At 43.2% G+C, this 72,089-nt stretch overlaps 2 protein-coding genes across 2 annotated transcripts; both read right to left on the reverse strand.

Annotated features, from left to right (window-relative positions):
• Positions 1–7,248: 7,248 nt before the first annotated feature.
• On the reverse strand, positions 7,249–9,179 carry ASB12 (ankyrin repeat and SOCS box containing 12; the record flags this gene model as incomplete). Its single annotated transcript, XM_079541938.1, has 2 exons — positions 8,351–9,179; positions 7,249–7,382 (listed from the first exon to the last, which is right to left on the reverse strand). The coding sequence occupies exons 1-2, from the start codon at positions 9,162–9,164 to the stop codon at positions 7,249–7,251; spliced, it is 948 nt and encodes a 315-aa protein (XP_079398064.1). The 5' UTR covers positions 9,165–9,179.
• Positions 9,180–20,954: 11,775 nt separating this feature from the next.
• MTMR8 (myotubularin related protein 8) lies at positions 20,955–39,376 on the reverse strand (the record flags this gene model as incomplete). Its single annotated transcript, XM_079541987.1, has 14 exons — positions 20,955–21,236; positions 23,183–23,309; positions 24,212–24,340; positions 24,757–24,957; positions 26,363–26,412; positions 27,678–27,803; positions 28,880–28,989; positions 30,316–30,448; positions 32,277–32,411; positions 33,356–33,484; positions 34,990–35,147; positions 37,425–37,587; positions 38,231–38,353; positions 39,353–39,376. 14 exons carry the CDS (start codon positions 39,374–39,376, stop codon positions 20,955–20,957), a joined length of 1,890 nt encoding a protein of 629 aa, XP_079398113.1.
• Positions 39,377–72,089: the final 32,713 nt, after the last annotated feature.

Genomic DNA, 72,089 nt, shown 5'->3' on the forward strand with positions numbered 1-72,089 from the left:
CAGCACTGGCATCAGTAGATGCTCACTGCTGTGACCACACAGCTATTTATGGATGCCAGAACAATAAAGTCACCAAGGGCAAACACACAATTGATGGAATGCAAAAACGGGGTCAGAAAGAAACATATACAAATCACAACAGTAAAAGACAGCACTTCACCTGTGCCCAGCTCCCTGAGGCAGCCAGCGGGATGAGGTAGATCTGGCTGTACTTGGGGTGACACAGCTTCCTGCTCTAGCCATAGGTAGAAGCAGGGCATGTCTGAAACTGCCAGGGGAGCAGGCAGCCGGTGCCAAGAGGCTGACCTGGGCCAGAGCTTGGGGCTCTTAGTGTACAACTGTGACAAAGCACCTCTGCTAACAAGCTTCTCCAGCAGTGAGTGCTGTGCACCGCATCCCCTCCTCCAGCACATCCATGGCACTGAGGATGTGTTCTAGAAGTGTTAAGGCAATTCTCTCAGAAGTAGAGTCTGAATTTTGAGTGGTTCTGTGTGGAGCCAGGAGTTGAACTCAATAGTATCCATTGGTCTCTTCCGACTTGGGACATTCTGTGTTCCTATGATTCCATACTAGGGACAACTTCCATCCACCCCAGCACCAGCTAAAGCAAAGGCCTGCTTTGTCCTCAGCTGGGATCTCGAGACTTTTAAGAGCATCCATGAAAAGGCACAACCACCTCAGCATTCAACAAAAACAGAAATGAGGTAGAGGATGAGAGTCTCACAGCCTGCACCTAAAAGACTTAGGAAAACGGCCCTGTTTTATTCCTTAAACCCACCACAGGCCTTAGGCAGCTCATCAAGCCTTTCTCCTTCATGCAGACTGACACTGCCTACGGTAAGCAGAATGTTAAATCCCTTCTTTGTGCTGCACCAGAGATTAGCTGGTGTGAGTGACCGACTGCCATCAATGGACTCACCCAACTCCACCCTGGCTGCATGACTTTCAGCAGGGCCAGAGCCCCCCAGAATCCCCTGCTGACCCCTAGTGCAGAGCACAGCACATTGCTACCCTCATCCGTGGTGGGGACAGCCCCACAGAACACACCCGTTCCCTGCTCTGCAGAAGAGCTGCACAGCTGGGCTCTGCACAATTCTCTCAGATCCTGACAACTGCCATGAAAACGTCTGCCTGCAATGAAACACCACGACACCAGGTAGCATTCATCCACCCGCTGCTTTCTATTCCTCCACGTCACAACAGAGAACTTCCAGAACAGCAAGAACCACTGAGCCCGAGCGCAACAAAACAGTGCCCTCTCCCGCAGCTCTCATGTGGTCAGCTGGGAGCACACAGGCAGTACAGCCGTCAGAATGGGAGGCAGACACTTGAGCACGATCAATTAATTCTCCCAGGCATCAGCAAAGACAAGCTACGATCAATTAATTCTCAGCAAGAAACCAGGCACGTTATCCTGATGCTACAAATGGGAGACGGGGCATTAAATTAAGGGACTTACCCAACTCACAGGGGAGCTTCTGTCTTGTCGCCAGGATTAGGATGCAGAAGCACTCACGGCAAGAGCACGGATTTCTGTAATCCAGGATAACTGCCTAAATGCTGGTTGTAGGGCTGGCGTCAGACGAGGCATCCCCTCACCCTAACTCACAGGTTGCTCTCATCCTTAAACCACTTTCCCCAGCAGCAGTCTGGGAAGCGCTGGCAGCGTGCGATCCTGACAGCAGCCTCCTCCAGCAGGCCACGTGTTGTACACCATGACATCAGGCTTCTTTCTCCCTCCTCTATGGAGAACATGGCACGTCTTCCCCATGCTGGAAATGCAGAGACGTGCAGAGCAAAGCCGGGCACGGTGCTACAAGGGCTGCATCCCCAGGACTCCCTGCAGGAGCTGCACGCCTCACTAACAGCAGGCCACACAAGCTGGGTCCCAGCTCTGAATGGGAATGAGCCCCATCTGTCTCACTGCCCATACAATGGTGCAGAGTGATGGAGACAAAGGCACAGTGAGGCACACGAAGCCCCGTGCAGCAGGAGGCGTCTGGCACCAGTCAGGGCAGTGGCTGGGAGAACACAGCACAGCAGCGTGGCAGGGTGCACGCCTGCTCCAGACATCTTCAGGTAGCACGATGTGTTCAAGCAGCAGTTCAGCACATTCTGAACGCACATACAAACAAAAGACATCCTTCTACCATCCTGGGAAGGGTCTCAGCTGAGACGCAGGGAACTCGCTGTGACGCTGCAGCGGGATGGGTACGTCCCCAGGGACCGAGTCTCCCTCCTGCTGCAGCTGTGCAATCCCTCCCCACTGACCCCACGCTCCTCCACAAACCAGTTGGGAGCGTCTCTCCAGAGCACTCTGAGCCTGCCCCAGAAGTCAACGGCCCTGAGAATCGCAAACCATCTTCCATTTTCCAATGTAGTTTTATCCGTGGCCATTTTATACATCCTTTATCTTACACGTTACATGCTGTTTTTTCCTTCAGCAGCATTCAACCCACAGCATCCTCACCCCTACATGCAGTTCTCATTCCCTAGGCCAAGCAAACCCTCCAAACTCCCCCCACACTACACGCTCTGAACTCCCTGAGCCATCCCACGGTCTTTCCCTACGCAGCAACAGAAATCAAAGCCTTTGCAAACAGAGGCAGCAAGAAATGCACATGGTGCCCCGAAGCCCCAGGCACACACAGCACAGCCCTGCACCACCAGAACAGCACAGCCCGGCTCCTTCTGTGAGCCCCACATGGAAACTTCGCTCCATCTCATTTCCCCAAGCACTGCTTACAAACAAACAGCAGTCCTTTCCAGGACACTCCTGCATATTCGTGCCATTAATTCCTCAGTTTACAGAGGGATGTTATTGCAGCTGTCAATACCGACAGGCACGGAACTGCTAAAACGTGCTGCCACTATCCTCAAATAAACTGTTGTGCTAATGATTTTTGTTACAGTAAAACTAGCATGCCACAGAAACCGTTTTGTCGGAAAGCCGCGTATTAATGTCATTCTGTCTCAGAAACAAAGACAACTAGAGCACTTCAAAGTTTCAATCCCGAGGCCTGATTTAGCAAAAGCTTTATAGTTGTAAAATTCCTTTACTCAGAGCTGTGATTTTCTCCAGTTGTTTGTCACTGCAATAATTACACCGACGTGCAGCACCATGTGGGCAGGTATCTGTGTGCCTGGAGCTGGTGCTGCTTATCCCCGGCCTTTCCTCCTGGTGTGACCACATCCACAGCAGGACATGCCGACTCTTACCCCAGCAGGGTGCAATTAGTGTGCTGCATTTACATACTTAATAAGGCAGGCTGGGTCCTATGGTGAGCAAAATGCTACAGCGTAGGTGGACACAATGCACTTGCATGTGTGGCAGGGCCTTGTTTTTAAGGGGAGAGATGGGCAGCGTGCCATTCACCAACCTCAGCTTTCCCCCACTCAGAGTTTCCATCTCACCTTTTGTAAAAGAAAATCATTTTGCGTTTCGTTATGTTCTGCCACCAGGCCAATGGGTTTGGAGCACACTGACAGGCACAGAGAGAGATGTGGGCAAACATTGCTGTGCACATCTGTGCTCCAGCCCCCAGCTGCCACAGACTACACTCAGCAGTGGAGCAAGAAGACAACAGCTGAGCAGCACCCAAACACCTGAAAACACACCAGAGATGCTCCCAAATCAGCAGTCCCCTCAGTTCACTATGACCCCACCTTACTGTAGGACTTCAGCTCAACCGAAGCTGACCCACACTACCACAGCAGCAGAGGCACAGAGCTCGGGATGAGCCAGGAGCACTGCGCCTTCAGCCTCCACAGAGATCACAGCCGCCACAACTGCAAGTAGTAACCACATGAAAAACAAACATGCAAGTGAACGCTTTTACAAGATGAGTGTAAGTTTAACAGCTCCGCCCGAGGAGCTCACAATGCCTCCATTAAGGCTGCTATTGAATTAGAAGGCAGAGCCCTCCCACGGAGGCATTCCTGCGCCTCTCCTGCTCCAGCCTGGCTGTCTGGGTGCCTCGCTCTGCACACACTCTGTCCCTGCTGCTCTCCGTCACCTCATGGTGTCCAGTGTTCAGCTTTTGGATGTGAAAGACAGAAACCTAGAAGGAAAAGAGATGCTCCCAACAAAAAGTCAAAGCCACCCTATTTCTGGGGGAAGGCCGCTGGCTTCGGGGCTTCGTCGTTGACTGAACACCAGCGCTGCCCAGCAGCTCCAGCAGAAGCCTAAGATGCAGTTATTTCCACCTTACACAAAGCCACATGACAAGTCGCTTTCCTATCTGTGGCTCGCAGATACCTGTTTTTTTCAAGACAGGGCACCGGCACAGCATCCATTGGGTCACACCAGATGGGGAGAAAGGCAGCCAAGAATGCAGGTCCACATCTGACAACACAACGCGCCCCGCTGCAAAGCCCTCATCCAAACTCTTTCCGAGGACCTCGTAAAACCCACGGGATCGTCCACCGCTCTCAGCAGGGCACCCCACAGCCATTCCGCCTCTGGGAGCCCTTCAGCAGGCTGGGCTCTGCAGGAGGACGAAGAGATGGAAGGACACAGAGCAGCCGGGCCTGTCGCGTTCCCACGAGCTGCCCGCGGAACTCGCCAGAGGAAAGGCGAGGACGGGAGCACGGCAGCTCCCGGCGGGGCTCGCCGAGCCCAGCGGCAGCACGGCCCGGTCCAGCCCCGCTCTCAGAAGCGGAGCCCGGCGCAGCCCCACCTCAGCCCCCCTCCCACGGACACGCCGTCCCACGCACCCGGGCCGAGCAGCTCCGTGCCCCGCCGCCACGCCGGGCTGCAGCCAGGCCCCGGGCGCCGCGCTGCGGGAAGCGCCGCGGATCGGAGCGGCGGGGCAGAGCGCCGAGCACGGGGAGGAGCGAAGCGGCTCCGCTCGCCGTCAGCCCCGGGGCCGCGCCGCCACAATGGCCGCCTCGCCGCACTTACCGGCGCGCTGGGCCGCGATCGGAGCTCGGCGGAGGCGCGGCGCGGCGCCGTACGGCCCTGCCCGCCGCCGGGACGGACGGGGCGGCGCCAGCCAGAGCCGCGGGGCCGGGCCGGGCGTGGCGGCGGGGCCGGGCCGTGACGGGGCGGGCGCTGTGACACGGCGGGGCGGGGAGAAAGGCCGCTCCGCGCGGAGGGCCGAGCCTCGCTGCCCGCTCGTCGCCCTCAGCTGAACCGCCGTGAGCCAGAAACGAGAGGAGGTGCGTCAGAAAGCGAGGAAGGCGGAGCGGCTGGTGCCGTGCGTGCTGCTCGCGGCACCGCTCCTGATCACGAAACGTCCGGTAATTAATAAAGATGGGCAGCTGGCACGAGGCCACCGGCTGGTACTGGCTCGGTGTGATTACTGAGAACATGACGTTTTTCGGCCGTGCAAATAGTCAATTTCATTCCCGTTATGACACTCGCTATCTGCCTGCGCATGGCCCGGGGGTCGCGGTGTGGGGCCGGGGTCCTCCGTCTTCCCGGCCCCGCAGACACAGCTCAGCCGCTATGGAAGCCCCGTAGCAGAGGCTCAGCTGCGCTCCCCTTCCTACAGCCCCAAACCCGAACTTTCTTAGCCCACCGCACGTGAACAAGTGGTTTGGTGGAGGAGAAAGGTGCGCCTGGGTGACTCCAGCCCTTTTCAGAACAGTTTGGAAATCCAACATCAGGACCTAAGCCCTCATTTCCATCCAGGATTTTAAATTAAGGACTAGAACAAGAGTAGCACAAGAGTTATTTACATGTGCTCAGCTGCAGCACCAGTGCATGCTGCTGCATAGATAGAGCTTGAAGATCACACAGCCTTATCAGCCTTTGCAAAGGAAACAAACTTCACTCTTCCACCTTTAACACTGAAGATGAATTGGTGGTGGACAAGCCGCTGGAGGATTCCCACACAACGCAAGCTAACCTCAGAGGATGGCCTGGTACTGCTCAGGGCAGCCTACAACACAGAATAATCACCCTGTGAAATCCCCATGATGTTACACTTCCTGGGATGTTAGGGCATTTCAGACTGAAATAATGAAGATCACAGCACCAGCTGAGTGCCCAGCCCAGCACATGCAGCAAAATAGAGAGCTACAGCAGTACAGCCTTGGAAGTGGAGGGCATCTGCCATGGGGATTTGTTGCTGCTGGCGCTGCCACGTGTGAGCGGGCTGATAGAGGAATGACTTCTTGTGGTGTTAAATCCTCTCCTGGAAAGAGGCTGCCTTATGCTAACTGGAGGAGAGCAAGACCCACCAGATGAAAGACCTCCTACAGCCTAGTGAATAGACTCCACAACCTTTGAAATGCAGGACGTACCTGTGTTTTGCAGACAGCAACCTGTGCAGAGCTGTTGTCACACTGACATTTTGCAGGAGCTTGATAGTGACCAGAAGTCTGAACCAAAGCCAACAGCCCACTCTGCCAAGGGTGTTTGGAAGCACACACTCTTCCCTTTGCCTTCATTTCAACAGCAATGCTGGAGTGAAGGAACTAGCAGTTAGCAGGATGTATCCCTGATGAAGGCCGTCCAGGCATAACGGTCACTTCCAGATAACATGGGCTGGGCTTCTAGTCTCTTTCATGATCAGTTTAACAATATTTTACCAAACAGATCACAACAGTTTAATAAAAATATTAGCATACATTTTTAATTTTAAAATCCTGCACTATCATAGGCACTCAGGCAAGAGAGATGCTTCAGCCCTCAGCGGTAAAGTGAATCACTTTCAGTAAGAGTAAAATGGCATTTAATGATACTCCTTGAGCAGAGAAGTGGGATTTCAGCCTTCAGGGATTTTTGTCTGGGAACATGAAGTGCAACTTCTGCCCGAGTCATCTGCAAGCATGGCTGCTGGGAACAGCCTTTGCGTTTACCCGGTGTCAGGGCTTGGCACAGGGGTGCAGGGGAAGTGACAGCCACATCTAGGTAGTGTTAGGGCACTTGAATGTGGCTGAAACAGGCTCCTGCTGCTCTCACCAGGCTGCACAACCAAGGAAGTACCTTTAAAAGTACCTCTCTGGGAAACAGATCTTACACAGCTGAGGAACAACCTGCAGCTTCACTTCCATCTCTGCCATCACTCTGATATGCCTGGTGCACAGCAGGAGCTGAAGACTCCTGGTTTTCTCTCCTCCTTCTCTCACTATCTTTCCATACAGGTTTCAGAGACACTTTGCAAGCAAAAGAAAAAAAAAAAATACAAAACTTTTTAACCACAAATTCACATCTGTTTTGTGCTGTGCAACAGCAGCGTCAGAGGAGCTTAATTCAGGCACTGGGCATGTTTCTGGGGCAGGTGTCTTCCATGGTCTCTGCTAAGGCTGATGTTGGAGGTAGCTCACCAGCACTGGTGGAATGTCCAGCTCTCTGAGGGCATGTGCACGGCCAGCCTGCTTCAGGATGTGTCTCACCACCAGCCTAGACTGAGACATCAGGGATTTGGGATGAGCTGTGGAAAGAAAAGGAAGGTAGAACAAGATCATCACTGCAGACCTTCAGGATACCCAACCCTGCTGGAGAGCTTGTGTGGTGTCAGCAGTGGGAGAACTGATGCACCTAAACCAAGTGTTTTTGCTGGGGTTGGTCACGCTCACAGTTGGCCACAGGGTATTTTCATGGGAATTGGATATAAAGAAAGAAATTTTGATTTATGCTGAAATAAGTGCAGTTTCCCTGGACTTAGCCAGCACAGGAAAGATGATGGTAAGCAGCAGAAAAAGAGAGACATGGAGAAAAGCAGTATTTAACCCCACAGATTTATGTTAACCAGGCATACCAGCCTGTGGAAAGACCATGTGCTCCAGATCAGCACCAGTGGCAGTGAGAACACTCATTTAAAGTAGCTTTGTGAAATTGCTACAAGCAGCAGACATTGAGTGAGGTGAATCCAACTCGGAGGACAACCACATAACCAGCAGCTGCACCGTCACCCAAAGACCTCCAGTAGGGTAACCTGTCTCCAGCAACAGCCAGCAGTAGAAGCTGGCAGATACTACAAACAAGTCCTTCCGTGATACTCCCACCTAAATTCCAACCATTTCTTTTGGGAGTTCTGTGAGGCAATGTGTATCTAAGCTATCATGTTTCATTACCAGTGCTGGACCTATTCTCTGCAAATTTGTTACACCCTCATCCTTTGCATGCACCATACTGGAGCTTTTTAGTGCTCTTACTGTGAAAACCACTATCACTGGGGGGAGGTAGGTATAAGCGTTCAGAGTAAAAGAATGATAATATTCAATAGTTTAAGACCAGAGAGACTCATTCACTCAAGTGAAGCTGCAAAGAGGGTCAAAGCTTGCAAGAAAACTTGCTTAAGCCAATCTCTCCCCTCTCTAATGGGAAGTAGAAATAAAGTGAAGGTGACCTGAAGCAACTTGCCCCCATATAAGCCCCGGGGGCACGCACACAGATTACCTCTTGCCTGCAACAGCAGCTCCAGGCCCTCACTACCAGGTGCTATCTTCTTGATGTTTGGCAAATACACATTGGCTCCAAAGTCAAGAAGCAGCTTGATGAACTCACGCCGGCAGCTGTGCCTCAGGCAGATCTCCAACAGAGTCTTGGGCTCCTTGATGCGCGCGATCATCCTCTCATCAGTGCAGTTGTAGTTGGGATCAGCACCATAGAGCAGCAGCAACCTAAAGCATTCCAGGTGCCCATAGACAGCCGCGAGGTAAAGTGGACCAGAACAAGCAGTGGAGTTGGCAGCCCACTCAGGCACCCTGGCGTGGACATTGGTCTCTGCACCATGCTCCAGGAGCTGCTGCAGAATCTCAACGTTCCCATCCCTAGCTGCGGTCAGCAGCGGTGAGCAATTGTTGTAGATGCTGCCAGAGGGACCAGCTCCTGCCTCCAGCAGCGCTTTCACACACTCCAAGTGGCCATTGCTGACTGCTGTGAAAAGTGGGGTTTGTGCCTTCACGTCCAGACTGTCCACCTCTGCCCCATGAGACAGGAGGACCTCCAGGCTCCTGAGGTGGCCCTTGGAGGCAGCCAGGCGCAGCGGGGTGCTGGGAACACCCCAGCCACTCCTGTTGTTGATCACTCTCTTGTACCGGTCTTGGTGCAAGAGCTTGTCAAGAGTTTGGTAATCGTCCTCAGATACCACTTGGTTCAGCTCCTCACTTTCACCATCATCTTCATCTTCTCTGGGCTGGAGCATGGAGAAAATCTTAGTGATGTCCATTAAGCTCATTTTTTTTGCCTGTCTTCTGAGCACCACTTTCATTGTAAGCAGTAAAACCTGATGTCTATGGGACAACAACAAGGGTGAGAACCAGGTCCCTCTGACACCACCCTCACCTTTTCATTATTATTTGTTACACATTTAAGGAAGATTCTGGAAAAAAAAAAAACCAACCCTATTATATTTCTGACATGCATACCCTGCTGCCTCCATAGGTGAAAAAATCCACGCTGGTCAAGTATTAATGTAAAGATTGAAGACATCTCTGTAGTACTCAAGTGGGCCACTTCCCCTTAAGATGTTGCAATCAACAATGTGCCAAAACAGATAATTTGGTGTTGAAGTTCAAAGGCTGCATGGGTGAACTCAGATCTTTTCATTTAAACCACTTAGTACTTTAGTTTACAGCTTTACTGCTGTCCCCAGAGGTGATAAAGGGTATGGGACCACTCATGGGATACTCAAACCCAGATCTCAAGAAGGCTTCTGTATGGCCACAGACTTTTGTGAGCATTCTGCACCCAGCTCGTAAATAAAGCCACCCATTTTCCCAGAACCCTCAGAAACCTCCCCATCCAGCTGTGCCCCATAAGTGCCTGACAAAAGACCACGAGGAAAAAAAGAATTTATTCTGCTTCATATTGAGCAGCACTGTGCAAATAGCTTCACCTGCAGCTGCATTTCTGAATATACTGAAACCTATGGAATGCTCAAATGATCCAAGAGATGACAGCATTACTGGATTTTGCTCAAGAGCACACAAAAACAAGCACTCAGCTTTTACACCCAGTTGAGTTCTAAAGGGATTAAATTTCAAAATAGGACTTCAGAATAGAAGATGAAGTTAAGGTGAGTATGGCCGTGTTAAAGACTTTCAGCACTGCACTTCCTTAAACTGTTAACATCCCAGTTCAGCACAGTGCACGCTCTCCTGCCTGCTTCAGCACAAGGAGCAGGGCTGCAGGAAGGACTGAGGATTTTCCATTGGCCATGCAAGGAGAAAAGAGAGGGGCACCTGACAGTGTTACACACAAGCCAGGCCCAAAGCCTGGGGATTTGCAGGGCCCAGCCCTGCAGCAGGGTGGCACTAGCACAAAAAGATGCAGTAGAAACACTGCCTGTCAAGGACAGAAGAATTTGTGGCATGGCAGCCCTGCAGTAACTCAGGTTTCCTACAGGAGAGGCTCCATCACCTCCACCTTGACACAGGAGAGAGCTGCACTGAGCAATTAGCCCTGTTCTGCAAGCGTGCATCTGCTGGTAGCAAGGAAAAGCCACAGGAGATGTGTCCCACATCAGCCTTTGATGGAGAGGAGAGGTGAGCCCAGGGAGCTCCCCAGTGCCAAGCCATCTCAGCAGCTCTATTTTTGGGTTAAGTAGAGCAAGTTTGATGGCAGCTGATTAAGGCAAAGCTCTGTTGCATTTCCACCTGTTAAATTAACCCAATCCATCTCTGTTGAAATAAGTGGAAGTATACATTATTGTTATTCATTAGACACACTAATACCAAGAACTGGGGCTTTGAAGTCACCCAACCAACACTGCTAATAGCGTGTGGGGAGGGGTAGTTTGAGGACCTGAGGCATTAGGGTTATTAATCCTGATCCAGGGAGAAAAAAAGAAAGAGCTGTCATCTCTTGGGCTAAAGGACATCATTCACCACCTGTGGACCCAGAAAAGAGGTTACAGCTAGGGCTGAAAGAGACAAAAAGAACATGTGTGAGTTCATACTCACGCTTTCAAAATCCTGGCTAACAAATTACCTCCAATTACCCCAAGCTGCCCACACGCTGTTACGCTATTGCCTTACCTCTGCGAGGCAAGTGATGCTCACAGCCAAGACAGGCAAAGCAGATGCTCTCCCATGGAGAATTCTTCCTTGGTTTTAATTAAAAAAGGGGAAGAGAAAGAGAGCCCTTGCTCTGTCAGGGATGGACATCCACTCTGCGCAACTGGAAGGGCGCAGGCTGTCAAGCTCACAGCTGAAATGCCACCACAGGGAGCAGGGCCAGGGAGCCTGGGCTAAATTTAGCCCCCACAAGCATTTATCTTCCCACTTCCATTCTTGGAAAGTTCCCACTGGGTAAATATAGAGAGGGGCAGCAAGGGGGGAGATTCAGACAGGTGCAGGAGGTTGCTTGACCAGGGGCATTTGCTCCAACCAGGAACCATCTTAATTTGCTTCACTGTTTCCTTGCTGAAATCGCAGGGAACTTCTCAGTTTTGAGTCCCTGTTGTGATCCAGCCCAGCAGGCAGTACCTTGCCAGGACAGCCCATAGTAGCACTGGCTTCCACAGTATGCTGCTTGCTGCCCGTTGTCCAAAAGCTCTCCTCTTCACAGCACACTCAAATGCTTTTTCCACTTTCACGGCAATAAAATGACCAAGCTCCCCTCTCATCTAAATCTGCAAAAATAAGTCACTTACTTGGTTCTATAAGATTATGCAGTTTAAGTGCATAGTAAAGCAGAAAACTTTGTGGGGGCAAACAAAACAAAGAGGAAGAAGTATGCAGGCTGTCTTATCAAAAGCTGTCAGCTGGTGAGTGTAATCTTATTTTACCCAGTTCCCCCTCAACCTTTTCCAAACTTCTCAGCAGCAGAGCAGGAGTGGTCTGATGGTTTGAAGCAGCACTATCAGTAGCACTAGATAAGAAAGAAACCAAGTTACCCAGCAGAGAAATCTCCACTACTGCACAAACTAAAATCAGGGGACTTGGGAAAATATTTTTCAAGTCCTCCCACCACACTCTGGTGAGTTTGTAGATGCACTGTGAAAAGTGTGAAGAGCAAGAAATGTTAAATAATAGTAGGCTTTAAACTTTTGGCTTACTTGCAGTTTCCCTCTCTTCAAATTCACTTAAAATATTCTGTTACTTCAATAAGATCCCTTTCCTGAGGTCAAGACTGTGAATGAAATTACTGAGAAGCAGCATGGATAAACATCGTGACAAAAGCTGAGAATTAAGTATTCATTAAACATCAAGAGGTTGCAATCACAACTAGGATTCTGCAGTCAGAAAAGCCAACCCTGACTCTAAAGCCATTCAACAAAACAAAGAAATAGAAGCAGCAATTAAAAAGGCAGAGATTATAAAGGAGAGAAAAAAGATACAGATAACAAAATCAATATACTTTGAAAAATATGAAACACGGGAAATTGTAAAGGAATTTAGACGTGAAAGGGAAACCATTGAATGGAAAAAATTAATGATAAATTGCATGTTCTTTTATTGCTGCTGCTGCTTTCAACCAAGAAATCTTAGAAAGACCACCAACTTTTTTTTTCCTTCCCCCTCAAGGAGCAGTGATAAATAAACCCAATACTAACAAAGCAAGGAGTTGAAAGTACTTGCTGAATAAATCCATCATTCAACCGGACAAGAGCAAATAGAAATATTCATTATGCTCCTTTAACAGCTGAAGAGCCACCTTAAACAGAATCTTGCATGAATATTTCAACCAGTAGCTTCAGATAAGCTCCAAACAGGAGCTTGAGGAGAGGTGGCTGATAAGTCAGACCTGTTCCTGTTAAGCTTCCTAACACTTCCAACTCTGGGGAAGGCTGAGAAGGCAGGTCATGAAGGACTCTCCTATCTGGGCTCCCCCCAGGCTGTGTCACCTGACACACGCTCCAGGAAAAGACATTCCTTTGTCAGCTGTCCATTAATTGGGGAAGAATTAAAGGACAGGTGTACATTTAATGTCAATCAAGGAGGTTGTCTGGAAGATCAATCCTGCTCCATGAAGTTGCTCTCAGAAAGATTAGTTATTAACACAGCTGAACAAAGTTAATGAGCTTTCTGACTTAACACTGCAAAGCAACCAGATTTGAAATTTCAGCACTCAATCTTACCAAATAAATAACTTTACAGGGATTAGGGATTAATAGCAGTCCTCGAGGTCTGAAACGAGCATTTATTGTGTGGGGATATTTCTGACTCCTCTCTTGCACTGTAAATCACTGCAAAACAGAACACAAGAGCCAATTCAAACTTGGGGTTTACTCCTGTGCCCATAAAATACCTGCTTGCAGCTTCCTGGCACTTGCTGCCGTCTGCCCTGCAGTCACTCCCTTAGAAGTGGCTCTGGTGACAATCCCCAGCAGCACTGAGATTCAGATTTTAGCCACGAGAGGGCACGAACACCTGCACACATCCCATGCTGCTCCTACCCGCACGGCGACAGCTGCCGGGCGAGCTTCGGCATTTACAGTCTAAAGGATGCATGAACATACGTTGTGTACTTACAATCATCGTGAGCTCAGATGAACTCACTGAACCGAAGGAGGAGCCATGAAACTCGTGATTCTTCCTCCATGAGCTATAATTCCTTAAAGAACTTGAGCCACAGAAGCACAGTGGCGCTGACAGCTGCTCCCTGCGTTCCCATGCTTTTCTTCCTTCCTTCCCATGCTTTTTTCCCTTCCAGGCACCCTGTTCTTTTTCAATCCACTGAAGCCAGCACCTATTAACTGATGCCAGAATATGAACCTTAAAGACCTGAAATACAGAACCCAAACTCAGCACGTACCCACTCTTAAGCAAGTTAATCTGTGTAACACCATAAATCTGCTCCTCTCAGAATTCTCCACTCAACGTGCTTCAGGCTGGTAATGCTTAGAAGTTATCTGTGGGAGAAGCAGGAGGCATTTGTTTTTATTTTGCAGTACTAAAATACACTGGGTTTAATTCCAAAGCCTTGGGACAAAGTAAAACCAAAAACTGAGCCATCCCCCAAAACCACCTTGGCCCTGAGATGGCAAATCACATGCTCAATAGAACTGCAGATTTTTGTGTTTGCTCAGAAAAAGCAGATAAGATGCAGCAGCCACCTCTCAGTTGTGCACCGCTTCTCTGATCAGCAGGAACTGCCATGTTTACTGCCAACAGCTTTTAAAAACAAAACCAATCGAAAACAAACCCCACAAACAGCAAGAGGAAGTGTTAAGTTCTGAAGTGAGGTATGAAAGGAACATGCACTCCCTGTTTCTTGCCTGTGTCAGGTAAGCTCAGTGTCTTGTCTGTTCAGCTGCTGTAAGTACCTCACCAGTGAGGATGACTGAGACAAGAGCAGCACCTGCTAGCTTTGGATATACATAGCTGACTTTCCCCCTTCCCAAATTAGTGCTATTTATATCATTTTTAAGATCAATTCCTACTCACACTGTATTTCTTGCTCCTCTCTCCCATGGCTGAGCAAAGCTCCCAGATCTGTTTTGTTCTTGGGGGAGGAAAGGGGCGTGTTTTAGTAAAGAGCATCCACTTTTCTCCAAAGCCACTGCAATAGAGACATGAGAAATATGGCTCTGATCTGACTTACTCTTACTTATTTTCTTATTTATTATTCCTAAGGCTACTTTGTTTTTGTCCCCTCACATCTCCTCCTTCATCCCCAAGTGAAAGAAAACACTAATTAAAGGAGAACACTCAAATTGAAAGATTGTACATGATAGAAATTGTCATCAATACACCTTCCACTTGTCGTTAAAGAAACATTTAGAACAGAACTTCACTTCAGAGAGATGAACTTACTATTTCCAGGAGCTCCACATTAACTGACCCGTGCAGACCCACACAAGGCATTGCATGCATTTCCCATCACTGGTGAATAACTAAGGTGAAGATTCAGTCCTGTTACTATACTTTGTTATGAGTTTGTCCTTCCACACATATGCATGAAGCTTTAACACCAGCAAGTTACTGCCAGCATCATTAACTGCAAGGCAGCTGAAACGGAGGGAAAAGGGTACAAAGTTAAATTGCTATCAAAGAAACAGAGCACTACTGCTCCAGTGCAGAACTGAAATGAATCAAGCACTAAGATCTTTGGTACATGGGAACCTGAACCTCACCAAGACAGCATGCTAAATGTTTTTTCTGTCTTAATAGCACACTTGTCTTCAGGACAGCGCTCCAGTTAAGTTTACTGATCAGTATTTTCATTGTGTGAAAGGTATCCCCAGTGTATTAAAACCTAGAGCTCTTAAAACCACAAGCCTTTAGCAAAACTGCTACCAAGACTCTACATGGAATCCACCCCCTCAAAGCTTAAGTTAAAGCTTAAGCAGGGAAGTTTTAAATCCTCCTCACCAAAGGCGCTCACAGACAGTAAGTTCCCCAAAAATGCAAATTACATCTTTATCTCTTTCATTCATACTACATCCACTCCATGCTAATCCAATTAGATTTCTCTAGCATTTAATTAAGATTTCACTGACAGCATTAGAAATATCTAACATTAGCAAAAATTTAAAGCAAACATCTGAAGAATGAACACAACCAACTGTCAGGCATATTTTTGGCATTAATTCACAGAAAATAAATATCCACTTCTAGGATGCACCGTGCAGTGGAAAGCTCTCACCAGCTGGGTAACAGGTGTTGGTTTTGGGCCCATTGCTGGTGCTGAGGGGCTTACTGCCCTCCTCCCAACTGGGATGAAGAGCAGGCAGCTATTATTACATAAGCCTGAGTGTTTCGGTGCTAAACTGACCCGGTTCCTCCATCTCTGCTGCAGAAGCACACAGGTCAGCAAGGCACAGCCCTGTGACTTGGTGTGCTCCCCAGCCCCTCTCTGCACCTCTCACACAGCACAAGTCTCCAAACACATCTTTTAGAAGTACCAGAACAGCCTGCTCTGCTCTGCCATGCAGATTCAAAGTATTTACAGTCCTACCCATGAGCGAGGGATAGTCTGCCAGGAAAAGAAGTCTGGAAAGAATATTAGTTTTTAATAGAAAAAGAGATCTGAGCGCAACAAAATGTAGAGAAATACATGAAGATTCAACATCTCTTCATTAGAATCACCGTTAAAAAAAAGCACAGGCACCAAGCAGTGCTGTATCCAACAGGCCCTCCTAAAACCAGGGATGTCACCTACTTTCTACTCTGAAGAAAAAAAAAAAAAAAAAAAAAAAAAAGGAAATCACACTCATTGAGATCAACTCGCTACGTAAGAGCCTTCAGATGAATTTACATTTCAAGATATAAAGTTCTGTGTTGAATTTAATTAACAAACAGACCAATCACCACCTTTAAAAAGGCAAGGTATTGATATTTTCTTTTTAAGAAATAAAAATATACTGTAATACAAATGTAACTCTGAGACAAATACATTCAGAGAAAGGACACAGTGCTCCTCTTAATACGGTACAATGTTTTTAAGCAGTGCATTAACTAAAATGACTTTCATGTGCACAGCCACTGCAGCACATTCAAGAATATGGGATTTAATCACACACAATTTTATACAACTGTCCCTCAACAGTTACAGTAGGACAAAATAGCAACTCACAGAAACAGCAAAAACATTTAACATTTTCAGCTGAGTACTATACACAAGCTTAGGCAAGTTCCTACAAAGATCACTTTGTGATGAAAAGTACATACGTGTGCTCCAATACACATGATTAGATCCAGTGCTACAAGTTATTCCAGTAGTATGCTGCTACATTAAATACAAAGGCATATACACACAGGTCAACATTATGAGAAGAAATTAGGTCAACCCTTTTAGCCTACCCTCCTTCTGCATTGCTTCAGTAGTCCAGGAGATGCCAAAAGGACACAGCACTGCATGTTTAAATACTTACACTAACAAATTACAGACTGCAACTGGCACCAACCTGGCTGCTTTTGGTGCTGAAGACACTTAGAAGAACATGCACTTCAACAGGACCTGCTGCTTGTTAATGAAAACAAAACTATTACATTCAGAACAGACCATCTCCTCCCAGCCTGGATTTCAGACATGGGAAATGCTTACACACTCAAGAGGGACAGCATGTAAGCAAGAAATTGCCCCAGCTTCTAATAATAGAACACACACACACAAAAAAGATTCCAGCTTTCAATGCAAAGTGGTGGTGAAGGGGAGAAGAGAAACAACAGTCAATTTTTTTGGTCGCTCACTAATCATCATTACAAAGTAGTGCCAAGAAACTGCTCCTCTGGGGAGTAAGCACTGGAGTTACCAAATGCCAGCTTTACCAGGAAAGGATACAAAGCAGCACCTGGCAGAAGAGCTTACGAATACTTCCCGTCACATTACAGGCTTGCCAGTTGCGAGGGTACTCCGCAAACACAGACCGTGATCCCTAAACGCAATGGAAACAACAGACGCTGGGTCCTTCACCAACTTGGTCATTTCAACCTGCAGCCCAAGGTCCAATTCAAGGCAGTGACCCCACAGATCTCTGCACACCTTTAGCTGCCAGCAATCTCTCTTGCTAGGACTTGGAGACTACATATAAGAATTTAACCACGATACCACAGAGAGCAAGTAAGAAGCGCTCCAGAAAAGGAAAAGTTCTGCATAAGCAGAAACCACCCACAGCAAAAAAGATCTCTCCTTCATCCCTGGCAAAGGAATCCGAATGGAAAGCAGCAAGTTCCACTGTTCAGTTAACAGCTCCCCATAAAAAAGTACTCATTGACTTTGCAACACGCAGGTAGATGATCCACTAGGAATAAATAAGTTACAGGAACTTCTCACCTATACAGTGCTCAAATAAGGAGATTCCTATCTAAGAGCTTTTAAATTTCCCTTAACACTTCCAGGGAACATATACTGAAGTCCCTCACTACTGCCAGCAGGGCACCAGGATCCAGAACACAGGCTGCACGCAAGACTCCAGAAAGCCAACCCCAGTTGGCCAGAGACCTGAGGACACTACAGTGCTTTGAACAGCTGTTCATTTTTTGGTCATAAAACAAAGTCATCTTCAAAACAACAACAAAAAACACCCCTCGTAGCTAAGCTAATGAGTTTTCAAGCAAATAATCTTATGAATTCCAAGAAACCCTGAAAATATATTTCAACTCCCTTAATTTACAGCACCAGCATGAATGATTTTTAGTACGTTGTAGACTTTGGCCAAGTTCACATACATTAATGCCAAACACTGTAAGACCACAGCTCATCACCCTCCCTTCAGCTAGGCTCTACATTTCCAAGTACAGATCTGTGCATTGATTACTAACAGCTCCTACATACTTTCAGTGCATCAAGTAATCTTTTCAGGGTTGTATGCTCCTAAATATCATCTCTCAGAAAGATCTGTGGAGACGCCAGTGTCCTATTTTAGGGATAAGCAAACATTACGCTTGGGGAAAAAAAGACAATCTAGGTTAATTCAAAAGACAAGGCAGTGTGTAAACATAGAAACCTTCTGCAAAATGTTTGTATTTATCTAAAGATTATCGAGTGGCATATCTGAACTCCTCAGTAGTCAAAGTTTGCCTACAATGATCCCGTTTTCATTACAAAAAGCACAGAACCTGTTGACATTTGGAATAACTGGTGCTAAGAACTGCCTTCCTTGGTCTCGTTTACCATTTGTGAGTTATCTATTTCAGAAGCTATGCAAGCCATTCACTACTCTTCTACTACCTACAGAAAGGAGCAAATCTACTGGCTTGTTTGAACAGAGCTCCAAACTGCTGAGCACACATGTGAAATGAGCCTTTAGACTATGAAGAGACAAAACTTACTTTCCAGTGAAAGTCTATGGCAGAACTTTAAATCCTGTGCATTTAGAGCAGCCAGAGTAAGACATGGGTGTAATCTCTCTGCTCGATGAATAGGTGGATATTGCAAACAAGGGCTGGCAGACTATCTAGCTTAATGCTGAGCATGATTAGATTAATGTTAATAAGATCTTTTTAACAGCCCAGAGACAAAACAACAGATAACCTTGAGATTAAAAGAAGATGCATTTGGAAACGAGCATCCCTCAAAATAAACATAGCTGCTCGCATGACGCAGTACGTAGCTGTGATGCTCAAAATATGTTGTGGGTACATTTGCTCAAGTGTAGCTAGGTTCAGTACTTAATGTACTTAGCTTTTAAATCAAGCATACATTTATAAACCTTAAAAACAGCTGCTTTTTAAAACAGACTTAAACATTACTTGTTTTGTAAGTTAAACATTACTTTTAAGGTTTAAAAACCTGTAACACTAGAAAAAGTAGAAAAAAGTTTTTCCTTGCCACTGTAGACACTAAAGCAGCTTTCCTCTGGTGTTACCCTTGTTACTTGAGTCTCTGGGTATGCTTAATAAAACATTTTCTTACCCAGAGGGATAAGGGATAAGAAATCCTCCCACACAGGAGGATTTTTTTCTTCTTTTTTTTCCTTCTCTTCTTGAAAGTGTTCATCTTGAACACTGGAACTTATCCAGTCACCTCACCATAAGTTGTATGCACACCAACAACGGTAATGACAATGCTGTTATGGAGTAACTGGATGTTTCTACTTTTCAGTGTAGATTGGGAGGGTTGATTTTGAAACAAAATATTTTTAAAGTTTTATCATAGAGATTCTGATTTAAACACCTGATTTGAACAACATAGTCCAAAGGAGAGTAAAAAAGCACACTGAATTAAGCTGCATCAAGGGGAGTGTTTCTGCAATTTAAACACATCCATAGGTTAAATCTGTCCAGAACAAGCACTGTGGGATAGCTTTTCTGGGCCATCCATTTCCCCAGGGAGATTAACTTTTGGAATTGAATAAATGGAATATATTTCTCCTTTAAACCTTTGACTTCAACCAGCATCTCCACTGCAGATTAAAGGAACCAAGTAGCACAAGCACTGAACTGAGCCCAACATGGAGCCACAATAATGAGTCAAGATGTTCACTTCTTGATCCAACAGTGGGTGACATCCTGATCTATAAATTTATGTTTTGTCACCAGCTCCACAAAATTACAAAGTTCAATGCTCTGAAACTGTTCCTTCCCTCAGGTCTTGACAATGCAGATTTGTCATACCTAAGGTCCCACGTAATTTTAACATTCACTATCATCACTCAATGGGTGATCAGAAGTGATCACTTTACATCTCATTTCTACAACAGAATACACCTCATCTATAGTTGCCTCATTGAAGGATCGGAATAAAGCACAACAACCCCAAAAAGAATGAGTTACTCACTGAAGTTTAACCAACACCAATTAAGAGAAGAGGAAGACTCCACATGAATTTCAGTATTTCTCGTACATTTCCTCATTTCTGATCTGTCAAAAATTCACGTGCTACAGGCTCTGTGGCTTGCTACACTCCCACAGAAAAGTAAACGAGGTCCATAAAAGCTCACTCTTTCAAAGGTCAGCTTAGAAAGAAGCTGCTCAACTTGGGACCAGCACAGATCCAGGGGAAATGTGGCAGCAGATATAAAACTTTGTTTAAAAATACTGACTACAAAGACAAATAGTACACTCCACACTAAAATAATACCACTACATTGCACAGCTAGATATAAAAATGGTCTCCATAAAAAGGCACAGTTTTTTAACAAGTGTGCATAGGAAACAAAAAAAATGAATCAGTTCTTCCATAAGGTGAAGGTCCATGCAGAGATTCATTTGCAGCCAAGGTTTTTTTTTTTTTCCACTTTTAGATGAACTGAATATATATTTATAACCCTGCACCACCACTGAGAATAAATGCATTGTATCTCCTATTCCCATCATGAATACTGCATCAACTCCTAAACCCCATGTTAATTGGCCATGATGGCTTAAAATAGCAGTACTGCCAGACAATTCTAAGCCTTAAAATAAACATCATACCTCCACTTAAAAATAAGGTTCATACTGTAACTCAGGATAGCCTTCTCAGCAGCTCTGTATGCATCTTCATCATTTTAGCCCCAAAATGATGCAAACCAAACACGGACTGCGCTCGTTACAGCGAGAGCACAGCACCCTGCAAACAAACACAGTAACACTTAGCAGGCTGGCCAGGTGCTCTGCACCCAGGCAGGGTCACAGATCCTCCACGTCTCACAAGCACCTGCTCCACTGAGCACAATTCTCAAAGCTGATCAGTGGTGCTGAGGCTTGCCATCCTTAGCTTCAGAGCTTAAAACATCAACACTGTCATTAAGACGGAGGTCTCGGCGATTAGCCAGGTTCTCCTTGTTTTTCTGGTCCACGTCTGACGTCACATTTGTGTCTCCAACTGAGATACCGTTGGTCAGCACAGGAGGTGGTTCCCCTTCATAATCCTGGGGAGTGTTCAGCATCGACGTTTTTGAAGCAGCACATCCTACTTTAGATAAGAAGCAAGCTTCCCTGGGTAACGGACCATCGAGGAAAGGAAGTTTCTACAAAAACAGAAATACATCATAAAAACAATAATGAAATAATGAATTCCCAGATGTCAGGGGTACACAACAAACACAGCTCCATGTCAGTGCCTCTTTTTCAGCTCCCTAATTGGGAATGAAAGTAACACGTGCAAGTACCTACCTAGATCATTTTGGGTTTTTACGTACAAACGTTAGAAATTTGTTCAATTAACTAACTAGTAAAACTACAGGTTTAAGCCTTCACATAAAGCTAGCACAGGACATTAAGAGGTCTTCTCACTGACATTTTTAGATGACTATCTCACTACTGCATTTGTTATTATTAAGCAACAGAAAGAATATTGCAAGTAGAGTTAAACATAAATATCTACTTCTCTTTTCAAGCAACTGTTCATAGGCACTATGGAGAAAAAAATCCATAGCACTTTAAAAGTTAACAGTATTGACACTTTTTGCTCCCCCTCCCCTCACCTTCCCTCTTGCTGTAACATGACAGTTATCTTTATCTTTGTATAAAGACAGATCTCTAGGTAACCTGATCAGTGCTGACTGAGCTCCTGTGCAGTGCATTGCTGTGTACTTCATTTTGTGGTTTAAAGGAGAGAAGCTGGTTACTCTGGACACCATTTGTGCCCTCCAGCATCACCACAGAAGTGGGAAACGCACAAGCATCTCCTGCCTGCATTAACAGAACACTTCAGCTCCAAGACAGCCACTTCCAGAAGACAATTTAGCCTATGGCCCAGTTACATTTCAGCCATTACATGAAAGCCAACTTTCACTTCAATTCTACTGTTCTGGTAAGTGGCTGAAAACTTTTTCCAGCATCTTGTAAATTAAAAGACAAAGAAAAACTGTGAGGATAAGCTGTAAATATTTTTATTTTTTCACGGGTGGTGATGGGGAAATAGGAGTCCATTCTTTTTCTCCCTATCAACTCCCTGAAGTTTGCTGCATATCAAGTTGAAACTCAGATTTATTTTAATACCTGTTTTGTTTAGAAAATTTGATTAGAAAATTAAAGAACTTCTCAGCCCTGCTGAGGGCTTATGGGCCCTGGTTGATGAAAACTTAACAGGAGCCAGCAAAGTGCACTTCCAGCCCAGAAGTCCCACAGTATCCAGTGTTCCATCAGAGGAGGGGTGGCAGTAGGGTGACAGAGGTGACTGTCGCCTTCTACTCTGCCCTTGTGAGCCCCAGATGGATCCTGGTCTGGGGCCCTCAACACAGATAAGATGTGAAGCTCCTGGAGAGGGTCCAGAGAACAACAGATATGATCCAAGGGTTGGAGCACTTCTATGAAGATAGGCTGAAGGAACTGGGCTTGTTTGCCCTGGAAAAGAAAAGGCTGAGGGGAGACCTCATAGCAGTCTTCCAGTATTTAAAGGGTGTTTATAGACATGGGGGAAATCAACCTTTTGAGTGAGTAGATAGTGGCAGGACAAAGGGAAAAGGTTTAAAACTAAAAGAAGATTTAGATTAGCTATCAGAGGAATTTGGTGGGGTTTTTTTTTGTTTGTTTGTTTTTTAAATGAGAGAGTAGTGAAGTGCTTCAACAGGTTGCCCAGAGAGGCTCTGGAAGCCCCGTCCCTGAAGGTGCTTAAAGCCAGGCTGGATGAGGCCCGAGGCAGCCTAATTTTGATCTAGTAGCTAGCAACACTGCAGTACAGGGTTGTAACTCAACGATCCTTGAGGTCCTTTTCAAGCCAAGCCATTATATGATTCTATGAATGAGAACATCATGGAGCTTGTGCCATCACTCGCCCAACCAACTTTAGCAAATGAGGGTTCTGAGTCAAAGAAGCTGTTTATTACAGTAACATAAAACTTATCTTCTCATTTTGTCCTGCTCTGCAAAGAATGTTGAAGCAATTTTTTTTTTTTTAGTGTCAATGTTTAATCCCAATTATATTTGCCAAAGCCATCCCATGACAAAAGTACTACTGACATTCGGGACTCACATTCTCCAATTCAGATGCATTGTCCTCTAGTTTTATCTTTTGGTTCATGCAGCTCAGTAGATGGTCCAATACACACTGCTTTGGATGCATTCCTTTGTCAAAGCGATTGTACATCCCACACCAAAACCTTAAGAACATGGCAAGAAGGAGAATTAGGCAGCAAGTTTTACACTCCTGGTCATAACAATAAAAACAAGGTGCTTAAGGAGGAAAGTGGTCAACAAACAGATCAGTAATTGATTTTAAACAAAAGCCATAGTCTTTGACTCCAAACTTCAACACTTTTCTTTTTTTTTTTTTTTTTTTTTCTTAAAGCTTTAACAAAGTTCAAGAAAAACCTCTGAAGGGTTAAGTGCTTCTTCCCTATGATACAAATGAGCTGGCAGTAGGCACTGAAATAGGACACAAATACACTTTATTCTGCAGCAGACTCACTCAAGAGCAGTTCACCTTCAAGTCTTTAGTTTGTCCTACTTCCCTACTTCTGTGAAAATCCTCTCTTCCACATTTGCATCCCTCTCTCAGCAGGGAACAGAAGCAGCCAAAAACAAAGCAAAATTACCCAATCCAGCTGAGGGACCCAGGGAGGCAAATACACACTGCAACAAGAAATCCCTTGTTTTTGTGAAAGCCATCCTCACTGCATAAGTCTGGGTGTGATTGGACACTGAAATTAATATTCCTTAATATATGTTAAAAAGGAGGAAAGGAAAAACTTTAACTATTTACCCTCTCGAGTAAACTTGTCAGAGCAAGGAGTTAGAAGTGGGAATGGGTGCATAGATTAATCTACAGATCTGAAATTCATCATCTTTCCTTTCCTCACCACCTTTATTAACATTGAAGAAATTACATTACTGTACCTGCATTTATTCAGAACAATTGCCTATATACCACTGCTCCCACTTTGTGGATGAGGAATGGAGTGAAAAGAAACAAGCCACTCTAAGCAGTGACAAAGTATTTTAGTACACTTGAATTACCAATTTCTGTTACCATGAAACACACCACACACCACAAGCAACTTACTGAAAACTGAATGGTAGTGTGTTGGGTTGAAGCTCTTTGTAAGCTGTAAATCCTCTGTACAAAGGATTTCTCAATTCCTGCTTCTTCTGTAGGAGGAAAGGCCACAGAGAATGGGTCTTCTCAAAGATTCTGTCAATTAGAAATAAGATTTTTTTTTTTTTAGTTATTAGATCAAGTTAAGTAAACTAATTACATTGACTGTTCTGAGCAGAATTAGACTGAGGAAGTTAAGAACTACTTTTGCATAGTAACTGATTAATGTCTTAAAGACAAAATACATCACTGAGAAGCACATACAATCATTTTAAATGGACAGTATCCAGTCCTAAAGCTGTATCTGCAGGTTATTATTGCACTTCAGATAAAACATCTGACCACGGCAGAGGTAATTCATCTGCAATTCTTTCTCACACTGAAGTTATCTGTAAAGTTATCTGTTACCCTTTACAGATTTACAATTACAATAAAAACAAGCACACAACGTGCCCTTTTTCTGACATTTGAAGTGACTTTTAGACTGGTGGCTTCATAAAATGCCAACTCACTTCAGATCTTCACGCTCCTTATGGCAGGTCCCAAGGAAGTTTCCAAACTGGCAGGAATAGACATGATCATGGATTTCCAGAAGAAAGTGTTCATTAAACTCAAATGCACAAGGGAACTGCTGCATGAGCTGCCAGACACATTCAATGAACTGAGTGAAGACAGGGGATACTTCCTTCGGGTCACCATCCAAATGGCCACACCTAGATAGATGCAAACAGGGTTAAATCCTGTGTCACCCCCCCAAAAAAGGGCAGCTTGGCCACTAAACAACTGAGAAATATTCCGGTAGTGAAGAACACGAAAATGTTATTGCACAGCCAAAAATAACACAGTTTATCCTACAACTGCCCATTAAGGTGTGCCACCCTCGCGGGATTAAGCTCTTACAACTTTGCCTTTGCAATACAAAAGGGTTCTGATCAACAGCAAAATCTCACAGTGCTTCCAGACCTGTGTTTTGTGCACAGTGATAAATAAAACCCTAGCAACCCTCCAGTCCTTTCACCAACACAGAATCCAGAGACTGGAGAGTCCACAGCAGCAGAGGAAAAGACTGATATCAAAAGGTAGTGACTCTGAGCAGCCTGCCTGCCTTGCTTTAGTGCTAACCCACATACTAACAGGATACCACAGACACACACAGACTGCACAGCACCCTCTGGACCACAGAAACACAGGGGACAACTGAACCTCAGCTCACCAAGGCAATAACAACATTCCCAAACCACTCAATACGTGGCCAGCATTTTAATAAACTATCAGAAAAGAAAAATACAACCAGGATAAAAAAAACCCACCACCACAGTACTTTTGGAAGGAAACCAACCCCCTGCCATACTACACTGCCTGTTCCTTCTTAACAGGAAAAGCTGGGGGATATTATCTGGAAACCAAGGGAAATAAACAAGGCCCAAGTAGCTGTATGTCTTGAAATAGCTTCTTCTAAAGAAGTAGTATTAAGGGTGCACACATTGCTCATTTTTCCTTATTAAGGGAACAGATTTGTCATGCTACCAAATGGAGGATTCAGTTCCACCTTGAAAATAAAGTCTCCATTCTTAGTAAGCTAGTATCACTATGCAGATCCACTCCCAGCATTCCTTTGGATCTTCAATTTCTACAGAACAATAAGCACCCCAAGGCAACATTCCTTCTAGAAGGCAGCTAACAATTACAGGAATGACAACACTTAATCTGCCTAGAGAATGCAAATCACAATTGATTTTTAGCACTATAATGGGATGAAGTTTCTGTACTACATATGGGGGAAGTCCCAAAAAAGACAGAAAATGCAGAAGAGCATCCCTGCCAGAACATCAGCGCTTGTCACTTAACATGGATGCTTTTTTACAGCTAGGAATATATTCAAAATTCAAACAGCTTATTCAAAACCTTCTATTTCAAAGTAACGACAAAAGGCCACTCTCAAGTAGCACTGGAGAAATAACCCCAGTCATTTCATTGGCTGTAGGTCACCAACTCCAGTGGTATCCAAGTTTTTTTCCTTCCTATTTTTAGAGGGAGCACACAAGTCTGACAACACTGATTAAGTCTCACCATCTAGCCTTCACCCCAGCCATTACACCCAAGGTAACACGTTCTTACCTGTGTGAAAACTTATGGCCCATTGCAATCCACTCCTTTTCTATAAGAACCTTCATTTTCAAAGCAGAGGTTGGGGGAAAAAATAGAAGTATTACTTATTTACAAGCCTTTGATGGTAATTCCATACAGCTCAAAACCAATGCTACCTGACAGTACTATTTCAAGCACAACCACAGAAGTCAATGAAAACTCTTAACAGCAATTTACACATTGTTTATCCACTACACCGTAATCTATCCACTATTTGTAATCCAGTACTGTGTGTCTTGCTACATCATACAAATATCAATTCCTGACATCATCAGCCAGAGACCTAAAGAAAAGAAAGACAGGAACTCACAAGAGATCTCTTTCAAAATTGTTACACTGATTTTTTTCCAAACTTTTTGCTTTCTTGACAGTTCTGTTGCATTCATCTAGGAATAACTGCTGCCTTAGGATCCACGCATACAAACTATTTTGGCAGAGGACAAGGATTTGTCCCTTTCAGTTACAGCTCCTGATCCTAATCAAAGCTATGTTCATCACACAGAATTGTCCAGAGCACTACTGAAGCCCACGTATGTGTTGTACTGGTATAATTTTAATTGTTTAAAGGCTGCAGTGTAATCCAGAAGCAAAAAGTAATAATTAAAAAACAGCGTGTAATGAAAGGAGCAGGCCTAGCAGTGCAATGCAGCAAGGGAGGCAAAATCTGCATTGCTCTGATCTCAAGGTTTCTTTTAAGGAACTCTGAGAAAGAGCAGCAAGTTGTCTTTGGGGTGATTAACAAAACGAGACGACTGGAAAGATCACAGATCTGTCTGTATTTATGTAGTGATGGCTTCATATAAGAAATACCTTACTGCAGAAGCAAAGGCCAAATTCTTGTGTTGTGGCTTTAAAATAAATCTTGAACAATACTCAGACCTGATATGATATACAGGTTATGTATTTCCCTGTGTACTTCAGAGTTCAAAATCCTAGAAGAAATCCTCACTGTAACAGCCTTAAATGACCAACTTCTTCACCACTTTTCCTGTGGATTGCTGCCAGTTGCTCCCTTTACTCACTCATATCTTGCTGCAGTGCCTCAATAAAGGCTCTTATGGACTTTCAAGGAAACAAAGATTTGGGAATTGTAAATTAACTACCACTGTTCTGTGCCTATAGTGTACAGAGCAATTAAAGCTTGTTGAAAGAATCAAAGCTGTTTTTATATAGGTCACCTACTGTTTGTTCCAGGAAATGGCCTGAAACTTAAATTAGGCCTTGTTTACTTTTCAAATCCAAGGAGCATTTTTTATTTTTGAAATTCCAACACCTATGTTCTTACCATGAAGCCTTTAAAAGTCCTATAAAATGGATCTAGGAGGAGGCTAGCCAGGGAGCAGACCTGTGCTGTGCGGTCCCACCCATCAGAGCAGTGCACCAATACGCTGGCCTTTTCATCTTTCACAGCCTGTGAAGAAGAGCAGACAGAACACTTTAGCAGCTTTCTGGTTTGGTTACTGTAATTAAATGCTATCCCTTCATCTGCATTTACCGGATTGTTCTCAAACCTAAGGGAAAAATTTGTCATTTCTAATCTGAACCATAGAAAAACACCATTTCTGGGCATGCAGCCATCAGCCCCAACTAGAATAAAATGCTGCAGCATGCCTTGTCAGCAACACAGATCATCAAGGAACAAAAATCCTCTGATCTGAAAACACTTCATCTTCTGAAATGCCATGAATTTTCAGTCCTTTCCTCTGAGGGAGGATTTGGTAGATGAGTAAAGAATAACTAGAAGCTTCAAGAAAAACAAAAACAAAAACAGAAGCGCTCTCACAAGCATCACCTTCTTTCCATTTCTGTATTGCTGGCAGAAAATAGCTTTTTGCTCACTACACTGAAAAGTTTTAAGAGAAAAGACAACGTTTACAGAAGTGACTACTACTACAGTTTGTCATCTGCATTCCCTTCACTGTTGCTGAAGAACAACGTGCTTTATGGACTCTTCTCTCTTGACTGACCTGCAAAGCCACGCTCTTCAAAACATCTGCAGAAATGAGGACTCAATTGAAAAATACAAATCTGTGATGCCTGCATCTCAGCAGAAAGCAGGATGGTCTAGAGAATCCCCCAATTAAAGCACAACAGTCCAACAATTAGTGAGCATGCTGCATTAAGAACATAAGGTTACAAACTGTTTGTACTCCTAAACATGCTATAGGGTACAGAGTTTTACAAGCGTCATTTGTCCACACTCTGCGATTCCACTCATTTCAATGAGTTTTAAGGATGTCAGAGAATCATAGAATGGCCTGAGTTGAAAAGGACCTCGAAGATCATCTAGTTTCAACCCCCCTGCTGTGGGCAGGGTTGCCAAGAAGTCCAGATAGTCCTACTGATTGCATTAGAACAAATGGCTCTCTCAATTCCAGTGGTATTTCCTCTAGTCCCATGAAGGAACTAGGAGAAAGAGAACTGGGCTATTGACTTGATGTACTCCAAGCACAGGTTTTTCAGCTGAAGCTCAGTATATAAATTTACCTTTGCAAGAAAGACGCTTGCATCCATTACAGCCTTTATGTGCCGTAACCAACCCGAGTTCTCCAGCCCAGTAAGGAAATCACTCATCGATGGAGACTTTGTTTCACACACTAAGAACACAAACAGAATAATTAGCTGAGACTCTACTAACATTCTTTGCTTTCCCCATCATCACCTTTTCGCAGCAGCAGAGTTTGGTAGATTCTAAAAGCTCATACTCTGATCTAAGTGTCTGCCTAAGGAAAACGACTGGTTGCATATCTAGACACAATCCAGCAGTTTTTTTAGCTACAACAGAACTTGAGATATAAAAGGATCTTCCTCCTCCTCCTTCTAGAACTAAGTCAGTTTTATTTTTTCAGCTGAGCTCCCTCTGTTAAGATCTGGCATTCAGTGGCACTCCACACCAATGACCCTCACACAGACACCTAACAACCACCTGAGGTTCAAAGAAAGGAGAGCTCTAACTTGTAACATACAACCTTCGAGGTTCCTCCTCCACCAGCACAGAATAAATCTGCCAGCCACAGGCAACTGAGGACTTACATTTGTGTTAAAGCCAATCCCAATCGTTGTGTGAATAGCCTCATTTTTCTCCAAGGTCACTACAGACCCTGCAGAGCTACCTGGCCAGGCAATTGGCAGCATCAATTATTCAGCTACTTGAGGCTAGATGGCCATTATGCTGACTACTAAAACCTTAAACTTGTATTTTCAATGACAGCATTTGTACTATAATTAAAACTAAACACATGGACCAGAGAAGGATTTACAGCACCTACTCTGATGTGGTTTTCATCTTTGTCAACACAAGGAAGTTAACAAAGCTGGAAACAAACTAGCAGAGTATGCCTGTTTGATCCAAGGTGCTCTCATCAACTTCAGTGCAACTTCCAGAATTACACCAACAAGCTCAATCAGAAACTGATCTCATATAGAGCTCTCATCTCTAAGTCTTCAGAAAATCAGGAGAATTTATCTTTCAAGTAGACATACTGTTTAACACCAAAATAGCACAAACTATCCAACAGAAATCTCAGAAAAGTATCTCAACATCCAATGACAGCTTCATGGTTGCATTAAGCTACTAAAATAAAACTACCTGAGCAGTACAGTAAGTTTTTCTAGTCTTTTAATTTGGAACATTTAAGAAATTCACATTTTAACTAACTAATAAAATTCAGAAATGTTGTTCATGTTACCTGCTAAGTTTGATTCCCTATAAAACTAAGCACAGCAGTGTATGAAATAGCTACCAGGAAAACATTTTAAAACTGGTATCTTCAGCCACTTCAATAAAGCAGACAAACTAAGTTACTTTGACTAATTTATCACAGCACCCAAGTCCACGCCTACTTGTGCACATAAGACAGATCATATATTGGTCAAAATTAGGTAGAGGCAATAGAAAGGCCAGCTGCATGCACACTACTTACCTTCCAGGAGCTTCTGCAAGCTGTTCCGCATCACATGAATGTTTTCAATGCCAATAAATTTAAAGCGAATGTTATCGTAATTGTCTTCATTCTCATAACCCTTCCCAGCAGCTCGGTTGGCCATGGCATTTAACTGTCAGATTCAAAGGAAGAGGATGGAAAAGAGAGAAAACAACAAGAAACAATACAATCTGCTTGCCAAGTCTTTTTGTGTGTTTGCTTGTCATCTCCCAGAAGGCACACTCAACAAAAGCTGCTACTCAGGTGTGCTTCCCCACCTCCCCACACATCACTTTCAGACATTTTACTAAATGTATGTCAGCATCTCCAGTCCATTAGTCACGTGCAGAGATTCAGTAAGACCTTGGCTAGCACATCTTATGCCAGGCAAAATCAAAGCCTGACCCAACAGCAAAAGACTGCTGTCACAAGGAAGGTAAAGAGACTGTCTGTCTTCACTGTGAAGCTACATAAAAAAAGATGCAGACAGAAGGAAACAAAGTAAAACTAGGAATGCCACTTCATGAATAACATACATACATGGTAGTATAGAAGTAGTTAGAGAATTCCAAAGCTTTTCATAGACATGCATGCACACATAAAATAAAGCCATCTGAGGGAAACACAGAACATCAAGATTGAGCAAGAAGAATACAGCAATTGAGTGGAAGTGCAGAAACAAAGTTGAAAAGCTGCCAGTTGTGTTAATAATCACCCCAAATTGCTCAAGAGCTGCCCTAATCTTCAGCGGCGAAGAGGAAAAGAGTACCTCAACCTCCCACAACAATTTGCTAACACAGAAAGGAGAGAAGGAAAAAAAAAAAAAAGACATCGATATCTGAACATCTTAAGAGTAACTGAGTAATTCTGGTGCTTCAGTTCTATCCATCCAGGGCACGACACGGTGCTTTGGAAGGGAGGCTGATCACAAGTGTTCCTTTTCACCAAATCTATCAAAATTACCATCATTAAGGACAGATTCCTGTGGAACAGCTGATACTAGAAGCTGTGCATGCAGAAAAACCATGCTACAAACAGACTGTTCTGTAATTAAATGGAGATCTCTTATAGAACATCATACTATAAAAAGACAAAATGCATCTTGAAGCAACAGGTGAAGCACTCTGTGCTTTCCCCAAAGGGTTTTTCCCTCCAGGCCCTCTCCACAGTTTAACTATGTTTGTAGTTTCTCTAAAGTAACTCTAAAATCTGAACATGCAGCAGTTTCTCAGAGCAAAATCTATGTTAGATTTTTATATTTAATCATGTGCTGTGCAAATCCTTGTCCTGACTTGCTTGTGTTCCCAATCAATATGATTACAAGCCAATCATTTGATTTAGTTTCTAAACTCAGTTCTTCAGATCATTACAGACAGTATTTTGCCTGTTTCTTCAAGGTTACTCTTACGTGAAGACCACAACAAAGTTCTAGCTCCAGAGAGTGGCTACCAACCAAGTAGCTGATTGTATTAAATTCCAAGCTGAGAGATCATTAGTGTTTTGTTTTCTTTTACTGAGGCAAAATTGTTCTCAGATTCCATACAGACCCACTTCTGCCACCAGGTAGGCAGACAAAAGCACTTCAGTCTTGCACAGCTGATTCCGAAAGCGTCTCTCCAACCCAATGTTTTAAGAGCACATCTTCAGAATGGCTCACTGTTTCAGCCAGCTTCAAGACTGCTGGTCATCTCAGGTGATCCCTACCACAAATCTCAACCTAGAGCACTCCAGGAGTACAAGCATTCTTAACAACACTTGACATTACAGTTTGTTATTCACAAGCATTCACCATATCCAGAGACAGAACAAGGAGCCTGATTCTGAATTCATCACTTAAGACTGACACAATTTAACCTAAAGCTACCTGAGAAAGCCTTAGCAGAGTAGTAACGATTAATTGGAAACAGCCTTGCTAGCACAGATACAAGCTCTAGAAGTAACCACAAACCACATGAAGATACCTTTGGCCTTGTGTCCACAACATACATGAAGGGACTCCCAGGGTTGGCTTCTCTGATTGCCTGCAACATTTGTTCATCCTCCAGACAACGAGCACTGAACCCAGAGAGGGGTTGGCTACAACGACATATCGCAGCCTGCAATACACAACAGATCACACTTCAGGGCGACGCAGCAGAAACAATCTGAAAGCAGGAAATATCACATCATTGATTTTATATCTCACATGTTCAGTGAGATTCAGCTTCTTAGGTGGACATGCAGAATTGCCATTGGAATATTCCACAAAACTAGGATTTTGAGAATCTTCAGAAACAGATATATAACAGAATAAAGGAGCCCTTTATTGCTCTGCTCTCAAATCCTCTGTCAGATTAACATGCACTATACCATGCTACATTTCAGTTTGGCTCAGTAGCTGTTACCCACACAGAACTGTGCTGGGCACGCTACAGGAAAAGTTCAGCTGTTGCCAGCACAACCCCACAGGCGCCCAGGTCGAGGCACGCTTCCTCAGGAAAACAACAACTTGACTGTGACAGCATTTTCCTAACATCTGCATCTAAAACACTGCTGAAACAGCACAGTTAAAAATTTACATTGTGGTCTTTAGTGAAGGAAAAAAACACAACAAAACTGAAACCTTCACTTATTCTGAGTGAAGAAGAGTTATTTCAGGGCAGTTCTTCCTCTTCCTGAGTAAGAAAATTTAGCTGAGTTAACATGCATCTTGTTAAACATTATTCAATATAGCTACAGGCAATCAGAAACAGTACATTAAAATAAGCACACAGAAAAAAAAGCACAAAAGACATTCCTGAAAGCTGATAAGAAATTTCCAGACAAGAAGCTTGAAGAGCTTGTGCTTTTTACACCGCACTGCTATGTCTCTGGTATGTAGCTTATTCTGCGACTCAAAGCAATTCTAGAGCCCTTACGAAAAGAACACATAAACAAGAAGTTAAAGCACTTCAATAATGACCTCATTCCTTCCCTTCACTGGAAGGGAGCTGCACAAGAAGGGGGACCCTTGCTCTCCAGCCCCACCCCACCCAAGACAGCAGACAGTTGAACTACTTACATTGTTTTCTTTATATAAGTAAGAAAGCACTGGAATCCGCCCCCTGCTTCTGAACCTTGAGCTTCCAATCACTGTTGCCTTACTAGCAGCTCTAGGCACCACAATTTCTGGAGGATATGTGTTGCAAACCTGAAGTGAGAAGAAAGAATTTAGATGTTACTGTTTATCAATTCAAGACACAGGACTACTTCGTTTTTAGTATACGATCTCACATTTATAAGCAACAATACATTCTTCACTACAGTGTATCAAAAACCATATCTGAAGCATCAAGGCATTAGAATGCATCTAGGAAAAAACAACACAAGGGAATGGGTAAAAATAAAACAATATGGTAACAAACAATTTTGCAGTGGAGCCCCAAAACTGAATTGCACAGTGTGCCACATGTTCTGAAAGGAAGTTCTTCAAAGCCATACATTCTATGAAAGCTACTAAATTATCACAAAAAAAATATGAGTAATTATATTTTAAGATTTCCCTTTAAATCTCCAACTAGAAATGAGCTTGTAGCCATCAGGTATCATCCTCACAAAACAGCCTGATCCACTTTCCTCAAAAAGCCATAGTCTTTTCAGCAGATACTTTAAAGATGAGACATCCTCCAAGCCTTTACTTGAGGCTTGACAAGTTTCAAATGCACACTGGAAACTCTGAGGAAATTGCTAAGCATTGCCAATTGAAAGTTACATAATAGCAAGTAAAGCTTCAAAACCATCAATATTTTAGATACCCACATTCTGATGCCTTGATGGGAAGAGCACTTCCCACGTCATCTCAATTCAGGCATCCAACGATGGCCACTTAAAACTCCAGTCATTTCTGACAGAAAGGCATACACTACTTCAACCCAAAGCATAACAATAAAAAAAAATGGTGGGGAGAGAATGAAGAGCACAGAGGAAGGATTCAGGACAACATACTGGTATCGTCCTCACTCAGAGATATCCAGCTTATTTTAGATAGAAAGACTGTGCATAAAACCAGAGGAAACAGAAAGGGAAACTGTACAAAGCTGGAGTTTGAGTAAACTTGTTGAGTAATGTTTCCATTTGATGTTGTTTAGACCTAACCTGACCTTAAAGAGAAGGAAATAGCAGAAGCAAGTTAGAACTGAAACAACTAAGTTTTTCCTTTGCATGAGATCTAAACAAGCAAAAAAAAAAAAAAAAAAAAAAAAAAAAAAAAAAAAAAAAAAAAAAAGAAAGCATCTTCAGTTTCTGTTTTTTCCTTCCTTACTCTAGTCCCTTGTCACTCTGCCTTGATCCTCATCAAGCCAAGCCACTCCCATGTATTCCTCCTCTTAACATCTCTCATCACACAGGAGGGACACAGTCTGGAAATACATAAAGAACTTAAGGGTACTTCAAGTTCTTGTAGCAGATGGTTTGACATTTCTCTAGAAAAATAAGTAGCTGGTATTTTGCCAGAGGAATCAAAGCAAACCAAGGTGACTCCGCAGCTCTGTTCCTTCTTAGCATCATTATCCACAACTTCACATTAAGCTGCTGCATCGATTAAAACCAACTGAGCTCATTTTTCCCCAGAGGCAACACTTATGCAGCAGCAGGATTGCTGAATGTCATTAACACAAAGAGATATTGCACCAACTGGCTACTATGGACAAGAATTACCTCGTAGTCTTTATTAAGATCTGTTATTTCCCAGTAGTCATTTGGGATTCCCATACGCTGGTAATCTACTTTCAAATCAATCAGTTTCCATCCAATCTCCCGGTTATCTTTAGACATTTTAGGATTGTAGGAGAAAGCATAAAGTTCTTCAGGTTTCACTAGGAAGAAGAAAAAAATTAATTAGTTATAATTCAAGACAGAAAGATCAGGATCTCTTCCTAAAGGTTTTTGTTCTGGCCATCACTGTGCAAGCCACTGAGGTACAGATGTACAACAACTGATACAAAGATTAACAATTATTCAGCTGAGAGCAATCAGAAAACAAGCGCTTTTTTTTCCTCCACAAAAGCCAAGGGCTGTGTGACTGCTGTATCCATAGTTGGCTATACTGCAGCAACAGCTATTTTATTTACGTTCCTGCACCAAAGATCACTTTGTAAATTTCACTCATCTAAGCAAAATATTCAGACTGGTTTTGACGCCTTAGAAAAATACTGAGTACTACAACAGAACAGTGTGGATATCTGGAGTTTCTCAGTTCATCAAAAACTTTCCTAACTTTTATCAAGAAAGAATTATAAGCATGCAAGTTTCAGCCATAATGCAACGTTCCTCATGTTTATAAGGTTTCACTCTGGGTAACACCAAGTGCCAACAATTCATATGCCGATCCTCAGGAATTTCCAGTAATCCTTTCCCCACAGGCAGGGAGATGTGCTACAGCATTCTGTTACAATTAAAACTTCAAAATTTCTGGGAAAAAAACCCCTACTGAATTTTCTGCAATACGCATGCTCCAAGAGACTGATATTCTAAGAATGAATGCAGAATTAAAAACATTTATGAATGAAGAGACCTTTTCTGTGAAGCATTCATAAAAAAGCTCTTGCAAAGCTTCAAGTTCAGTGCTCAACAGTGAATTCTGAGCTGCATGGAAAGCATGACGGACGTACTGAGTATTATTGGTGGCCCAACAGAAGCTTCAGGCTGTACCTGACAAATGATAATTTCTTCCTCCCTCCATCTCTACCTTTCCAATTTCCCCTCACTCTCCTCAGGAAATGCAAATCCCACCAATAACTCCTTTGGTTGATTCCCAAGGCAGGAAGCTCTCCGGAGAGCACACCTGGCAGTGTGTGATAACACAGCCAGGTTACCAGACAGGTAACCCATACCTGTCAGTCATACACATGCAAACTATAAATAATCAGATGCTCTGACAAATAACATGAAGGAAAAATACATACAAAAAATTTAAACCAAATGAGTACAAAAATCGAAAGTACAAAAATCAAACAGAACAAAAGAAAGAGCTACAAAACGTTACACCAAACTACACAAAAGAAACTGACTGATGTGATCTCCTGCAGTGACAGCTCCCACGCTTCAAGATGCTACAGAACTGTCTCATTTTCAAAACTGAAAGAACAGTGACACCTTTTAAACACAACAGCAGAATTCTGACAGAAACAGCAGAAAATTAGAGCTTCATAACTAAGAAAACTCGACAGCCCAGGACACGAGGAAAAAGATGGGAACTGACAAGAAGCTCTAATCTCCATAGGTGGCTCAAAGCCAAACTCAATAAAACACTTCTACTGCAGTACTTCTAATTAATTCCTATGTGATGACCAGCATGAAGCAGACTGATGCTATCAACTCTCTTCCTTTGAACTACTGCTAAAGTTACAAAATGCAACACCAAGCAGGGTCTTCATAATAAAGCAGGACTTCAAACATTGGTTCAGTAAAGGAAACAGAAGCTGCTGAAGATGGAAGCAGGTAGAAAATGGAATGCTGTCCTGCAAGGAGAACAAACAGCCTGAAAATTCAACCTTACACTAAACAGCTGAGCCCTGAATAGACCACAGGCTTCTGAGGATGTTTTGCATCTACTTGGAGACTGATTCCAAGACAGGACACCAAGGTGAAGCATAGGGTTTCACATCCAAAAGAAAATAAACACTAAAGAGTTACCTAAACGTGCTACTGGGAAACAACAATAACATTTACAACTTTGTGGGATCTGGAATTCTATGGACATCTGGCTCAAATGGCAAGAGCAGAGCTATGCACAGCCATGAGCCAAATCACAGAAATGACTGGCAACAACAGAACTGAAGTAACACCTGGCACATGTGCCACACTCTGGCCAATCAACTCTGCACTGGTCTTCAGAAGATTCCTCATTTCCACTGCCAGAAGAAGTGTGCTTACTTTACAAGCAAATTGTTTGGTGCACAGAGTAGCAATCTACTGCACCAACACACACAGATCACCTCTGACAGTGCGAGTACATTCTGATTTCACACCCTCCTCTCCTGCTCTGCTACAATAAAATCAGTAGTGTGACAGGCAAAGCTTTCACTAGCGCTCAGATGAGCCTTTGAGCTTACTGCATTTCAACAGTTTAAGAAACAGACTGACCCAAATACCTGGTTGTGAAAGTTTGAGCAAGGAGGTATACACTTCATGACAATCACGTTCCTGCCCAATAACAAAGTGAGCCACGTGGAAGTTCTTGCAGTGAATAAGGAGTGGGCATCCAGCTGTGGTCAGAGGCAATTTTTCTACAGTTGCAATATGATGATGCAGAATCTGAAAAACAGGAGATAATCAAAATCTTTCAGATAACACTAACAAGGCCATAAGCTGTACAAGCAGACTGGAAAGCTGTGCAATACACTATCAGCAGAAAGTGAATTGATTTATGACATTTATCAAGCAAACATAATAAACATCCAGACTGCGTACCCAAAGGCTATATAACAAAGAGCCAGACTGAAAGAACACAAAGTATTTTTAGAGACTGATATGTAGAACCAGGTAGACCCAATTACAAGGAGCAGAATTATCTTCTTCTTACTTCTTTTCCACCCACAAACACAACGTATTAATTACAAAATAGGAATAATGAAACAAAGGTTGCTAATTTCAGTGCCAGTTTTACACTTCAAAGTCCTGTAAATTCAAGTTTGGTGGCTTTGTACATTGAGCTTGAAGCCATTAGACATGTTCATTTTGTTCCTAAAACTATTGGGTCACACAACCATTGTGTTCGTTTCCTCCCCAAAGGGCAATTTCTGTTAAACATTTGGTATCCAAACACTACAAAGAACTACAACTTCAGAATTCATGGAACTATTCATGAGAAGATGAGAATTCATGGAACTCATATTGGATATGAGATCTTTAATCTTTTAAAACTTGTATTTAAACAAGCTCCAAGTATCACACATACCCATGTTTCTTTTCTAACTTCAGCAGAAGCATCTACATAGATAAGATGGGTAGCTGTCAGGTATAAAGTCCCGCTTGCTGCCTTCCTATTTGTATAGCGATCCAGTAATTTCACATTTTCCACCTGCAATAAGAGCAAAGGGTTATAAAGTAAATTTAGCCCTGATCAAAGAAATTCTAAACATCTGCTGAACCACAATCATGCCACGGCTAAAACAGAATTCAGGGAACAAGAAAAACCTAAGAACTACGTGCACCAAACCAGCTTTACGGTATACATTAACAGCAGGAAAAATAATCTTAAAGTCAAAAAGGTTAAATGAACTGTCAAGATCTAGCAGCAGCATGAAGAAAAGGATCGCTCTGTAGCCAAGGCGATCAAAGTTTGTTGTTGTGCCAGCTGCGGAAACAACGAGACAGCAAAGACAACAACAGACAAGGCTGCCCATGTTTGGTGCCATCAAAGCACTGCTGGGAAAGAAACGGCCGCGCCAGTCTGACTGCCAGCATCTCGGTCCTCACAGAAGGCACCGCTGCCCGCGTGCACTTACACATTAACTGCATCACATCTCATAAACCACACTAAGCTAACCAAAACAAGTTTTAAGAGACACAGGCACAGACACACACACAAAAAAAGTTGTTTAAAAAAAATATCTACATGTGTGTTGTGTTTTTTTTTTTTTTTTTTTTTTTTTTCCCCAGCCTATCTGTTTGTTAGTTATGGAATTTCTCTTTCCTTCTAAAGCAAAAACCAAAAGTTAGAGGGGAAAAAAACTGGAAGGAAATGCACATCTCAAGAGCCTTATCTGCCCTGAAGGAAAGTTCGCTGGTTTATGACCACAGAGTACACAGATGATCCACTTACAGGCGCTTGCAGTAACGCCGCCCAGTCCTAGAACAGACGCAGGGCGCTCCTCACACATCGCCTCTCACACATCGGCTCCTCACAACCAGCGCCCGGCCTGCGGCTCCGCCAGCACGGCCCTCCGCACGGGGCAGCGGGCACCGGCCTGTCCCCTCACCCGCCCCCAGCTCCAAAATCCAGCGTTCTACACGGAGCGGAGCGAAGCCGAGAGAGGAAGAGGCGCAGCCCGCGGATCGCAGCGCGGCGGCCGCTTACCTTCGGCGTGGTGATGTGCTCCATGATGGCACCGCCCGCACCCCAGCTCGCCCGCGCGGCCGGGCCTCCGCCCCGCCATTTGCAGCGGGCGGCTCCCGCCCCGTCGCAAATCTCGCGAGATGCTGGCGGGGCGGGGCGGAGTGGTGCCGCGGCCGCCATTTTGAGCGAGGGCAAGTGCCCTGCGGGGATCAGCTGTGCGGGCGACGGCCCCTACTGAGGCCCCTTCATCCCGGCACATTCAGGCTCGCTGCGGAAAGGTGTGGCGGCAGATTTGTCCTGCGCTAATACATGAAGTGAAACAAAAGTGGTCGTGCTTGCTTTACACTCAGAACATAATACCTCCCATGGATAGCCGAGCTCCATCCTGAGCAACTGCTGTAACCGAGGCTAACCTTCACAAACCCGCTGCAGCCCCCGCAATGAATATTGACAACATTAGGCAAACCCAAGGGCAGCACTCTCCCCTGATGCTCACACCAACCTAACCCCGAATTTGCTGAGGAATTGAGGATTGCCCTGCACGTGGCAGACGGTTGGAGACTCACGATCCACGAGGTCCCTTCCAACCCTGGCCATTCTGTGATTCTGCGATAACCTTCCATCCACTGATAATTGGCACTATTTAATTGCTACCAAGAGGCAGCGCTGATGCGACAAGCAGGGGTGTCTTTCTTGCATGCCCCCATAAGAGAGGTGTTACCACCTGAGCTAAGGTGGGAAGGAGAAAGGACACAACGCAGGTATTCCTGCATTTTTCCTACTGCACTCCTCAGAACTTGCAGAACATGCTCACAGCAGCGAGCACCTCTCTTCATTCCTTCTGAATGCTTCACTTCGAGGGAGGATGAGGCACACCAGTGCTGGGGTCACCAGGTGTCAGTGGGAGCCCCACTGCAACCAGCTCCCTCCCAGGAGCCAGGGGTAGAAGTGCATACAGCACCTGCCTGCGCCAGTCCACTGTTACAGATCGCTCGCTCCTCCATGAACAAGAGCTGAGTGTTAGGACCACTGTAATTATTGCATCCTGTTATTAGTGAGTAAAAAAAACTTGCTGATGGAAACCCAATGTCCAAGAAAGCACATGATTGAAATTGGAAAGGGACTGTATTTCACAATGCCCTCATTGTTTTTCTAAGCACACATCTAAGGAAGCTCATTCAGACGTGATTCGAGGAAAGACAGCATCAGTGCTTGCATTAGAACTTCCTGTGATGCCTATGAAAATCCCAACAGATTTATCTTTCTCTGTCCCTGACTCACAATGGGAATAAGAGGAGGAAAAAGAGAAGCACACCAAAGTTTGGAGGAAAATACCAAACTCATCTGTGATACAATTTTAGTTCCTTGACTGGTTATGGTAGTCGTTCATTTCTAGTCACCTCTCTTCTGTTAGGCCTTTGCATCTGTGCTGTGCACTATTCCCAGATATTTTTTTTCTTATAAGGTTTGCAGAAAGATGATGGTAATTTGCAATATTAATAATAAACTGTGTGAGAATCATTGAAAGGAACTCTACAGTACTGCACAGTACACACATATAATAGCAATGCATCTCCTTCCTCTTTTAAAAACCAAGAACACACACAGAAGGCAAAAAGCAACAAAAGAGGGAAGAAATAAGCACATTCAGCTGAGGAATAAAACATGGGAGTCACAGATGCACTTCTTAGCCAGCTACTATCACAAACTCACAACCTATTCCCAAATATTATTATTCCATAGAGGTCAATCTGAGCAAGAATAAAAGGTGCTGACTTCTACCAGGGAGATTTTCTCAAGTAATAGATGGAGCTATGAAAAAAGTGCAGAGCAGAACTGAGGCCCCAAGGTTGGTGACCCATCAGTTGAGACACACACTGCTGAGATCTTGGAATACGACTGTTGACTAAGGCAGCCTCATTTACAAGTGTTAAAGGGAGAATAGTGCCAAAAATAAAATGAGATGACAGGTTCAGATACGATTAAATAACCTGTTCCAGACGTTATGCACACAGTCCTACCGAGATGTTGGATTTTGTCACTTTGAAAAGAGAGAGCATAATGTACATGCTGGGGACAAGTCCATGGGGTGCTGATGTTAATGGTCAGTTAAGTGGCACCAGACATGAATCTGGCCTTCAGTGTTCTTTTTTCTCTCTTTAATGATACTCGGAAAATAACTGTCACAAGAAGTAACTTCAGGAAACACAGATTTTTCCCGTATTATAGAGTTTTGATTGTCACAAATTGTTTCTGAAGTATCTTCCTGGGGAAAAAGAACTTGCAAGTAGCTTCTTATTTCTGGGAATATAAGCTGCTGAGGAGTAAGAAAGCAGAACTTGGTACAGATTCCTACAAACCTCACTGAAACCTTTGGAACTACCTTTATTCTAATGGGCTCTTCAATGGAATTTTTTTGAGTTTTGATGCCCTGAGGTAGTTTCAGGGTCTTTATGTGATAAGCTGCAGCATTATTATGATTACAGCCTGTACTAGGAGACACAAGAGCGTGCAATTAACGGGTTTCCTCTGACTAGCTGGAAAATACCCCATGGAAAAGACCTGTGCCATTTCCTACAGCTTTTTCTGCTGACATTCCCTGACAGTGATGATCTCCACAGTGCCATCTGATGGGTTAAATGCAGCAGTCCCTAGTACATGGGTGCAGGTGCTGTAGTGCAGTTATGTCTTTGATGCCATAGGATATCAAGAGATATACTTGCAAAAACACAATTAGCTCATCTTTTGTTACTGCCAAAGGAGTCACAAGATTAAGAACAACGTGTGCTGCTGCCTCTGATTTTATATCATTAAATTAATTATAAAATCCAGCCTAGCCCCTGACAGCCCTTTCAAAAGGTTTTACACCTCAGAATAAGTTGCAACTGCAAACAGGCACCAACAATCTGCATGCAGGGACCATCCCTCTGTCAAATTCAGCACAATCAAATGTGGCAGCTTAGGTATCCTCTGTTGTGTTGTTTTGCTTTAGCCTAATAATCTGCTACCCACGCTGTGATGGGGGTATAGGAAAGCACCTCCACCCTGCTTCAAGTCAGAAGGGTTTGCTTTTTTTTTTTTTTTTAGTTAATTAAAGCATAACTTGAGGGGTGGAAACTCACCACTGAGATGTGAGGTAAGGAAATGTTGAGTGGATGGGCTTTTTTCCCTTACAACAGCTGTGGCCAGGTGTTTTTAAAGGAAAGAAAAAACACGTCATCATAACAGCTCTTGATGAAATTGCCCAACACTTATGCCCACTTCCAGCAGGGTTAAGGAAGCTAACTGAAGAACATGTATTTCTAATCTGGTTTGTTGGTCTTGGAGATGAACTGAATAATTTTGTACCGAATAGATCATACAGCAAAGCTTTTTCTCTTTTCCACTGAGCAGCCAGGAGCAGACTGTGATTTTTCTCATGTGCACTGTTTCTATAAAATTATTTTATGAGATTCTTCCCGCTTATTGCCTTGCAATTTGAGCTGCCCTTCTTACTTTTGAATGGTCTCATCACTAAATGGCATTGTTTCTGCTTCCTGAGCAGAACTATCCTTCTTGAGAAAACAAAACATGTTCATATGAAGTTTACTTCCTTCACAAACTTAACAAAGCAAATATAAATCTAGCTTTTGCAAAGAACTCACTTGAATGAACATTCATGGAATGGGACCACGAGAGAACTCCGAGCAAAGCCAAAGCAGATGTGTTCTTGCAGTTCCAAATAAATCTGTAGATACTGTTTTGCAATACGTCCATCACTGTCTGTAAAGAATGAAGCCCCTCAGGCCCACAGATCCTGGGCTTCGCTAAGAACACAGAGCTGTTTCCCCTGCTGTCAAGTAGAAAAGAGAGAAGACAGTTTTTTCTTGGAAATTTTTTAGCAGAGCTTCCAGTGCACATTGGGCTCCTATTTGTAATAAAGATCTGCACGAATACATCTATGGCTGAGGGCTGGGGATGGTTGTGTTCCCCCTGGCATTTCGTTAAGCTAGCTAAAGACTGAATGTGGCTGTCTGTTTTGCTACATCAGGAAACGTACAGGGGAAAAAAAGCACGGAGTCCTCTTACATAGTAGAAATAAAGGATATTGAATTAAAACCAAAGCAGAGCAGGTACTTTCTAGGTTTCCTCTGGTTCCTCTGGAAGGTACTTTTCCTCTGGTAATTGACATGGTCTAAGAAAACAAATGATCCTGTGTATTAAAGTATGCATAGCAGAGAAGCTGAGTAGAATACTCCTCACAGTATTGACCTGTTTCAGGGTCTTAAACCCTCTGTTCCAGTACACAAAGCTGTGACCCAGTCAAGCTTGTTAGCAGTGGCAAATTTATTCCTGACTGTCTTTCTCTGATGAAATGGAGTTGTTCTTTTTTCGAGACAGGACTCAATCCATGGTGACAAAGGGTGGATTATCTGCCTCTCAGCAAGCTATTGAAACCTATCAAAGTGAGTTTGGAAGTGGCTTTAGAAAAGCTGCTGAAAACATGCCAAGAACTGCATAATAAATGGAAGGAGAGTAGGAATGGTACTTAAATGCAGTATGATATTAGGATGTTGGCAGCATCTGGAGAAGGAAGGTGGTGTTTGGCAAATGATAGAAAAGGATATAATTCAGGACTGGAGCCAAACTCAAGCTTTACTTGACTGCTGACAATATCTCCTCTGGGATTTCACCCTGCCATACTTAGAAAATGGTTTTCTCCTATTTGTAATGAAGCTCAAACTTCAGCATCTCTGTATGTGCTATGGATGGGATATCTTTCTAAGTGGAAAGATTAGCCAGATCTTTTCCTCTGGCCCAGCTTTTAAGTGTAAGCAGAGGGGCTTTTGGAGATATCTTCTTGTTGAAGACAAATTTAGGAGGGTTGTTCCTTGGGCTTACAGAGGAAAAGCACTTCAGAATTGTTCTACACCGATTCCCTGACAGCTCCTTCTTCATTTTGTGCCTATCTGTGGATTTGAATCTCTTGTTTAATTACAGTTCTAATCGTCTTACTCATGCTTCATTTCCCACTGTAAATAAAAGGAATTTTAGGCAGCACTTTGCTCTTTTCTTCCAAGCGGCTGCATAAATTTGCCCTTTTTTTTAAAAAAAGTGAGTGATTATTTGATTGTGAAATCATGTGTTCAGCCAGTCCACATTGCTGAGTTGAGTCATCCCATGGTCAGAGAAAGCACCCTGGGGAACAAAGATGAACAATTGCAGGTTATTTGTCATCAACGGTGTGTGGAGTGCTAAAGCACACTGAGTGACAGCAGGATGACTTTGTACTTACACATACCAAGTGTTATATAGTCTGGTGAACTCTTGGTGGTTTAACTACAGGAAGCTGAATATAATGTCTTTAAACTACAAGACAGCAGATTTAGATTCGGTATTTAGAATAAATCATTTACTCAGAGGGTGGTGAGGCGCTGCCCAGGGAAGTTGTGGATGCCCCAAACCTGGAAGTGTTCAAAGCCAGGTTGGATGGGGCTTTGAGCAACCTGACCTAGCGAGGGCATCCCTGCCCATGGCAGAGAAATTACAAATTGGCCAGTTTTACTCTTGTGCACCCCACACTCTTAAGGCCAACCACACTTCTCTTATCAGGTGCACTGTCTCCAGCATTGCCTAGTTATTAAAGAAAGCATTCATGATTTTAGAACTGCTGCAGTGAATTGAGTCTCTCAAAGTCATCTTTCTAACTCAGGTGTTGTAAGATTGCTTTAGCCAAAAAAGCAGTGGAAGAGAAGCAGCAGTAAAGGTGTACCCCATTTCATCTCTTCACCGGCCTGTGGGATAATATCGTCCAGTGATGGAATCCTGCCTAGCGCTGACTGACTATTAGAGCTGCTGTGTAGGCAAATGAAGCACGAATGTTTCTCTAAAATGAACTGATGTGGGACAAAAGGAAAGCAATAGTAGTGCTTTCTACTGGGATATAAGGACTATGGAGCAATAGAAAACAATAAAGAAAAATTATCTCACCCCTTTCTGACAACCACTGCCAGCTCAAGAGGAAAGCAATCTCTAGAGATGCAATTCCCACGCAACTGGAAAAATAATATGTGGCTGTCTACTAACGTACTTCAAGGACACTCTAAAAGTAAACTTTAGAGAAGGCAATTTGTCCGGAAACATTTTGTGTTCTTAACTACCAACAAGTAGAAATAAAGTCTATCACGTAAAGAAGCACAGGCCTCATTTGTGCCCATCGATAAAACAACGGCCAGATGGCTTTATTGTCACTGGAAACTGTAGAACAAAAAGTGTTTATCAAGTATGGGTCAGCACCTTTATCTGTGGATCTGTCACATTTACTCATCCACTGCTGGTCTGGTGCTATCACCCTCAACTTAAGAGCAAATTAGCATGAAAAGCCTACTGCATTGCTTACAAGCAGAACCTTGTGGCCCTTGGATAATGCCATTCCAGTTCATAAGAATTGGCTTATACATACACTCCCAGAAAAATTATTAACAATACTCCTTTCTCACTTTTCCCACAGTTTCTCTTTAATAATAAATAGCCCTGATGAAAATTCAGAATGGAAACACGATCGATACCCAGATGGTTTCACTGAGGGAACTTTGGCATATGCACTCTGCTATTTACTACTTCCTTACTGAGCTAATCTTTTGAGCAGGCAGGAGTGGTGGTAACTTCCCATGGTAAAAACATGAGAAGGTAGGTTAGCAGTGGGATGAATGTCAGATCCCTGCCTGGGCAAACAGAATGTGGAGAATAAGTTAGAAAAGTACTTACTTTCTTACTTTAACTAGATACATACCACTGATATTTAGCCCTGATACTTACAGGTGCAATTCTTCCTTTTTATATAATTTGTGCAACTGCTATTTTGTTGTGCTAATGACACCATGTGCCTTCTAGAAGATGGTGGATGCTATCACGTAGCAATGTGTGTAAACGAAGTATGGCTAGTTCATCTCTTTCCTTTTACTCTCTTGCTGAATCTTTGCTTGATCCTGTGAAGACGACAGCAATTCACTTAACATTTCCACAGCGAAGGGCTTCCACTGAGTCCATCTGTTGGTAACTTCTTGTTAGCACACAATAGGATACACCGTGAGCTGTGCCACACGTCTTTAGTGAATGAAGCTCGGGAGCATCATAGAGAAGGAACATGGCCATTTCAGAAACAAAACTAAATCTCTCCCAAGTAGATAAAAACCCATAAGTTTTAAATCCTTATACTAATATACTCAGAGGATATGACTGTGACGTTGCTGCTGCTTTTTTCTTTGTTCATCAATCCCTGCCTTTCACAAGATCATACACGTACAAGATAGAGAATCAATCAGTTTGTATGTTAGCTACCAATGCCTCATCTTCCCACACCTAAATATTTCAAAGCTCAGTCTATCTCAGATGCAGGACAGAATCAACCTCTCTGTGAATTTGAGAGCTATTTTTGGCCCTACTTGTTCCTATGAAATCTTCTTGAAGAGGAAAAGTTTCACATTGCAGCAATAAATTCACTCCAATGAGAAACAATTTGGTTAACATTTAGAATTTGCTACATAACCCTCTGTATTTTTTAACATTAAACAAACTATTTTACTGAGCAAGTTTTGTCTGCCTGGCTATTTGTGTACAAGATTGCAGAAGAGATTCTAAGTAATCTTCCTTCGCACCATTTCTCCAGCAGTGCTTGTGCAATCTGTTGGAAGCATCACAGCACAGCAAAAACTAAGTCCACAGATATATATACAAATTCATTTATACAAATATCTACAGTACAAATATATACATTTATCTTGAATTATCACTAAACTGCAGACATCTGAATAGTCAAGACCTTATTCCATGCCATTCTTTTCCAAAAGGAATGCTGAAGTTATTCATTTGCCTACACAAATGCTGCCCTCCTATAATCACAAAAAATTTAATTATTGATATTTTTCAGATGTCATTGTTTTCATTGAGAGTCCCCAGATGAAACTGTGTATACAGCACTTAGAACCGTGTTCCATTTCTCCTGATGGAATTATATATCTGGGAATTCTGAAGTCCTTTCTCCCTTCTTAAGATTTTCTGTATTCTAAAAACTGTTTATGTAGTGAGCTGCATTGAGCTTTTTTTTCCAGTCAGTTTTCTGAGTTATTTAAGTTCTCTTAAGGAAATAAAAGAATTTAGTACCAAAGTAACCAGTTACCTGAATTTATCCCATTAAATTGTTAGTTATGTCTGTATCTCCAGTTCTGCCACTGTTAAGGTACATTGCTTAGCAATATGCAGGCAGACTTCTTTCTCCAAACATCAGCCACTCACATTCGCTCATCCATGTAAACTGAATGAACACCTAATTTTGTGTTTCTTCTTTGTGGTCACAAATGGAGCACATTCCCTTTGGTGGTTCAACTGTTTCCTTTAACGTGAGTAATTTATTACCCTCCTTGTACTTTCCAATTACATCATTATTTTCTAATAAGCATGCTTGTGGATTTTATCTGTTGATTGCTTTTGCCTAGAAGACCTCAAACCAGAGTTATTTTAAGACCAAGAGGAAGAACATCAGTTCTTAAAAAAAATGGTACAGCCATCCATCAATGTGCTGCACTGAGAATTAAATATGCACAATCAGTGCACTGAGCTGTCAACCTTTCTATAAAGCCATTAGCTATGTTTTCACAGAGAACATCAGGTTGGACAATGCAAAGTTTACCAATAACTAAGATTATATTGCCATTTGGAAGTCAATAAACATAGCTGTTGTATTGACTGCTGATATTCTGACAACCAGCAATTTTTCTCAGCCACTGTGCATGTCATACTTCATCTATCATACTTAGGATTACTAGCAGTGCTCAGAGGATCCTGATCCTGTGCTAGCCACATCCCCAGCAACTACTGGAGTTTGCTCAGGCTGCCAATCACTGCTGAAGGTATTTCAGTCACCTGCAGGAGTGCCTTCCCCACCCCCCACCCCGACCCCTCCCTTCCCCAACAGGACCACTATGTCAGCTCTGAAATGGGTGGATGCTTTTCTGCTTCAGGCTCCTCTGACTGCAGGGACAGCATAAAGAGAATAAAGGAAATCACTAAGGTCCACTCTGAGTTTCCATTGTGAGACAAATTATCAATTACATGTTTCAATTAGTGAAACTAAAAGCCTTGAGTTCAGTTTAACCACCTAAATTGAAAGAAAAATTGATAGAATTGAAGATTTATACACCAGCTATTTGTGTCAGAAATGACATCAACATTTTTTAGTAATGCATTCAGGACATGCTCTGTGTCAGAAGCAGAAGACAGACCGCCTTCACACCATTCTGCAAACTGAACCCTGAATTGCACCAGCCCTTATTTCAGTCTCAAAGCTCAAACCCGCAGTGCAGTCCTGACCTAACTGACTGGCAACCTGCTCTTCTGGGGAGAGTGCCAGTCACAACAGCCTTTCAGTGTGGTGACACTTCTGCATTTGGGAAAATGTCACCCAGCCGAGTCTAAAATATTAATTCATGCATGACATGCCTCACCTGAGCAGCAGAAGACTGGTTCTTTAGTCCTGCAGTCCCACTTGTCCCTGCCATGCCTTTCAATTCCATGTCCCAGCAGACTGGTTATTTCTGACTAATATTACAGCAGATCTCATAACTTCGTTCCCATACAAAAGTGGAATTACGTTCTAAAAAGTGCTATTGTAAAATAAGCGAATAAAACCTCATAGAGTATGACATTCACTAAAGGTCAGTGAGAGCACACGACCCTTGCTTAGGCAGCAAGGGGTGAACTCACCCCACACTGCACGGCTCATTCTGCACACTAAGCCCAGCTAAGGGGAATGAAGATAAACAGACAAACAGTCTCCCGTTAGTTACATGTGGAACCTTGTTACACTTAGTGTGACTCTAAGGACGTGATTGATGGCCTGATCTGAATTCTAGGGGATTGTCCTGCTGGTTTTGCAATTGAAATTCATGTGATACACATACAGGCATCATGCAAGACAAAACAAGCTGCAGCTTAGCTTTGCCTAGCTTTGTTCCTTCTAGAACAGGAAAAAAAAGTAGTAATATTTGCCTTTGCTGCTAATGGGAGAGGTAAATACACATGGCAAATGGGAAGGAAAGGGCTATTTTTGTCCTCTGACAGACCATCATTGTAGACCAAACTTTCAGCTGCTGACTAATCAAGTTGAAAATTTTTATTTCAGGTGAGGAACTGACCCCTTGCATTGTCCCTTGGTTTGAACAGCGGCTCTTGAAAGGGACTTAGGGGAGTTTAATGTTAAGGCTGGTGAGGAATATGATGAGATATTTTAGCTCAACCAACAGCTATAAGGAGCTGTGAGCTCTGAAAAAGCTGCGGTGACTGCACAGCATGGGTGCAGCTGATTGCTGGGAGAGAAATGGGGCAGGACCTGCTTGTTTCTCTTGAGTACCTCCGTGCCTGCACTGCAGCTTCGTGGCCAGCAGTACTGAATTCCGCCAACACGCAATATTTCTCTTTCCAGTGAGAAAGCTGAAAATAAAAGCAAATTTACCAGCTGTGTGTATCCCACTCTTTCACTCAGATACGCTGGGAGCACCGATCTCTGCAATCTCGCAAGCTGCCGAGGCCGGTGGTTTGTCAATCGCTGGCACCCTCTGGTGGAAGAGAACGCAGAGAAGATTTTATTGCTTAAGACACACAATCAGGATTATCTTCTCTAAGAGAAGCAAGGCATTTTTTTCAGGCTTCTGCCGTGTCGTTGCTGTCTGCCCATAGGAACCACAAGAAGCCTCTGCTTGTAGCTGTCTAGGTTGAAATTCTGCTGGAAGTTAATGGCAGAAGGCAGTGGAGGGATATTCAGCCAAGCATGTTGGTAGCTCAAGCAAAATGAGCTCAGGAGCAGAACAGCTCAGCTTCAGCAAGCTCTGCACCCAGAAGCATTCTGCTGTGCGTGGCAGTGGCTAAAAAGAGCAAGGTTGGCCCTGTGTAACAAACCTTTGCTGATGTGTCCACACTTGCTGTAACTGAAATGCAATATGGACTTGCAACTGCTACGCAGCAAAATGAACAAACTCATCTTGGTATTAGCTGGGGCAAAAGGATCAGCAATGAGGTACCTTGGAAAGGTGCAGTTTTGTAATCCACGATCATTTCCTAGCGCATCCCTAGAGTACTCCCTAATGCAATATGTGAGCTGCTGCCGATCCGGCCTGAGTCAACCCCCTAAGACAGACATCTCTTTGGTGGCTGGAAAAGAGAAGGGCAGCCGCCCAGAACATGAGCTGAACTTCAAAGCCACACTTTAAATTGTTCCCTTTTTCTCCTTGCTGATTATTTTGCATTGTATCTGAAATCAGTCGGGGAGAAGAAAAAGACTTTGAGCAAGAGACTAAAGTAATGTTCAGAACTGTTCAACGTTTTATGTCTGGGGGATTTAGTCCCTTATCTCAGATGCCAGCTGAGAGGAATGAAAGACTTTCCTTGGAACGATGAAAATTAAAACATCACTTACAAGAAGTAATGTTCAGACTGAAAGAGGTTTAGAGGTTTACCTTGAGGTTTGGCTTTGATTAAGTACCCAGAAATACCAGCACCCCTTTAAATGATCTAAACCTCTTGGTAATGAGTGGGTGGGAGGGTACCCTGTTTCTGCTGCACTTTCTGCAGGCTGCTGGGCATGGGAACAGCTCAAAGCAGCCAATTAGCCTTAGTTTGTACTGAGAAATCTTTCAGAGAGGCTCTTGTTTTAGTTGTTGTGGAACAGTAAGGTAAAAGAGTAGAAATACTAAGTGAGCTGAACTTTCCTAAACGTCTAGAATGGTTTGGGTTCTGTGTTGGTAGCAGTTTGGTGTACTGTTTCTCTTCAATAAACATTCCCTCTTACCTAAATTCCAAGTGATGGTTGTACTGTACACGGCACTGCTTGTGGCTCAGTGCTCTTCTCAGCTGCTTTCTCTCCTCAATCCAACTGTTCTTCCCTCCACTGTGCAGAGCCCATATGTTCGTGTTCCCTCAGGGAGTGTCAAGACATTTTAGACTTCAAGGGCCAAATTAATCACCTGCCATTAAAAGAATTAAAGAGAATAGCATTAGAAAAAAATTGACCCCTCTTGTACCACTTGGTTTTGTATCTTACTGAGTTTGCTTCATTACAGTCCTTGCGGCAGAGCTGTAATCTGAAACAACAAACACCATTCAGCTTCTCAGTGTTTACACACACACCATTCTGGGATAAGTCAACAAATAATCCAGGGTTAGGAGTTCTGCAGCCCATGCTCGTGGCCATCATCTCTGGTGTCTTCTGTGGGCTCAGTTTATCTGAGACATCCACACCAGTTATTGCAGGTTCCCCCAGTGCTATGATGCGATGAATCGTGCCAGCTCAATCACAAAAAAAGAGGATTAAAAAGAGAGATTGTGACAGGTGGTCCCCAGACCACAGGCTGGTGAAGATTAAGGCAATTCTGCAGTGGTTGTATGAGTAGCACATGGTCTGCCTGCAAATTCAAAGCAGAGATAAGTGACTGTTGGCATATAAGGTTTCTCTCAAGTGTCAGAGCAATTGCAGAACTGCCAAGCAGATCACAACTTGTGTCTGCAGAATGCAAGACAGTGTCAGGAGAGATGATCACAAGAGACATCAAAGCAATTTCAAGAAAGAAACAAGCAGCAATCAGAAAGCACTATGAAGAGACAGAAAGAATGAGTCCTGCCATGAACATCTAAATCACTGCTTAGTTTAATCCCCAGTAAGAGTATCTAACAGTCTAAGTGCAGCACTGGGGCTGACCTGGCTAAGGTCAGTCAACAAGCACCTTAATTCTCTTCTGAGAACTCCTAGGTGATGTGACATTTCTCATAGGGTGATCTCTTTGCTATTTGCATATTTGCTGTGCCTGCCTTTCTGTGGGACGGAATGAAATCTTGAATCTACGATTATTGGATTCCAAGCCTCCCTTCTCTTCATCACCTTTCTCCTATGGAAAAAAAGGCATCTGCCTTTTCCCATCTTCTTTTCTCGGTGTAACTATGAAGGTTGAGTTCCTGCATGAAATTATCCAAAAATTTGCGTGTCTTTATTTTCAGTGCTTAAAGTAGTCTTAGGAGAAGCACTGCTGGACTTACAGCACATTGTTATGGCTACTACCTTGATAAACATAACCCTGTTCCATCTGCTCTCTCTTTCCCTCAAGTATTCTCTGCTGACTCCTTACTGACTTTCCTATAAGTTTCTTTTATCTTCTATATCTTCACAGCTTTTCCCTCCACAGGTCTCCAAAACCTTCATGACCAGTCTTCACTTCTACTATCGCTTTATCACTATGAAAATGCTCATTCCTATTCCAGTTCCTTGTCAGTCCATGGAAAGCTTCCACGTGGTCAAAACAAGCGAAACTCCTGTGGTTTGGTTTTTTTTGCTCTTTCTATTTTCCTGTTTGAAAGGAGGCCCTTGTAACTAATGACTCAAAGCCGGCTTCACTTCAAAGGCACTCTGCAATAAATCCACAGCTGTATATCCAAAGGAAGCTGAACCCACTGGTGGCTGGTAGGCACACACTCTCGCCATGCTTCCCTCAATCAGAACCCAGAACACAAAACCTGTTAACAAATCAGGACAGAAACCATTTCTGTATTGTTCTATAACCTAGCATGTTCCTTGACTTCCAGTTAGGTAATGCACGCAGAAATACAAATGCAACGCTGTACCACAACCTCACAGACACCCTGTCAGGATGCATTCCTGCCATGCTCTGGTGAAGCAAACACCCGTGAAGACCTTCAGTTAAGCTCACGAAACACGATTCAAGCTGTCACGGTACTCCTCAGTGCCTTCGGTTCAGATAGAAGCGCCAAGCCTCTGCCATCAGTCTGTTAGACTTAGCTGGAAAAATCCTGCTGCAGAAATGTTCAACAGAAAATAACAAGAGCCCAAGAGGTCAGATATTCATCCAATTCAGAGCAGGAGATTTTAAAAGCAAATCTTCCTGTGAGATTCCCAGCATTTCAGGCTTCTAATCCCTCTGTGAACCTGAAGCAGCTGGATCTGAAGCAGAAAGAAAAACTTACAACAAACTGCAAAAAAAATCCAGACCTGTTTGAACTCCAGACACATTGTGATTTGAGTTGGCAGTGAAAGTTTGGCTAAAGCCTTCCTGTGTTTACTCCCCAGGCTCAGCGCCGCCTAGGCCTGATCTTTACACAGATGGAGCTCCTGCAGCTCCTGCTGGTTTCCAGTGAATCATGAGGACTGGTCCCTACTTGAAAATCAGCTCTATTGTACAGGAACAATCAGGAGCACTCAGGCTGAACATCAGATCAAAAAGCACACCTCCACAAATCACCAAGTCCATTAGTTCTGCCATGCTCTCTTCTCGTAACTGCCTCTAATAGGTGCCTTGTGTTTCAAGGCTGTGAGGGCCATTGGACCGCCTGGCCTTTTTTTGGGGGGTGGGACTCAGACAAGAGGACGCAGCCCAGCAGGGAATACATACGTGAACACCAATTTCTCCCTCAGAAGATTTCTTTTGTTGTAGAAAAGTGCAGAATTTAGGCTTACTCTTCTGGAAGCAGAAAACAGATGTGTCATCAGAAGAGGGAAAGAAGGAAAATCACCAGGAGCAGAAGGGTTCTCAAGGCCTAACACAAGGAAAATGTAGGACCTGGATAGGCACTGAAGTCTGCTCAAAATGGATGGTACTGGCAAAAACGAATGCCCATCAAAAGACTAATGGCGTTCTATCTCCTGATATAAGCCACCTCTGGCCCTCTTTCTTTGCTGAGGAGGAAGAACAGCATGGGTTGTTTTTATATTTCCTGGCTTTGTTTCTAAAGAGATGAAAATGAGAACGTTAAAAATAGGCTTCAATCAGCTTGCTGTGGCCAAGCAAGCCATCACATGTGGATCACTGAGCAGCCCACTTGGGACTGTGTCAGCTACACAAAACAACTGTTCCTACTGTGCATACAGATCAAAGACAGGATCTCTTTCAGGCACCTCTGAAAACAAGACGTTAAGATGTGTCTGTTGTCTTCTTCTTTATTTATCTCATGGTAGCTCTGTGTACATTCCTGTAATTGAAGCTCAATTAAATTTGCAGCTCCCTTTAAAGGGAAAAAACAAGCCACCCTAAACTGACTGTGAAAAACAAACAAATAAGTGGATGGGAGAGCCCTGCAGCCTTAAGGAGAACAAGTTATTCCTACCTTTGGCTACCTACCTGCACCTTTGGCTCCCAATGCCTGCTCTGATTCTCTTCCCTGCACTCCCTTTAGCAGGATGCTGCTCACACAGGATACGCAGCACTAAGGCCCACCAGCAGGCTTCTGTTAAGCAGTAATTGTTGCTATATAAAACATGCAATGATTATGTGTCCCTTTTTAAACTAATAAATAAATTTACAGGTCTGATCCTTTCCTTTGGCAGAGGCAAGATACATTTTTGCAGATCCTAACACTGTCAATTCACTAGTCTGCTTTCATCTAAAAACTGTCCAAGGAACACACAGAAGAGACAAAGTCACACAAGTCCGTAGATTACAGAGAGCTATTTTCTTGATGAAAAACTGTATCTTCAGAAAGCAGCTGATGCTGTGGCTTTCTCTTCATCATTGCATCAGCTTCTTCTGCAGCTTTGTCATTAGAAAGGCAGAGTCCATTTTGCTAAGGATGTACCCACAGCATGCCCCTATTCTGGGATGACATCCCTCCACCAGTGACCCTTCAGTGACGTGCAGAGAGGTGTGTTTACCTATCACCTCGGCATGTGGGCCTCTTGGCTCTATCCTGAATTCATTTTTTTATTTTCCTGCATTCTTCACTTCCTTTAATTACAACATAATAAAGCAATACCACCATCATTACTAAGCTGCTGAAGGACAAATCTCCAGGTAGCAAGCAGCTGCTACAGGGAGGTTCCTGTCTGTTTTACACGATGCCAGAAATAGGAAACTGCTGTACGTGTCAGGAGCAGCTCCACAGAGTTTCACTGATGTGAAAAGAGAATTGGGGCTCAGCAGCTTGGTGAAAGCAGAACTGCTCACCAGGGCGGTAGCAGACAGTTTGCCTTTCAGTCCTCAGAGGCTCAGTTCCATTCTCTCAGGTTTGGTTCCCTGCCTGCTCTCATCCTGTGCTCACTCCTTGCTGAGACAGGCCTGGTTCTTGTTTCATCACCTTCAAACCTCCCTCAAGCAGATGTTCCTGCTGAACTAGCTCCTCCTCTCTAGTATTCATCTTTCTGCATGCATTAGAGCGATGGCGACAGCAGGCAGAAGGAGGTTGTCATATGGTTAAGCATCAACCTTCATTCTCCAAGGCTCTCTGGCCAGCACCTTACATCCTCTCCATACTCCCCTCCCTGTGGATCAAGACATCCCAGGGAATAACGGGGCTGCAGAGCAGGTCCTACCCTGCAGCAAACAGCTGGAAGCTGGTGGCACTGGTGGTGCACACCAATGTGCCAACAACAAAGTATGTGGAGACGAAGAAACACATCACACTGTATTCCCAGCTATCAACCATAGCATATTTGCATAATTTCTCATAGGCAGCATTGACTTAAGTGCCACACTAGTTAAATGCTAGCAGTACGTTGCTGCAGAGCATCAAAGACAATTCCCAAGGACCCAGGGCAGGGAGCAGTGAGATGTTCATCTGCATGGAGGGCTTTTACAGGCATGCTGGCTTGCTGCTGTGGGGCAGCTGCCAATAGAGAATGTTCTTAGTGTGTCTCCTGTATTTCACCATACTTTATTGAGGGACTGGTGCCAGCTGTCGGTGTCAGGGGGAAGTGTCCTTCAGAGCACGAGGACAGCACTGATCGGCGCCTCGTAGCATCGAACCGTCACACTGCAGGCTCCTGTGAGCTGGCAGGGATTGCTTTTTGCCTTGCTTCTTGTTCTGAGTGTTCACTCGGCATTAAGAAATGGCAAGAGTAGAGCTGAAAACTCGCGAGTTCAACCTTTAACAACGAAACAGATTACAAAACGTGCTGAAGAATGGGAAGGCAAAGCAGCTGCAAATTAGGAAGTTTCTAGCAATACTTTCTGCTTAGAATAACAGGAGTTTTTCATCAGCCGGCTGCCCACATAAAATTCACAAGAGAAATGTACATTTCCCTAAAAAAGAGAAACAACCATCACATGGGAAAAGACAGACTTTTCTCTAAGAGCTATTTCCATGGTAACTTCTAAATTCAAAGCTCAAGCTCTTTTGGCTGCAGGGATACTTAGAAAAGGTAATAAAATTGTTTGCTGCTGTTGATAATGGCAAACCCTCATTGCCGGCCTCACATGCAAATTAAGCTGCAAGTTTTTGTTTAAAGTTTGCCCAAATCCGGCTAAAAACAAGCGGGGAAAATGTCACCCTCAGATGAAATGTCACCCTCAGAGACAACGTAAGGAATTAGAATAGGAACATATTGATGCTTTTACCCTTGTAGTTTACAGTCAGCATCTAATTGTGCTTTTTATCCTGTCAAAATTCAAAGCAGGTCACATATTACGTTATATAAGCATATCCAAACTTTATACAACAATAAATTTACCTACTGCTACAGCAGTTCGGTGGACACCGCAGCACAGAACATCTATGAGCAACTGAAGGTGAGAGATTTTGAATCAGGAAACAAATGCTCCCTGGAATACACACAAACCACAGACCTTGATAGAGCCCGGTGTTTCACTTGCAAGAGTTTATCCTCGTTATGTGAGGTACTACAACCCATGTGGGAAGATGTAATAAATGGCCAAGTTGTTAAAGACTGTATATGCAGAGAGGAAATGATGCACTTAGCAACTTTCATTCCAAGGGCTAATGCAATGGACAAGTTTAGGCATTTCTTAGCGTGTGAATGCCTGAGTTATCAGCTGTCATTATGCTATTTCACTAGGGAAGATGGGAGGAAATCATTGCATCCAGTTGTCTTAGTGACACGCATCCCGTTATGATGAACATCAGCAAAGTGCTAAGTGCGTGTTCAAAGCCTTCCTGGGGTCATTTTCCCCTGTAACAACAAATAATAAGGTTAGGAGTTAGTTTTGCTGAAGTAGCATGGGTGAATAAATTAGAGTCTGCCTTAAGCCAAACACAGCTTTGGGCTTTAAGTATTATATTAGTACTTAAAGAACCCATTCCACAGCAGCACATCGCTCACCCCTGGTCTTCATAGGGCGTTGGTATGGTGTAGACTGTGCCCATGGATTTACAGGATTGGGTCCAATGCAAATCAGTACGCTTTACACTTGCAGAGCTGAAATGCAGCAGGATAAAAAGCATCTCTCGATTCACTGAGCAGCATTTGGAAAAGTCTCCAGTTCTAAATAAAGACTTCATTAAACATCTCTGAAAACAGAGACCTCTTTAACCATGGCTGCCAAAAAGCCTATTAGAAAGCGCTGCGTGGAAGGTAACTAACTGGCAAAAGTGCTGATACCTTTGGCAGATTAAAACTCAACTGAAACTATGAAATCACTGATAAAGCACAAATGTGGAAGCTGCTGTCTAACATTAAACCATAAATTGTCAGAAGGAAGATAATTTTGTGCAAGTGTTTCTAAAAATCTGCATCACTGGTGGCCTCTTCTACAATCCATGGCAGGACTCCAACATGCTACAGGAACCAGCTTTTGTGGACATTCAAGAACACGGGACGGTGGAGGGGATCTCCTGTGTGAGCCAGTTCTGCTCTTAGAAGTTTCCAAAGCTGCTAACAAAGCAAGCTAGCAACTCTTCTGTTTTTACAGTAGTGGAGCACATGTGCTGCTATCGTGTTTTGGTGGTTAATGAATACGGGTGCATCTAAGTAGTGCATTTGGCTCGGTTTCTGTGTTGTAACAGTATCCATAAAGAGACACAAAAATTCCATAGGCAACCCAGCAGCAGCTTGTTTATATATAAAAAACGTGCAGTGACAGGTCTATATTTTAACTCAGTCAACCACGCTCAAGTGAACAGTAGCTGTGACCTTTGAATATTGACAATTGAAACAATGTTTCCATGGGTGTAAATGGCCGACGCTACAGGAATGGTCGGTATATGGATGTTTGTGGCATCTGTCGCTGGTGGTGCCTGCCCTGGAATTTACTGCTGCAAGTGCTTAAAATCCCAGGATGATGAGCAGCAAAGTGACTTGTACCTGGTCAGACATGGCTACGAGAACCCAACCTTCCTCCTCACCTCTCCAGCTCTGCTGCTAGTTCTGCTCACTGAGAAGTGATCGTCAGCCCAGAAACATGTGCATGGCTCTAGCTCCATCTCTTCCCATCATTGGGCTGTCAGAAGAAGCTCAGTTCTTAAGTTCTTCATCTACGAGGGGCTCAACTCCTGCACCCTTTACAGGCCAGCCACAGAATGCCCCCTCATCATATCACACTAATGGCTCCAGCATCTTTCCTTAAAAGACCTTATGGACACAGCACTAATGTATGTCCTATTAGTGTAATGCAGGACGAGCAAACGTTGTACTCAGGAGTTCATATCTGAGAAAATGACACATCAGCATACAGCCTGGACTGCATTCAGCTTCACTACAAGAAGTTATTTGGAACTTAAATGAGAATTTACGAGCTTTTCAATGCATCAGTAAATGCATCAATCTTGACTTTTTCTATTTCTGAAGATTCTGGTTCTTGGCTTTTGTATTATTCTAATACTATCAAAAAGGGTGAGATTCTGAAGATTTCATACCTGTTCAAGGAGTAATTGAAGCTGTAGAAACATTTCACCCTTCCCGTGCCCTTTCAAACTGCCACACCATGCCCTAGGGGATACATTAGAGGGCTTGATTTCATTTCCATACCTGTGACACTTCTCCTGTGGACAAGGAAAGGCTGTGCTTAACTTTGTATTTCTATCGGTAAGCTGATGCAAGTAAAACACTGCCAGTGGCTCACCTGCCCCCAGAGAGCTAGGAGCAACTTCTAGTGAAGTGCATGTTTAGAACAGATAGCAAGGAAGGTAATAAAACAGAGTATTTGTTCCAGTGGCGTGGTAGTCTTTTTTTTCTTTCTTCACACCATTGGACACTTCATGTGGGGAAGGTAAAAATAAAACGTGACTTAAAATGTGACTCCAGTCGGGATTTTCAGTTCTCTGTGACCGTGCTGGAAAAGCTCTTCCCTGCTTGGCCTCTTTGTTGAGATGCTCGCTGCCTGACCACAGTCTTCTTCCTTGCAGCAAGACACCAATAGGAAGAAGTGGTCAAAATACCCTGCTCACTGCTGGAGTGATTTAACACTTCCTCACAGCGTGGAAACCTAAGTGACTACACATTGAAGGCACGCTAAAGGGCCTCCACAGGTGTCACCAGGAAGAGCAGGGACCAAGGTTTAACAATCTTGTTAATAAAAGGTAAACTCTCAGCTCTGACTGCATCAGTACTGCCCATTGGATAGAGGTTGCTACAGCAAAGGTACTTGGAGACTTCACTGTCAATTGACAGAACTGTTCTTTGTAAGCAAACAGGTGACCTTAGATTGCTACGTATAATGTAATTGTAATGTATATTTTGCTGTGGAACCTTGCTCTAGTGAGCAGTATGCCCTGCCTAATGCTGACATAAGCACGCACATAACCCGCTGCCCAAGTGTGTAGGGGCAAGCAGACATAACTGAAGGACTTCCTGACATTTTCCTGGGTGTGAATCAGAAATTTCACATATTAGCTGACCCAGAGGTATGGCTTCACACTTGTTCATCCAGTTCCTATTATAGAACAGTGAAAACAAAATATCCTCAAAATAAAAGCTTCTCCAAAACACTGAAATTCAACTGTCACATACCTGGTTTACTTCCTGAAAACAAACAAAACAAAACAAAACAGCAAAAAAGTAAAGCTTCTGGAATTGTGCTCTTGAACTTGCTTGAACTTAACCAAATATGTTGTTCTCTTTACAATAAGGGAAATGTTATGGGGATTTACTGATACCTATCCCAAAAAAGCACTGCAGGAGGACTGCTGGTTTTTAAAGTTACGTTTCAAACTTGTGATGCTAGAAGCACTTTGAAAATGCTTTCCTTTCTTGTTATCAGGTACCTGTTGTTTGCCTTTGGCTTCAGACAATCTGTAACGGAAGGGAGTATTTTATCTGGTTAACATCCAATTTTGCTATCATGCTGACAAAAACTCCAGTCAGTTCAGAGACAGATGAACAAAAGATCCCCTCTGCAATGCTCTGTGCACTGAAACACAGAGGAATTTCTGTAGCACTGATGCTGCTCGAAGATACATTTTATGCTTGGTAGGCTTGAGCGTTAGGAATGGAGAATAGGTGAGCTTATCAGCCCATCTCTCCTTTCCTGAGTCACAGTTGTTCTAGCACAGACTTTTCTGAGCTAGAAAGGTAAAGGAATGTTGAGCTGGCAGTCAGGACACGTAAACCACAACCTGCAGCGTGTACAGGCCTCCTGCCAACAACGGGAATCTACAGCAGGTGGCTGAGAAGGCTTTAAATGAGATAAGAGAGCAGAGAACCTGCTTGCCTGATAGGAGAAGACAGAAAAAGGGTCAAGAACCCACGTGTAGCTCTAAAGAATGAAAGAGAAAGAAAGCTGATAAGAACAGAGGAGCAGAAAAGCTCGACAGCTCTGTGATCGCTTCCTTGGCTGCTCCTTGACTGGGATTAGCAGCAAGCATTTCTCTCCCACACCTTTCCCTGCACCTGAGGGGCACAAAGCAAAGGGGCTCAACCCAGCAGAGCGCTGAGGCAGTGCAGGGATGCAGGTTTCCCTGGATCCCCTTCCCTGCGTTTTCTGTAACGTTAGGGTTAAAGCTTCTGGTCAAATACTTCAAGTGCTTGATATTTTCCAAGACTACAACATGGGAAAAGAGAAAACAAGAAGCATTCAACTTGCTGCACCCAGAGGCTGCGGAGGCATTTTACAATGAGAGCCTGCTCGGCGGAGGGGGGCTGCGAAAAAAGCGCAGAGTATCTTTTAGGTGAACGTTATCACTTCCCTGATCGGAGAGGCCTCACTCCTGAGGTTAGCACATCTTTGGGTGGATGGGGTAGGTCCCTATGAATTCCCTTTCTTTCCCTAAGCTGACCTGCTTTTCCTGCTTCAAGCCAAAGAAGTACATAACAGCGGCTAAGAGCCCCTTTAGCATCCATCGTACCAGGGCTCGGCTTGCTTTGCTTAATGATGCCCCAGCCCCAATGTGCTCAACTTCTAATTAAGAAATGATTTATTCTCTTTAATCAACACAGATGATCTGCGTTGCTCTCATTGTATTCTCTCCGGATTTAGGGAGAAAGAACTTCAGAAGAAGGAGTTGAAGAGGTGAGGATTACAGCTTTGGCTCCCAACACTTCGTAAGGCCTCACACAATGGCATCCAGCTGCTTTTCTAGGGCTTCGTCTGCAATTCTCATTGCCTCTGTTTGAACAGGGATCTTTATTTTATTTAACTTAATGTGTTCATCGTGGAACTGAGATAAACCAAAATGTATTTTTTCGTTCAGGCATTTGGACAGACTTAACCAAGCTAGCTTAGAATAGGGCAGACCTGAATGTTGCACTGATTTGTGTCTCCATATTATTCTTGGCGGGTTTCTCTTTTTACATCAGTTTGCTTGTTGGGTTTTTTTTCAGCACCGATTCAACACACAGCGCTGATCTACGCACCCCGTGCTGTGAGGAACCAAGAGGAACGCAGTTTGAAATCTTTTACTTCTAATGCTGTAACCCCTTGATTTTTCAAGTGCTGAATAAAAATCAGCTCCCCTGTCTCACTGTCAGTTCTGCCCAGCATACCCTGGGCAAAAAAAGGGTACAGAGGAGCTGTGTGCAGTCTGTTGCTGTTCACTTCTTTCAAGGCCATGCAGTGTACTGGCAGAACTCTGACTGTGTTCTGGCAATCACAGTCCTGGCTTAGATAAGTTTCCTATTGCTATTTAAAAGTCTGCATTTCTTTGGTTAAAAGTAAAGATCGATACTTGCCTCGCACTAAGTGACAACTTTGCTTTAACAGCACATTTGCAGTTTTTCTAAAAAAAAGTGTAAAAATTGAGTTAACATTATTGATGTTGTATCCTTTTCCATGTTTATGCCAAGTGCTGTGCAAAGATCTGCACCAATTCATTCCATCCAAACCCATTCAACTGAGCTGAAAAAAGAACTCCCCTCTAACCTTCTAGCAGAGCTACACCGATTCACTGCTCTTCATCATCAGGAACTCTGGCAAATGGATAGAAAATTGTCAGTGTGCAAAAGCACACAGAGCCTATAGACATCTGTGAGATCTCAAACCAGGGAGAAGATTTCCTCTTATGGATGTTATTTCCTTACACCTTCCTTTAAATTTAGCTAATCACAGTGCAAGTCCGAAGTTGAGTACATATACACTTATAAAACAGGAAAATTGCATATATTTCTATTGCTCTGAAACTGTTTGGGTTGTCCTTATATCACCACTCTAGATTGTACAGTGCCTAGCTATTAATACGGTTCAATGGACTGTGTCTGTCAGAGCTGCACATACCAGGAAGCATCTTAGAGTTCCAGCAGCTTAATACAAATACATGAGGGTGAAGGAGGCTCACAGGACCAAACGAGACTGGATGTTTTTAATGCAGCAAGCTGGGGCACTTGTCCTCAGCAAGCTAGGTGCATGTGGCTGCACAGCATCTGACATGGCAGCAAATGTGGTGCTGCATCAGATCTCACAGATGCAGGGTGGGGGGAGTGGAAGTCTGCAGTCTCTTTTTCCTACTGAACCTGTGCCTGCCCAAGGAAAAAAATAAACAAAACAAAACATGCTTATGTACTCTCTCTTCCTTCTAGGGCCTGTGAGGTGCAAAGCATATCTGTAAACAGGCAGTCTTGCTGGTGCACTTGGTTGTTCCCTAAATTAAATAAGCTCCCTTGAGCAGGAGCACCGTGGGAGGTTTCAGCTCGCACAAAATGTGCTGCCAGCTTCTTTCTTTCCCTTCGATGCATGATGGCGAGCACAGCAGCCCAGCTGCTGAATTCAAGCCTTATCCCTGCTTCTGTGACATCAGGCAGAGGTTGCTTAGCCAGGGATAGAGAGCAGCAGCCCAGCAGTCCTGAACTCAGATGCAGAATGAATGAAACTGCTTATTTTGCTTGGAAATACAGCACAGAGCTGCACACACTAACCTGCTCACCTATAAGCCTGATACTGTCTGCAATCTTTCATGTTAATCTGCATGTGCATTTTGCTGGAATGATTCTCTTACGATTTTAATGGTCATTATTCTACTAACAAAAGATTTTCAAGTAGTTCTCATGAAATGGGACTGCCACCTCCTATTTATGAGGAGTACGAATGGGTTTTATGGGGGCCCAGGGAGATCTATCCCTTATCACACTAGAGACTAATACTTGTTCCCTGACACTGGTCCATAAGTTTCAGAACCCACCTCACAAGCATTCATGGTTATCTTTATGTTTCAACTGCTGGTTATTGCAATCTCTTCTTATTCAGAGCACCGTGTCTGTTACTTTTATAGATGAATTAATGATGTCTCAGTATGAGACTTTTCCATATATAGATGAAAATACAGTGTTTTAATATACCAGGCAACATGTCCAAAGATAAGGCAAAATATTTGGTGAGGACAATGGAAACTGAAGTTCAAGTTGCATTTACTCTAATAGACCCTAAGAAAACTTGATTCTGAATCCAGAACTTCACTGTGGTTGGCACAAGACCAGGTTCTTGTCCATAAGTGCTCAGCCAATACCAGTGCCAGCAACATTTTACAACCACAGCCATACTGCTTCTTTGAAGCAACAAAGTGCTTCTAGGACAGATGCAGTTATGTTGACAGACATACACTTTGTGCCAGTAAAATTACTTCCAAGAACAAATCAAGCTCTAGAATAGCTGCACAGGAGGTTTTCTTATTATATCTCCATAAGAGAATAGAATTGCTCGATAGGATGCTCAGATACTGCCATGATTTTGACTAACATAGAAACGTCATAGAGAGTCCTCAGTGCAGACAGGGGGAGATGTATGTAACTTCATTACTTTCAGGGACTGAAGCTGATTTGCTTAATTGCTTTGGTTTCTTCAGTTAAAGGAATATGTAATCCAAACACAGTTTGAGGCTTGGAGAAAGAGAGATTCAGTTCTACACTTGGCAAAATATACGATGCAGACAACTTGCAGTATAACCTGCACACTTCAGACTTCCCCACACCATATCTTTGGGTTAAAAGCAGACACAAAGGCCACATATAGTATCACCCCTCTAATGGAGATCTTATTTTAAATCTTTCTTTTTCTTCTGCACACCAACCTTCAAGGATGCAAGTCTGTGGCAATGAATATGTAGAAAAAACAGTTTCTACCCTGAATATAAGAAAGCCACTATTTCTGTCAGCAGCAGAAATTAATGAAACTTGGCTTCCTGTGGAGTTGTCTTGTGTTTACATGGTCTGATGCTTAATAAAGTGAAAAATGAGTGAAGCTTTTCTAAGGCTCACCTACTCATTACCACTCCTGTTGTCTGTTGTGTACTGGGCGAGTCCTACACATTACCTCTCTCTGTGAGCATTAACATGGATTTGCCTGTTAACCTGCCTACCTGCCTTCATTAGAGTTGTGAAAGCATCTAATCTTCAAGGTTTCAACTCTTGTATCACCTACTTGCAATTTGATCAATGGATTCCAAACATGCGGTAGAAGATTAAAAAGGGAGACTTGCCTAGTAAGCAATATGTCACTCTCATCTCTCTTAACACATGCTGTGCTCAAGTCTTTCCCACAAGAAGCCTCACAAATTAAATTCTGTGATTGTTTGCTCCTCATCCCCCATTTCCTGAATTTGAATACCACACAGGGAGGATCTTGAGCTAGCTATCATATACGAGCTGCATGCACATTTATTTCCACCAAAAGAATGAGAGGCTTTCCTCTATTACAGTTAGGGGAAACTGAAGTTGTAGACAGCTTTTTTTTTTTTTTTTTTTTTTAAAAAAAAAAAAAACAACTGGTAAGTTGTTCACAGTATTTTTATTACCAGCTTAACAGATGAGAAGATCCAGCCAGAAAGATTAAGGCCTGATTCCCCTAGAGTCATCCACTTATACCTGAGCGTTTTGATTACGAGGGGTTCAATTCAAGAAATGAAGTGGCAGACTGCATTTTATTGACCTGTGGTACAAACAGAAATAGGAGGTGTCCCAGTCTTCTCAGACAGCCCCAGCCATCTCAACACACGTTGCAGAACCTCCTAAATCAGATATTGCTTAAGAAACTTGAATGGCCTTTAATTGTAGTTTCAGCAACTGTTCCTCTGTTTAAACAATTTCATGTAGTCATAGAGGCTGTGGTTTGATTTTAATGTCAGATATATGAAATACCAGGTAACCTGGCAGCGTAACTTTGAGTGAGGCAGAACAATATGATCACACATCTCAGCAGGCCAGCCAGAGCATATGCTAACGACTACACAGCCTTTGTGCTTTATGTGGGCTTTTGGCCAGCTCTGTAAAGATCAATGATAGCTGGTGTGCCATAAAATCTGCTGAGACAAAGATATTACATAACATTTCTAAAACAGACTCAAATCAAACAGTTTGTATGAGTTCAATGCTTCATTTCACATGTCATCAGGGCTTTTGATCTGGCACAACAAGCCAAAAAACAGATTTTCCACTTGGCAGAGCCACATGCTTAAGTTACCAAATGAAGGTGTGCTCTACGGGAGAAACCTTACACAACTCTTGACAAACTACATTGTTATTTTAGTAAAAATAAACCTGACCATCATGAGAATTTTTCTAAGTACTCAAACCCAATTTATATTGCAGTTCAGTATGCAGTGGCAACAGTCACAGCTGGAATTCATGAAACCTCAAGATTCCACTCAAGCTTTTCCAATGTGAATGAGTTTCTGCAGGGGATTAACTGAATAAATCGCATAAGAGACTCAGACAGTGAGCAAGAGAAACTGAACTTGGGGGAGTTTGCTTTCCTTGCACTCATTGATGAGCAATGAACAGATTTCTGAAAGCAAAAAATGCTGCAGCTCAAACAGCACGGATAACTTACAGACTAACATTGCGCCAGGGAGGAACAGTAAATGTGAGAGCACAGATGACCCTGCTTTGTGAGAGCGCTTTTAAGCCACAAGAACCTTCAGCAGAACACCCAGGGGAAACCTTGTCCGATTTATACATTTATGCTTTGCTTTCACTAAAAGCTGTTTCTTACAAGTCCCTAATTTTTGAAGGAAAATTTCTTACAGTTTTCACTCTAGATCACATGGCTTGCCTATACTAAAATTTGATGGAGGCAAGTAGTTCTGGAAAACTAAAGATCTAAAGAGTTCACAAGCAGCAGAGGTCCTTTGGGGAACATTTTTAGGAAGGATTTCTCTGTATGGCTTTTGGCAGAATGTGAGTCAGGCTGCCATGCAGCATGTATACAACTCAATAGCCTCTGTTAGGGAGGCTTGACAAGGAACTGGACTCTAAGCAGGGCAGGGTTTTTACATTAATAATAAAATCTTTGAGGAACAGTATGCAAACTCTTATCTGTCTTAGAGGATAAGTACAGTACTTCAGGATGACTGTATGAAGTAGAATAGGATCTGCAACGTGAGCATGAGTGGTCAAGACTTTATTTTTAAGATGCCACATTAGCTATCACAACACCCCTTAACAAGGCAGCAGTTCAGCATTAGCAGTCAAGGAATTCAAAGCATAAGCAGTATATACTAAAGAAAAACAGGGCTGCTGAATTCATATAGCAGAGGAGAAGACTGTCTGTCAGCATTCATAAGAATAAACTGGTCACCTTATAAACCTGCTTTGTAGTGAGGCTCAGAGATGGGATGTCCAATGAAGTGCTAGCTGAGTCTCAGCCAGAGATGGTAAATCAAAGGTGGCGAGTGCTTTCACAGTTATGCTTTTTAACAAGCTGTGACACAGTAATCCCTGTGCTTTACTTTTTTCTGTGAACTTTCTATTGATAAAATTCACGAATTTAATGAACTTGGGCCACCTTGCAGACTGTAATTTATGTAAGAGTGGAAATAAGGTACTATTACTTGAAAGCATGTATCCATATACATTCAGGAACAGACAAGGCACTCTGGAGGCAGCTGTCAGGGAGAAAGGGAGGAGCAGGCTGAGCAGCACCTCTCCTGTCACACTACAGGACAGTATTTGCTAAGCCAGGCAGTAGTTTTACACAGACTGCAGCATATTCACAGATCTCCTCCATCACTCAAATCAAAATACTGTTTTCAAAGTGTCTAAATTAATTTTGAAATGATAGCACATGAATTTGCAGCATGGTGTAGCTCTTGGAATTCCGGGCTTTTCAGATCCCATTCCCTGAATTACTTGCCTTACAAAAACAGAACTTGACATCCAACACCAAAGAGACTCCATACACATAGACTGGAAACTATTAAACAGATGGAGGATTTTGATTCCCTCCAGAAGAGAACAGATGTGGTTGCAAACACAAACACATGCATTCGCCCAAATTAAACATAATAGTCATTTTAAGTTTATCTCATAGTTCATCTCAAATACATGAATTAAACATCCTATTAATTTTTATATGCTGCAGATCCGCATGTTTTGGCTCCCAGACTGACTTCTGCAATAACAAAGTAATATAAAACAGCATCATACCTGAGACAGCACCTACAAATAAACACAATTCATTTGTCATTATTTTGACAAAACCAACTCAAACCATAACAAGCAAGCAAAATTAAGACCTGGCAATGAGGTATTTACAATATAAACAGTCATCTGTATGTAACTTTAGTTGGAGCGGTGCTTCAGAAAGGTGCTTGACAGACAACATCCCAGGGATTTTTTGATAATTAAAGCAATGAGGATAGTACCTCATGTACAATCCCATTTGCTTTTCTCTCTTCTTAACATAAATATGCAAGTGTAGTAACCAACCCCTTGTTAGAAAAATCCTATGCATAAAAAACACGAGTTGGTGAAAATACACATTCAGAGAAAAGTTGTACTTTGCAATGCCTACATGAAACCAGCCCAATTCAGACAGGGATTTTGTAATTCATTACCATTTAGTTTCCCACATGCAATTCAAATCCTGTGATATTGTTTTGTGCCTCCTGATACCCGTATATTTTTCACTGAAGACCACAGAGTTGTTTCTCAGTTCACAGCGCAGCTCTTTGGCTACCTATGAATGACGTGCGTGCCTCTTGCTAAGACAGTTCTAAAATGGTTTGGTACTGCAACCTGCTGTATGTTGATATTGTTGCTGTAAGTTATTGCAATTCTAAATCTTTTCCACACTAGATAACATCACAAATATTAACTACCTCTACTACTGGCAAGGTAATATTAGTCTCACATCCTTCAGGTTTATTTTTATGTCCCAGGGGATTACTGATATTGGCTGGGTGATCTCTAGGATTTTGCTCCCAGTCCTTTTCTTTCTCCAGCCTGATTTCCCTGGCTCGGCTTGAGTGAATTCCCTTCTCAGCCTTGCTTTTGCACTGTTGTCTAGACATCTCCCTTTCTCCTCCAGAGTACTCCACCAAATTCAAGAGAGTGTTGCTGCAATCCCAAACTTGAGCCCAGATGAAAAGCCCTGTATCAATTAAAAAAAAAAAAAAGTGTTGACAGCCCTGTGTTTTGTAAAAACAAGTGTTTGAAAATTACCACCCATTGCCGATCCACAAAGCACTGCACTCAGGTTACAGGTGGCTGCTAGAAACCAACAAGAGCCATCCAGTGACTTAGTGACCCAATACAGGATGAAACGCAAGAGTAGGCTCTGTAAAGCTCCCTTTAAAATAGCCACAGAACTTCCCAGAGGAATGTGAATCCCAGTGTCACAAACAAACTTTGGCTAGAGACCACCTGCCTCTCTCTATAATCCCTTGTTTACTGCTCTGCTTCCATCCCCTTCTTGTTCAAACAGCGACTTTAATATACGCATTTTTTTCCTGCAGCTCCAGAGCGTGCTTAACTACAGTGACACACGAAACTAATCATTTCTGCTCAGATACAATGCTGAAGGATGTCATGGTAGAATCAAAGATACATCATACGGAGCTATCGTCTCATTTTCAAAATGATGGGGATGCATATAACAGTAAGAGATCACATCAGTGCCTGCCTAATAACATGGACTGCTGGTTTTATGCAGCTATATTTACAGTAGCTATCACAGGAGAATGCAGGATTCATTCTGTAGACCTTAACCCCGGGGCTGATTGCTGCTCATAAATGGAAATCTCCTACAGATTTTATGCCAACCTACTTTCAGACACATGCTCAGCAATTATTTGTACAAGTGCTGGTAGAAATTATTTAATTTAACCACACATTACTCTCTTCCTCCAAGCTTGCTCTAGAGGAAAAAGAGTTGGTGCACCACAACAGATCTAACCAGACATCAGCTTCCTGTGACTGGAAGACTTAAAGGAAAGGGAAATTCCCAGCAACACCTGCCATAGGTACCCCCACAGCTGGTGAAAGGCTGTCTCAGTGCTGCAGGATGCAGTCAGATGGGTGGCACCTGTCACTCAGGGATAAGCCATACACGGTAACTCAAACACAGAATAAGTCAGGAGGAAAGACATCCAGCAACACAGAAGTTCTACTAGGTGACAACAATACAGCCAGCTGTTATAAAGGCAAACATTTCAGTATGACAGCCACAGAAAATAACAGCCAAGGTCCCATCTATATGGAAAGTGTTTTGCCAAACAGGGTGTGATATCTCCAGAGCCATAAGGCATTTTCCCTTGTTGGTTCCCCTGTTTCTTTCGTTGGATAACAGTCCCAACTGATTTCATCTACTCAGATGATCTGAACAAGGAAATCATTTTTTTCATTTATTTTTCCTTTGCCTAGGAGGAAATTTTGCTTTTCTATTAAAAGATGGTTGCATGGGAATGCCAGTCAACAGTCTATAAAACGAGAGAAAGAGATAAACTCTTCATTAATAATTCAGATAAAGATTTATCCATAGCCTTTCTTCTGGATTTATCCTCTCAGTAACTCATTTCACAAAACACAGAAGGAACAATGTCATTCTCACTTGAGTGTGTATGCACATAACTTCTTTCTACTGGAAACAGCCAAAGTCATTCATCCACGTGTCAAAATGCCTACAGTGACATAATCTAATGGAAATGTATCCCCTGTTCATTTGCAAAGTAATCCCCATTTGAGGGAGGACAAGACTATTTTCACACTGTAAGGATCTGACTAGCCTCAGCTGACACAGTGCTGACATCCATGGAATTTACAAACTTATTTCAATATAATCCACCACTTTGAAGAAGATAACAGGATGGTGTGATGCCAGGCATATTTGGGTAATGTCCTAAAAAGACACTGAGCCATGTTTCCAGATTGGTCCCAAGAAGAGCTTGGCTGGCACAAGCGAGAGGCAGAGCAGAGCTGGGAAGCAGCAGCTAGGCATGAGAAAAGAATTATTTAAGCAGGCAGAGCCAACAACACCAGCACAATGGTGAATCACAGCTTCAGGGAGATTTTAGGTCTCCTTCGGTTCTCTCTAGAGTGAGTGCAAAGAAAGAGAAACCTTTAGAAGGTGATTTAAGACATCCAAGTTATGTTTTACTGCACATAGCCTTCAGACTTTCATACTCTTTGAATACCTCAGAAGATTAGCCTGATATTTCATTAAGTCAGACACTTATGGTAAACCTAAAGATAAAGCTGAAGATGAAACTCTTCCTCCATACCATCGTAGCGTATGTAACACTTGCACAGTGCTGAGAGTCAGAAGGTCCAGCTTCCATTTGACTCCGGTGTTAAGAAATGATTACATACAAGACAGAACTTAAAACTTCAGAGTAAGGACAATTTATTCTGAACTCAGAACGCTCCCAGCTGATTGGCAACACACTTCTGTAGGAAACAGATACTCAAAAGCATTTAGCTATTTGAGGCATGATCTTTTAGCATAATGAAGAAACGTGTCAGAAAGAACAAAATCACCTCTTGAAAAACAAGATCTGTTTTAAAATGTCTCTACTGATACCCCAAAAATCACCGCTGCAAGAGATCTCTGCTCACATAGAGATCTTCTCTCTGATGGCAATAGTTATGGGATTTCTACCTTACTTGCACACTGGTGAATTTATAAGCAGATGCAGGCAGCATGGTCCTTCTCATCCTACCTATTCTTATTCATGTAATTGTCTAATCCTTATCTGAAACTCTCTAAGCTATCCACCTCAATAATGTAAGTTTTATCCATACTCTGGGGTTTGAAGAAACACAGCACAGTGTGTCCTGCAAGAAAAATCCAAATGATGTTTCCTTGTGGCTGCAATTTAATCTATTCTAAGTGGTGTCTCTTTTCCCCAGTGCGTTGCTTGCTGGAGGTTAGCTCCCTAGTGATGAAAATAGATACTTTAGCATTTATGTGCAAGCACATGCATATAGGAATGCAAATCTGTAAAAACACCAGAGTTCATCTGAAATGCTAATGGAATTACAGAGCTCCCGGTATAGGGCTCCCAAACTGAAGAACACAGAAGCTCATTGCTCCTTCCCAAGCCTAAGAAGATGTACTTACAGCTGTGTCTTTTTCCACTGGTCAGTAGAATGGTCTTCACTTGCTGTCACTGCATAAAGAAAGTTTCCTTGAATTTTATTGCGAGGGTGTTGCTTACGTTCTTGATCTCTAAAGGAGTTCCTTCTTGATGTAGTGGCCATCATTCTCTGAATGCTTTTGAATGTGTATTCCTGCTCGGGTAAATCTTTACATTCAATTTACCAGTTAAAGCATTCTTCTACACATAAAAAGGTGAGATACAAAAATTTTCATTTCCCTCAGGAGTATTGCAGTGAACAGAAATAAAACCAGGAGAA

Source organism: Tetrao urogallus (genome assembly GCF_951394365.1).
Source record: "Tetrao urogallus genome assembly, chromosome: 13".
In the NCBI taxonomy this organism is placed as follows: domain Eukaryota; kingdom Metazoa; phylum Chordata; class Aves; order Galliformes; family Phasianidae; genus Tetrao; species Tetrao urogallus.